Source organism: Pinus tabuliformis, chromosome 8 (assembly GCF_031772625.1).
Source record: "Pinus tabuliformis cultivar Carrire ecotype Pingquan chromosome 8, CPIR1, whole genome shotgun sequence".
Taxonomy (NCBI): Eukaryota; Viridiplantae; Streptophyta; class Pinopsida; order Pinales; family Pinaceae; genus Pinus; species Pinus tabuliformis.
In genome coordinates this window covers 209,398,617-209,470,705 of record NC_142294.1, presented here as the reverse complement: position 1 = coordinate 209,470,705, position 72,089 = coordinate 209,398,617, and positions in this window count along the sequence as shown.

Here is a 72,089-nt window from a genome sequence, read left to right as displayed (position 1 = left end):
TACTCAGTCAAGTCTAGATATAACTCTCTTCAGGCTCAGCAAGATGAACAAGATTGGGCCCCCTGGAAATCTATATGGAAGACAAAAAGCCTCCCGAAAGTTAATATTTTCAGTTGGACTCTCCTAAAAGGAAGAATTCTTACTATTGATAACCTTAAAAGAAAGGGATTCTCTGGCCCATCAAGGTGCTCAATGTGCATAAATGAAGAAGAATCCATCCAACATCTCTTCTTGAATTGTAAATTTACTAGAGAGTGTTGGAAGTAGCTTACTAGTCCTCTGTAAATGGAGCTCAACTTCTCCATAACCTTTAATTAATTCTTTACTGAATGGAAAAAAAAAATACCCTTACTCATTAAAAAACAAGCAAACCATCAAAAGGTTCTGGGAAAGTCTCTTGTCATTTCTCTGTTGGTAGATTTGACTCTCAAGAAATAAAAGCATCTTCAAATACCAAACCCCAAAGATTGGAAGAGATCTATCAAAACCTTGGGGACTCACATTAGAATTTCTAAACATGAAAGATTTAAAAGCAATAGATAGTAGCAACCTCTAGCAACAAGAAAGGAATTGGATCAGCCAAGCAACTATCAAAAGTAACTAGAATATCAGTCCCAATGTTAGACCTCCAACTCAAAACTGGAAAATTAGATTAAATAAGGAATATTTTTCAACATGGAAAGGAAATTTGAATAGGAATTGTCTCTTCTTCGACAATGCCTCCAAAAATAATCCGGGTAGAGATGAGCAGGAGGGATCCTCCTCGAACTAGGAGGGAAGAATCCAGTCACTTATGAGTGGGGGTTGGGGGAAACCTCTAACAATAAGGCTGGGCTTATGGCCTACTAATTGGAACCAAGATACTAAAAAAAAGGAAATCAAAGACCCTATTATAATGGGAGATTCAGCAATCATAATTTAAGCCATGATCAGTAGAAGAAACCCTCCAAATGTTTCCATGCACCAAATCCTCAAAATAATAAGGAAAAATATGGAAGACTTGGGAAATGTTACTTTTAAACATATCTTGCAGGAAAACAACAGTTCTGCAGACCACCATGCAAATTTGGCAGTATCCAAGTCTAAAGGGGAAACAAGAGTAGTTGAGGATGTGTTACTCACACCTATTCCTTAGTACTATTGTCCTTGTATGAAAATCATGTCAAAAATCTCTTCATTTGATTATATTTTGTGGTTCAATGCAAATGTGATCTGCAGTACCAATACATATCCCTGCAGTGATTTCTTTTTTACTGACAGAGCATGGAGGTCTCATGACTCCACACGAATTTCACTGCACATTTTCTGCCATTCTACCATCTCTAAGTTTTTTAATATGCTTCTAATCAAGTGCCCTCAGGTAAGAAATTATGCTCTTCTGACTTGGTCTCCTTTCACTTCCCCCTCTCCTTTATATTTCGGGCCTCCCTCTCCTCTATTCACTCCTCAGTCGTCCTGTGTTCTACGTGTTGATCTCTCTCCCCAATGAGCTCCATGTTTCTCTATTGTCCCCTCCCTTCTTCTCAGCCTATGTTCCACCCTTCTTCGCCTTCCCTCGTCCCTCTCGGGCCTTCTCACTCCCCCTCTCTATGATCCCAAGCCTACTCCAAGATCGTAGCATGTGGATTGTTGCTATCCTCATGATCGCATTCCTCTTGTGAGCTTCACTTCTTCATTCTGCTTTCCCTTTGGCTGTATGCGCTTTTCTTCTCTCTCCACTGGATTTTTTATTATCTCCTCCACTTTCATTGTCTATGTTGTAAGGCTTGATCTCTTCTGCTTCCTATTTTGAATCAAGCCTGCAGGTTGGTACTTTAACCAAGGGAAGTTGGAACTTCGTCCATACAGCAAGAAGGATCATAGGAATCACTCTAACAAGCTCAGGGGAACAATAGTAGGGCCTTCATCTAGCAGAGATACCAAGAAGAACCAGCACAACACAGAGGATCATATCTCAGATCAAAGGATAGAAAAAGATCGCTTAGCAATGGACTTAAATCCAGTAGATCGAGCTTCCCAAAATGAGAAATGTGCTACATGCAAAGCTAAAAAATTCATGATCGTCAAGATAAGAGAGACAATTCAAGATTTGAAGGTTCAAATGAGGTTTGAAAACTGTGCTTTGAAAAAACAATTGGAGAGTTAGAAGGTTGAAATAGACTCCCTCACCAACAAGTGCACTCACCTTGAGGAGATAGTCAGCTACCTCAAAAACATTACTCTGAATCAGGAGGGAGAAACTCAAAATACCATAGTAGTAAACAAAGATCTTGGCAAGATCAATCTGTAAACAAATATTAAATTTCCCCATAAGGTTTTTTGAAGTCTCTTAGTTTCTGAAAGTTATGTTATGTAAGTGTATTTTCTTGCTTTCTCAATTTGTAAGGTAGTATGCTAGAAATGTAGTTGGAATCTCTAGAAATTTTGGATTCATGTCTAAAGGATATCGGGACTCCGTTCCTGATCTTCTATCCTTCAGTGGAACTCTTTCCATCCCCATATGTATCAAGATCTTTCTCCTCTCTCTTTTTTGGAATATATAAAACCATAACCGATCTTGTAAAAAAAAATATTTATAAGAGGTATCAAGTAACAAAAATATTAATCAACACAGTGATAGCACATAAAAAAAAACAGAGAAGGCAAGTTCTTTGTAAATTATTTACAAAATTAACATGTTTGGGCTATATGTAAGTTTAAAAAATATTTATTGGTTGGTGTGTGTCATGCAGATTCACAAAATGATTAATTTCAATAAGATTATTTCTAATCTAAGTGCAGAAGAGCATAAAATCCTGATAGAAAAATTGTAGAATGATGAATCAAGTGAATGAAAAAATACTATTCAATATGAGTTTTTTTTTAATTTTCATTAATAATAACTTAAGAAGATTAGATAACATGTTCCAAAAATTCTATTAATTCATATATGTTTAATGTTCTACAGGGAGAAACAACAAAGGAAAAGATCAATGTCCTTCTAAGAAAAGAATAATTATAGAACATGTAAATGACGATGAATTGGTCCTCAGATCATCTAGAGTGGTGTTGGAGGTTAATAAAAGGTGGGGGGGGGATTTATAGAACTATGAGGGATCGAGTGGAACAAACGTATAGACTTACTTTCCACTTACAATACAAAAATCAATCCATTGATTCCAAGAACCAAATTATATCTAAACTATAGGAAGAATTTACAGAGAAATGGTCAATGAGACATGTCAGACTTGCAATAGAAAAAACATACAACAACAAAAAATAATCATTCGCTAAGGTAATATTCCTAATTGTATAAAATTATTTTCTAGAATTATATTATATTACTACAAATATATAATTTATTAATATCGATTTTGTTATATTTAGTTTTCATATATCATTATAAAAACAATTTATTACTTTTTCTTCAGGAAGATTATGAAAATATCAAATGATCAACGCATTGATATGTGAAACATGTCAGTAGGAATGTACAAAAAAGTGTATAAGGAGATGGTCAAAAAAATGGGCATTATTGCATCACAGGAGGAGCCATCTCAACAACAACGTGCTTCAAATGTATGTAATAATGATTGAATTTGTACTTATAAAAAATAATAATTTAGCATTAAATATTAATTTTCAAGTACTTTCTTGCAGAAAATAAAACAAGATGGAACTCATTCAGCACATAAAATAGGACGATAAGGAAGAAAAGGGTTGATTTCAAAGTTTGTGAATAATTGTTAGTATTTCCTTATAACAACTCAAGGTTTCATTTTTGTATAATTTAAGTTGTTTTACTGCAACCATCCTTGAATGTATTCAAATAAGTGCTAACATACAAGGAAGAGGCATCGGAAGAATTGATTGACATTGGGTTAAATAACAATTGTGAGTATATGTTGGCATATCAAAATTTAATTATGGAATTTGTAAGTATGTATGTTGTTTTACTTCTCTGAGTTTATAATTAATAGAACAAAAAAATCATTTATATTAAATATATGATTTAATATGGGGTATAAAACTTGTAGGAAGCAACGTATGGAACTGCTCCAACAGAAGAGTTGTTGAAAGAATGCATGAGATTTGGTTTTGAAAGAATGTGTATAATTCACGAGTCATTTCTTGCTATGGTACATGTGTAACACCCTCCTCCCACATCTACCGAAGTAACCAACCAATCGATGTAAACATATGATGAAGAGTTACTATGATATGATTCAACTCTACATGTGTCAGTTAATGAAGTGGAACCGATGGAACACACTACACAAACCTTCCAGACATACTGCAAAACCTCCAGGAGCCATCCAAACCTTCCAGGTGACTATCCCCTGAGACAAACTGAACTTTTAAAGCATTAAACCCTCAGTCACACCTATAACATGATCATGAGTGCCACTGAAACCCTATGGTTTCTCCTTCCGCATGGGCATGCATGTGACTAGGGACATTCCCATGTAGTTTTGTGCCTGTGACTCTGAATTTTATGCCACTTTTTCAGGGCTAGAGCTCAGTACGCTGCCCAAAACTCCATGAAACTTACAGAAATGAAATATAACATCAGAATAATGATAGAAATGCAATTACTTAAATAAGGACTTAACCGGACCCCTACTAGACATGACAAACATTTTGTCAAACATGTCACAAATATGCATTCTACAAGTTTAAACAACATATCTGAGCATAGGGGTCTCATACTTATATGAGAATCACTAAGAAGCATTGGCGCCTCATCAAAACAGCTGCATTACCATCTATTACACCATACATTTGTTGTACATTCATTGATTAACCAAAACATGATGAGAGTCATACATTTTCACTGTCATAAAACTCATTCATAACCAGCATATAACCAACAGAAATATCAAGGATATGGCAGCCATATAAGCCACATATAAACAATTATATTTACCCATAAAAATATCAAGGAGAATGGGAGCTCTTATTGGTGATTGCATAGGCCAACAAGGTATGGGACTTCCATGAACCACCTGATTGTAGACTAGGCTGAACCAAATCTTTCTTTCAGCCACTCACCCTCATGCCATATTCCAAGCATGAATGTGGGATCTCATAAAACAAATCAATCAAAACCATCCAGGGCTTCCAGAGGCCAAACCACCTCAACCCTCAATCATTGATTCCACCTCAAGCTCGTGCATCACTAACCATCACCAGATTGGTCTCTACCCAATTTGTCTAGGGCTCCAAAGTGTTTGTTCCAACCAGGGCTTCCGGGACTAGTAACTCAACCCACAGTTGTCTTCGGGCTTCCAAGACTAGTAACTCAACCCACCAAGGGCTTCCATATTGTTTTTCCAACCAAGGCTTCCAGGACTAGTAACTCAACCCAAGTTGTTACAGGGCTTCCAGAGTGTTTGTCCAACCAAAGCTTCCAGGAACTAATAACTCAACCCACAGCCAAAGGAACATGAGAAGCAACTAGAAAACAAAAGAAAGGAACCCAGAACATTGTTGAGTCTTGAAAATGTCATTCATTTCCATTACACTTTCACTATTATGTCCATTATATCACCTCCATTTCACTACTATGTCACCACATTCATCCCACTTTCATTATCATTGGGCCACATTTATGTTTTTCCAAACTTTATTAATTCTAAGTTTTTTAAGTGAATTTGTGGTTAAAAATTAGAAAATAATGTGCATATGCTTATACCTAACAAATGGGTTGAGATTGTTGACATGTGGAGGTTGAAAGGAGGCTTCTAGAAGACCCTTATGTGGCACTCTAAGGCCAAATTCGAATTTGAGTGGAAAGAATCATGGGATTATGAGGATATGTGTCACATCTCCTAATTATATTGTAACTCTAAGAAGACATGTGTCTTATCAGTTCCTATTTTGATTAGGACTCTAGAGGTAGAGGGAGAGATTCATGGACTCTCATTAATGAGATGGCTTCTCATATTTTTGTATAAATAGGAGATCTCTCTCCTTCATTTGTTAGTCTTTTAGCTTCTGAGTCTTAGCTTGTTAGCTTGTGAGATAGCTTTGGAAAGCTTTGGAGAGATTTGTTGTACTTTGTAATTTTGAAGAATTTGAATAAAGCTTTGATGTTCTCAACATGGAAGGAGATGTGAAGTAGATGTCATGGAGCATATTAGAATGTAAGGTAGAGTAGATTTCATTTTGTAATTTTGCTTTGATTTCATTATGTCATTTGATTGCTTTCAAGTTTGATAGATTAGATTTTTCATTCATGCAATTTTAATTCATGCAAGTGTGTTCAACTGATTGATTGTAGATTAGTTTTTCTTTACATGTTTTTGCATCAAATAGTGACATGAGATTTACCTCTCTGCTGACTTTGTTTTTTTTTAGCTTTTCAATTTCAGTTATGCTTTGATTTCAGTCTTATTCATTTGCTTTGTTAGTTAGTTTAGATATCAGATTGCTCAAGTTGTTGATGATTACCTCCGAAAGCCATAACGAGACTAACTGGTGAGGGGTCAGACTATGAATTGATGTGATTTGATTTTAAGTTTACTTTTCTGCAATTAGATATCAGATTGCTCAAGTTGTTGATGATTACCTCCGAAAGCCATAGCGAGACTAACTGGTGAGGGTCAAACTATGAATTGATGTGATTTGATTTTAAGTTTACTTTTTTGTAATTAGATATCAGATTGCTCAAGTTGTTGATGATTACTTCCGAAAGCCATAGCGAGACTAACTGACGAGGGGTCAGACTATGAATTAATGTGATTTGATTTTAGTTTTACTTTTCTGCAATTAGATATTAGATTGCTCATGTTATTGATGATTATCTCCGAAAGCCATATCTTAGACTACCTGGCGAGGAATCAAACTATGAATGATGTGATTTGATTTTACTTTTTATTGGTTTACAGTTTTTGATTTGTTTGAGTGCAATAGCTTAACTTTTATTTATGTATTTAGAAAAGAAGCAGAGACAGTGATTTCATGATTAGTATTTCATCTTTTGCTTGATTAAAGTAGTTGCATACTTATACTTTTGTTTAAGTACTAATTCCATCAATAACATGTTTTAATATCTTTTGAAGTGCTAAGTTTTTGAAGTTACCATTAGGGACATAGACCTTGTCTTGAAATCTACATCCATACTTGACCTTTAAAAGTATTCTTAAGACCTTAGAACAGGATTTCCATTTGCATTAGATACTTTAGGAAATCAACAAGAATAAAACCCCAAAACAAAATAAAATCTATAAAACAACGAAGTAAGAAAAAGGTTAACTAAGCACATATGGTGCACCACACTTCATCAGTTTACGATACCCAAATTGATAATTTATGTAGAGCAATTTAAGACGTTAAATTGACTAGACATTTTAGCACCGTTGTCGGGGAAGTGTAATTAGGAGACCTTATTTCTTACATCTAAAAAAAAATTTAATAATTCTAGAGTATGCTCTCCTCCTACACTTTGTGTGATCTGGAGGATCAGAAAAAGGATTGTTATGTAAAAAAAAAAAAAAAAAATCTTGAGTATGCTCTCCTCCTACACTTTGTGTGATCTAGAGGATCAGAAAAAGAATTGTTATGTAAAAAAAAAAAAAAAAGGAGACAAAATAAACTTCAACATTTCAATTGATTCAATAATAAAAACAAATAAAAAAAATGAAACCCAACTACTTTGATAGGTTCAGCTGTCCAATATTGACTGGTTATGGTCTGTAGTGGTCCTCAAAACACTGTATCCTGTTTTAATAAGGTTTTGCAACTTAGCTAGGGAATGTAGCCTGATTCCACAGTTAGTTGAGAATTCCGCATCTGATTTCAAGGTTTAGCAGGTTACAGGCGTCCAATGAAGAAACCGACCACATGGGCATCTCAGGAATTGTCCCAACATGGATCCTATCCTAGTCATTCAGCCAGACTGATAAAAAAATCAGCCTAAGACCTCAGTCAAAGTCCTGCTTTTAGCATGTTTTCCTTGAAGTATTTGCTGCCTAAAATTGAAAATCATTAATCCTTCTTATAAAAATTTACAATTTCAGAGAGAAAAAAGAAAAACAATCAATGGCTATCTTGAATCTTAGCTTTCACTGTGTCTTCAACAAGAAAATCTGCATCCCTGTCCAAGCTTTGACCTTAAAACGAACCTGCAAAAACATTAAAAAATAAATAAATAAATAAATAAATAATAAATAAAATAATAATAATAATAAAATCTGCAAAATCCTCCTCTAGTTGTTTTCCTGACTCTTGTAATCAGCAATGAAAATCCTTCATACAGCCAGAACATCCCAACTGAGAACATACCTATGTGGAGATGCCTACTAACATTTATAAGAAAGTCACGACCTTTATGGAGTGCCATCTCTACTAGATTGTCCATACTTTTTGAAAAAGCGTGGCTTATCTGTTAGTGCTAAAATTGGGTTGGGTTTCTCTGCTGCACTGCTTGTTATAATGCTGCTCTCAGTATTGTATTGGTACTTCATATGGAGGCACGGAAATGACTATGGCTTTGCTCTTGGCCTGCCACATGATCTTATCTCAAATACCAATAAAAAAAAACATGATGGTTTTTTACTCCTTAGATCAAAATTTGAAGTCTTTTCCAACCTCACACGGATTTGCATCAAATTTGAATCCACTGTATCTTTAGCAAACGTTTGAAACAAACTTCTGAGCTGCTCCAGCTATAATAAATCTCAGCACTTGCTTAATATGATAGGAAACATTTTTAATGGTGTCACCTCCCTGAAACTGACTAATTCATTTGTTGTTGATTGCATCTGAAAACAAATTTTTCCTAAAATCGATTTTACAGGCCGAATGCAACAACTCAGGAAAAACGTAAATAGAGAAAAACGTCAAACTTTGAGAGCATGATTTGGCCAAACGGAGATGAATCTGAAAAAAATAAAACATGGGTTGTTTTGCCAGTAGGGTCAATTAGATAACCCAGAAACAATTTTTAGAAAATCGTGGCAGTTTTGGAGATATCCTCGGTTCTTTGGAGCGCATTTTTGCCTTCCGCGTGAAAAAAAACGGAATTTTAATTAATGAACACGCTGTGATTTAATTCGGCGTGCCTGAGAAAGGGAAATTCTAATTTTATTATGTGCTGGCACTTACTCTACCACGTCTTCTGCCCTTAATGCCACCCATTTAACTCATTAACACCTGTTAACAAAAAATCTCAATTGAATACGACTCTGTTTAACTCCATTACGTGAACTAGTTATATATGGCTCTTCACAGCCGATTAATAAGACGTGGCAAATTATTCAACATGGAAATGTATTCAAAGTCAGTGTTAAGGATCCCAAGGTGGATGTCGTGGATAGTTTTTTTCAGACAATTGCATGCTGCATATGTTAATGTTGTGTCAAATCCTTTACATGTACCAGGAAAGAGAATCACCTCACAAGTGGATGTTGCATATGTGGACGCTGCATATGTGCTTTTGCTGAAAGATTCAGTACGATAGTGAGATTGTTTGGGACATCAACAACAATATAGGCTTCCCTATCCATCCTATTTGAGCTTCTCTCAAGTTCAGATGATTGGTTAAGGCATTTCAGCTTCATTGAATTTTAGCCTATGTCGTGCCTTCACAACATTTTTCTTTGTTTCCACTCTGAGTGCATGCATATTCTTCATAGTAAGACTGTCATCTACCCTAAATTCACCACACGGATAGGTTTCTATTGACGATTTTGAAATGTGAGCATCTTGAAACTGAAATATGTTTGAGATTTGTGGAGGTTAAATTTGATCATTGGTCATGGGATAGGAAGACTTCAGCACCTTGACTTTCTTTTGGCTGATGGTATAAACTATAAATGTCACACGCAAACAATCTAAATCTGTGTTCAATGGATTTGTATTATATGAATATCAAAAGGCATGCAATGATATAAAATCTGTCAGCACAGTTTTAAAAAAAAAATTGTGATTCATATACGCACTCTCAATTCACATATGATGTCATGAAACCACTTCAGATTGAACAATTAATGTAGTAAATCTTTCTAGTAGAGAATTACAGAGAGTTGCAAATGCATACATCGATTCAAAACAGCATAATGTTGCAGCATGAAGCTGCACAAATAGTTCAGTCCTTGCTCAGGCCAGACAGCGATGTTATTATCAAGCACGACCTTAGTATCCTTGATTATTTATCGGAACTTATCTGATGTTTGTATGGGAAGCTCGGGGCTTGTTGTGTAGTAACATCGGCATTCTTAGTTAGAGAAGGGATCAATATCATTTTGGTTAGTTTTGTTTCAACTGAAAATCTTCATTTTAAAGATGAATCACTCACTTTTAAGGTTGCAGAAACTCCACAAGAAAGTGCGGAAGAGACAAAAATCTATGCACGACTCAAGTATCCAAAATATGTGTAAAAATGATGGTTGACTGTTTCAGCCACTTTCCGCAGCTGATTCAACTTTCTGCAGCTGGTTCAACTTTCTGCAGTTGTTTTTGTTAAACTCTAGGTTGCAGGTGTCATCAAGAAAAACAAGCCACATGGGTAGCTGGGAAAATGTCAGTATATGGATGGTGTCCTATTCATTTGATCCAATTCAATGAAAAAGACCCCGGTCAAAGGGAAGTCAAGTTGTGTGTTATCACTAAGTCGCCACACTGAGTCACCACACTAAGTCGCCGCATGTCAAGAAAAAAATAATAATTTTGAATCAATGAAATGAATAAGTTATTTGCTCACTTTTCTGAAGGTATTTATTAATTTTGCACTGATGATGAAAGATGAATGGCTAACTTTGTATTCAAGATTTTTAGCTACAGAAACCGTGCACATTCTACGGCTAAAGTCCAATTCCGCAAACTGAAAAAAACCTCATTGTTCAAATCAGCCTAACTTTTTCATATGAAATCAGATTTTGATGATTTAAGTACCATTGGAAAGATCTCAAAAAGATCTACACAATGATAAATCCATCATTAGAGTTTGAGCCGGCAACGGCGCTAAAATGTCTAGTCAATTTAACGTCTTAAATTTCTCTACATAAATTAACAATCCGGGTATCATAAACTGATGAAGTGTGGTGCACCATATGTGCTTAGTTAACCTTTTTCTTACTTCGTTGTTTTATAGATTTTATTTTGTTTTGGGGTTTTGTTCTTGTTGATCTCCTAAAGTATCTAATGCAAATGGAAATCCTTTTCTAAGGTCTTAAGAATACTTTTAAAGGTCAAGTATGGATGTAGATTTCAAGACAAGGTCTATGTCCCTAATGGTAACTTCCAAAACTTAGCACTTAAAAAGATCTTAAAACATGTTATTGATGGAATTAGTACTTAAACAAAAGTATAAGTATGTAGCTACTTTAATCAAGCAAAATATAAAATACTAATTATTAAATCACTATCTCTGCTGCTTGTCTAAATACGGAAATAAAAGTTAAGCTATTTCACTCAAACAAATCAAAAACTGCAAACCAGTAAAAAGTAAAATCAAATCACATCATTCATAGGCTGATTCCTCGCCAGGTAGTCTAAACTATGGCTTTCGGAGATAATCATTACTAACATGAGCAATCTGATATCTAATTGCAGAAAAGTAAAACTAAAATCAGATCACATCAATTCATAGTCTAAACCCTCGCCAGTTAGTCTTGCTATGGCTTTCGGAGGTAATCATCAACAACTTGAGCAATCTGATATCTAATTGCATAAAAGTAAAATTAAAATCAAATCACATCAATTCCTAGTCTGACCCCTCGCTTGTTAGTCTCGCTATGGCTTTCATAGGTAATCATCAACAATTTGAGCAATCTGATATCTAATTGCAGAAAAGTAAACTTAAAATTAAATCACATCAATTCATAGTCTAACCCCTCGCCAGTTAGTCTCGCTATGGCTTTCGGAGGTAATCATCAACAACTTGAGCAATCTGATATCTAAACTAACTAACAAAGCAAATGAATAAGACTGAAATCAAAGCATAACTGAAATTGAAAAGCTAAAAAAAACAAAGTCAGCAGAGAGGTAAATCTCATGTCATTATTTGATGCAAAAACATGTAAAGAAAAACTAATCTACAATCAACCAGTTGAACACACTTTCATGAATTAAAATTGCATGAATGAAAAATCTAATCTATCAAACTTGAAAGCAATCAAATGACATAATGAAATCAAAGCAAAATTAAAAAATGAAATCTACTCTACCTTACATTCTAATATGATCCATGACATCTACTTCACATCTCCTTCCATGTTGAGAACATCAAAGCTTTATTCAAACTCTTAAAAATTACAAAGTACAGCAAAGCTCTCCAAAGCTTTCCAAAGCCATCTCACAAGCTAACAAGCTTAAGAACTAACAAGCTAAGAGTCACAAGCTAAAAGACTAACAAATGAAGAAGAGAGATCTCCTATTTATACAAAAAGATGAGAAGCCATCTCATTAATGAGAGTCCATGGATCTCTCCCTCTACCTTTAGAGTCCTAATCAAAATAGGAAATGATAAGACACATATCTTCTTAGAGTTGCAATATAATTAGGAGATGTGACACATATCCTCATGATCCCATGATTCTTTCCACTCAAATTCGAATTTGGCCTTAGAGTGCCACATAAGGGTCTTCCAAAAGCCTCCTTTCAACCTACACATGTTAACAATCTCAACCCATTTGTTAGGTATAAGCATATGCACATTATTTTCTAATTTTTAACCACAAATTCACTTAAAAAGCTTAGAATTAATAAATTTTGGAAAAACATAAATGTGGCCCAATGATAATGAAAGTGGGATGAATGTGGTGACATAGTCGTGAAATGGAGGTGAAATAGAGGTGATATAATGGACATAATAGTGAAAGTGTAATGGAAATGAATGAAATTTTCAAGACTCAACAAACACCATGGATATCCAGGAAATGGAAAGGTCAGGCAAATACACTGTCAATCCACACAATACTCCATGCCAATGACAAACTGTAACCAAGAAACCACATGCATATGTCATGCATGAAAAAACTAGTAAGGAAAGCATACATGCAACTCATTACTTGCAAGAAAAACACATTGTAGTTGTTGATCCTAATGTCCTCTTGCACTTTACTGCTCTTCCTTTGCCTTCTGTCTCCAAAAATCAAAGTATGCCACACTAATCCAAGAGTGCTCCAAGAAAACTCTAAGTGTCCAATAGTATGAGAGAGAGAGAATAGAGAGATCTCCAAAACTAAATTGACAAAAGGTACCAACTAATCCCCATAGGACATTTTATTAATGAGGTATTTATTTTCTTCATTTTCCATTATTTTCCTTAATTTTCCTCCTCACATGTAACTTGTGACCTTTCACCTCCCTTTTATCCTAATTTCCATTATTTTCATAAAACAAATGCCAATAAATGCTTCATGTATTTCCAAATCATTTGCCATTTCCTTTGCCAATTTTCTTAGCCATTAATTAATCACAAGTGATCCCCATCACTATTTTTTTTCCCAACATTCATCTTGGAATACATGTCCCATGACCAAGGTCTTCTTTTACCTTGATTAATTTTTACATGGATTTTTTACCAAGGTTGTTACAGAACCCTCCCCCTTGGGGGAACATCGTCCTCGGTGTTCAACTACATCTGCAACCGCAATACTGTTGTAAGAAAAACATACCACCCATGGATATTTATAACTTAACTCGTTGTAGTATTTACAGTGATCAACCTGTTGAGAGGCAAACCAACATGACAACATGATAAATATAACATCATAATGGCATGACACCCATACAGCTTATTAGAGCTTTATAACATAGCTCATGGTGATATTTACATCCATATACATATGTACATATACCAAAACATCATACCAAATCATGTACCGAAACATATACCAAAGACATATACTAAAACATTCGCTCAATCAGCGAATAGAGAAGGATACATAGCTTGCATCTGATCTGCCATCTCCCATGTAGCTTCATCTGGCCCAAAGTGCTTCCACTACACTTTAACCTGCTCGATTGCTTGGTTCTGAAGAATGAGAATATTTCTCTACAAAATGCATTGAGGTTCTGGCTGGAATTCTCCTTCTGGCTCCACTTGCAATACAGGCCAATCAATCGCATGATCATCATCTTTAACATACTTTTTAAACAATGACACATGGAAAACATCATGGACTTTCACTGTCGGAGGCAATGCAAGTCAATAGGCTACTGGCCCAATCCTCTCAAGAATCCTAAAAGTTCCACAAAATCGGGGTGTCATCTTGGCACATGATCTAATCTACAAGGAGCTCTTATTTGTCCTGATGCACAAGTACACCTACTCTCCAATCTGAAACTCTTTAAACAACTTGTTCCAATCTCCATAACTCTTATGCATATCCTGTGTTGCTTTCAAATTCTTCTTGATTACTTGCATTTCATTTTCCATTTCCTCCAACATGTCTGGTCCAATCAACACCATATTAACTGGATCACTCCAATTGATGGGAGTATTTCAATTGTTCCCATACAATGCCTCAAATGGACTCATTCACAAATATTCCTAATACCCATTGTTGTAAGAAAACTCTACCAGTGCAAGATATTCTTCCCACTTCTGTTGTTGATGTAACACATACATCCTGAACATGTCCCCCAATATCTTATTGACCCTCTCTATCTTTCCATCTGTCTGTGGATGATAAGTTGTACTAAAGTCCAACTTTGTACCTAAACCTGCAAACAACTCCTTCCAAAACTTGGAAGTGAACTTTGCTTCCTATCTAACACAATATTCTATAGAACACCATACAATCTCACCACATCTCTGATGAAGAGTTGTGCTACATCATTCGTTGAGTATGTAGACTTCACTAGAATGAAGTGTGCTACCTTCGTAAACCTATCCACCACAACCATCATGGAATCATGCTGCCCAGATGTCCTTGGAAAATCTGTGATAAAGTAAATGGAAATGGCCTCCCATTTCCACTCTAGAATCGGAATCAGTTGTAGTAGTCCACCTGGATGCTTACACTCACTTGTTGACAATCCAAACACCTAGCCATGAAATTTTCCACGTCTCTCTTCAAATTGGGCCAATAGTAAAAATTCTTCACCACTGTCAGTGTCTTCTGATATTCTGGGTGACCAGAATATGGTTTTGCATGAAACTCTCTTAAGATAAGATTCTTGAGCTCATTTTCATATGGCACATATATCATGTCCGTAAATCTGACCAAGCCATCTGTCGTGAGACAATAGTCCACATCCTATGCACCTGTACTTGTAATTGTTCCTATACTTGTACTCTGTTGTAACCTATTCCTAAGCTCCATGTACCTATTATCCTACTGACCTGCCTATAAGATTTGAGCCTTTAAATTTGTCCCATACAAGCTTATAGCTACTATATGATTCACCTGTATCCGCCTACTAAGAGCATCTATAACCCTATTCTATTTACCTTTAATCTACATGACCTCAAAACTGAACTCATTGATCGTGGCCAACCATCTCGCTTGCTTGGAATTCAGATTCGGTTGGTCAAATAGATACCACAACCCATTTTGATCACTCATTAATACAAATCATCTGCCAAGGAGATAGTGCCTTCACATCTTCAATGCATGAATTATCATTTCCAACTCAAGATCATGTGTTGGATAGTTTTAGTCGTGCTCATTTATTTTTTGTGATTCATAGCATACTACTTGTCCTTCCTGCATAAGAACTCCACCAAGTCCTCTCTTGCAAGCATCTTCACATACCACAAACTCATTTTCTGAATCCGTGATCTTTAACACTTGAGCATGTGTCAACAACTTCTTTAACTACTCAAAACTGGTTGCACATTCCTCTATCCATTCAAACCTCTTTCATTTCCTTTGTAATGATGTGATAGGATAAGAAATCTACAAGAAGTTCTTGATGAACCTCCTGTAGTGCCCTACTAGCCCCATGAAGGATCTCACCCCATCCACATTCCTAGGAGTTGCCCACTCCATGATAGCTCTTACCTTTTTGGGGTCTAGTGTTATGCATTTTTTGGAAACCACATATCCCCGGTAATGTACCTCATTCTGAAAGAAACTTCACTCGCTGAGCTTACCATACAACTAATGCTCTCTCAACAATCTTAATAATGTTGCTAAGTGTTCAACATGCTCTTCTTCATATTTTGGATATACCAATATATCATCAACGAATACAATAACAAACTTGTCCAAATAAGGACGCAGCACACTATTCATCAAACACATAAAAGTAGTTGGAGCATTAGTCAAACCAAATGGAACTACAACAAACTCATAATGCCCATACCTAGTCTAAAAAGCAGTCATGTAGATGTCCTCATCTTTATTGCATACCTGATGATATATGGATCTCTAATCAATCTTTGAGAACATTATTGTTCCCTTCAACTGATCGAACAAGTCATCAATCCTCGGTAATGGATACATGTTCTTAATGGCCACTTTGTTCAACTACCTGTGATCAAGTTCTCAAAAAATAGCTCAAAATTCAAAGTTTTCAGATCTTTGTGGAACCTGAATGATCATGTAGTGCTTGTCATCCTGAATCGGCGCAACTCGTTTCGCATGAATGAACTTTGTATGCTCCAAAAAACATTTTCTATTTGCTTTCCTAGTCAGGCAAATTTTTAAAAAAATGCAGACAACCCAGTTAGCAGTCTATATTACTGACATGGCACTAACTGGTCATGCCTATATGGTAGGGTGACTGTGCAAGTGACTGGTTGACCTCTATCGAATGGTTTGGCGCCAAGTGGTATGGTGTTATTGGTTCTAATTTGGGTGTTTTTGATTGGTTGGTTGGTGGCCAACCATAGGGTACCACGTGGCCCATCTAGGGGCCTCCACATGAAAGCCCAAAGGCCACCAAAAATTGAGTTAAGGTCTGAGCAGCAGTGGCGAGGGTCGAACCCACAACCTCCAAACTCCAATTCCAAGCCGTTACCAACATGTCATTCGAATAGTTCTTATTATATATTATGGTTGTCTCTTGTATTTAAATGTTAATTTTGGTGCAATCTGGGGAAAGGGCCAAACCTTGGGTGCATGCCACCCCACGGAACCATGGTAGAGCGGAGTGGGGGCTTGACCGGCGGGGGTGGGTCATTGGCCTTAGCCCTGAGCACGTGGCCCCAATGTGGCCCACAATTTTCGGATTTAAGTCCTTATATGACATTCAATCCGTCTGATAATTTCACTTGGAATTAGGTGAAATCGGTGCTAGGTTAGTGAAATTGGAAGCTAATTTGTAGGATGGTGTCAGATTTTGGGGAAATTACGATGTGATTAGTAGAAATACTTGGGGAAGCCATCAGGAGCAGAAAGAGGCTAAACGAGCATTTTTGGACATTTTGGAGCCATTGGAACAAGTTTCAGAGCTATCTAAGCATTGTAAACTGATATATTCACACTTTTGAGCATAATGGAGAGGGAAAATCCATTGGAAGCTGGACCAAGGAGGTGTTGCCCAGGTAGGGTGAACTCCTTGATCATGTGTTATTGTGATCTTGTTTGGGTGACGTTCATATTTGTTATATGTTGTTGTTCATTCATTTGTTTATGTTAATTTTTACATGCAATTTACATTAAAACATTCAAAAACACATGTTAAAACTTGCAATTAACCTCATGAATCCTTAAGAACTTTTACATATTCTGAAGAGGAATTTGGCATAGAAAAACTAATTTTCCCATTCATATCAAGTTTGGTATCATAGCTCTTGGTTTTCTTTGTGCAAGGAGGATTTAACTGTTTTCATGTGAATGTGATGCTTATAAGGTTGAAGTGCAAGAGAGGATAAGGACATATGGTTGAAGGTCCTGAAGTTGGGTCAAGGAGAAGGAGTGCAAGGTTGCCACAATCTCCACCGCCAGTTCTACCTCAAATTGTAGTTGAAGCTTTAGTAAGCATGTCACATGAGCCTATAAATATGACAGAGGATGAGAAGGTCTTTAGGAAGGCTTTCTTTGACATGACAGTGATGCTGAAAGTCCTCTATGAAGAGAGGAATACAAGACTGCAGGGTGAAATCTCCAAGCCTCCAAAAGGATGAGGTTCTTTAGGAGGAGGAGGTAATGGAAATGGAGGTAAACCTCCACCTTCTCCACCATAATCTTCATCTTCATTTCACAGGAATCTTCACCCTCTTCCACTAACACAACCCTTACTCATACACATCAACTGATCCGGATTTAAGCAGGAACGCAATAGATTACAGAGATAACCATAAATACAGAGATGCGATAACCATAAAAATAGAGATGCAGCGGAAATAATAATTCATTTCATTAATGGAGAATATTGAAATATGCTTACAAATAGAAATAACCCAGCTAGGGCGATGGTAGCTTATCTCTGAGAAGAGATGTGTCGGCTACATGCCTCTGAACTATTTCGAACGGTGTTACAATGAGGCTCGAGGGCCTATTTATTGTTGAGAAACAATGGAAAACCCTTCACATTCCAAAACCTAACCCTAGAAGATGAAATGCCAAATTGTGGGCCCCGTTTTTGGGTAAGTTGGTACATCAACTTCCCGGGGTCGTGAATTGGTCGTACTATCTCCGTTTGATGTGCATGATAGCCCGTTGAAAAGATCTCTCCGAGGACTACGACGGAAAAGATGATTTTTAGACAGAAAAATCGTTGGCAGTGGATTTTCCAAAAAACGTCGTTTAGGGCCTCAAAACGGCTCCAAAAGTTTAGGACCCGAAAAACTGCTAAAAATAGTAAATTGTGCTATAATTAAGGAAACAGAAAAACTGAAAGAGACAGTTGTGGGGGTCCAAATGGGATAGGTGGGTGGCCACCAACATCCACCTGGATCATCAACATACCTCAAAAGGAATTGGTAAAACACCCCTGTTAAAACATGGTTAAAACCCTATGTTAAATTTGAACTGTCCATGTATAATGGTGAAGTGAATGCAAAGAAGCTTGAAAATTGGGTTCGTCAGTTGGAGTTCTATTTCATAATTCAAAAATTCAAGATGATGAATGGAAAAGATATGTAGATGATATTTTCGCTAAATGGAGACATGGTTTAGATAAACTTAATGAATTCTTATCCCACTTAAACAGCCTCTCAGAACACATTAAATTCACTATTGAGATTGAAAAAGACAACCAGCTCCCCTTCCTGGATGTCCTCCTTACCAGGAAAAATGGCAAACTAAGCCACCAGGTCTTCAGAAAACAAACTCACACCAACAAATATCTTCATTCTAATTCCCACCACCATCCGAAGCAAAAAGTAGGTGTCATCAAAACCTTAACTACCAGAGCTTCAAGAATCTCTAACCCCGAACATTTAGAAGAACTTAACCATCTCTACAAGGTCTTCATCAACAATGGCTATCATAAAAACATTATCCAAAAGATATTTAAAGAATCCACAACCAATAACCAAAAAATAAAAACTCTAGAAAACCCTAGAATCTCCTTACCCTATATTAAAGGAATCACTAACAAAATCGCCAGAATTCTCACCAAGCATAACATTATGGTTGCCTTCACACCACCTAACACCATCAAAAACATGCTAGATTCTGCCAAGGACCTAATAGACCCAAAAAATCACAAAGGAGTATACTCGGTTCCTTGCTCATGTGGCAAAATATATATAGGTGAAACGGGGAGATCCTTTGGCATTAGGCTAAAAGAGCATATTAATGACATTTCAAGAAATAGGTCAGAAAAATCTGGTCTAGCTAAGCATGCTTGTTCCTCCTCACATTATATTTGCATGGAACAAGCAAAATTAATTCACAAGGAAGACCATTATTTAAAAAGAAGGGTAAAAGAAGCAATTGAAATCGAAAAATCCTCCAATAATATGAATAGAGATGACGGACTAAAGTTAAGTGATACCTGGAAACCCCTATTAAATAAAATAAAAAAGCAATAAACATAGATTTACACACATTAAAAATAAATAAATAAATAAATAGAATAAAAATAAATAAATAAATAAATATCAATATTAAGAGAATAAATCAAAATTATTTAATTAATTAAAATTGATAAATATAACCTATCATAGCTAATCCTTTAAATAATAATTTAATCACATAATAAAATAGTTAACATAAAAGTTCAAAACTAATCTTTAAAAAAATTATATACATGCATGTAAAAAAATTAACATATACTTAGGTTCTTAAACTAATAATATAAATTTTAAATAAACATAGATTTACACATATTCATTAATAATAAATAAATATATAAATAAAATAAAAATAAATAAATAAGTAAATATCAATATTAAGGGAAAAAACAAAAGTATTTAATTAATTAAAGTTGATAAATATAACCTATCATAGCTAACTCCCTTTCTAATCCTTTAAATAATAATTTAATCACATAATAAATTAGCTAACATAAATTTTCAAAACTAATCTTTAAAATTATATACATTCCTGTAAAACAATTAACATATAATTAGGATCCTAAACAAATAATATAAATTTCAAATAAACATAGATTTACACACATTCATTAAAAATAAATAAATAGGTAAATATCAATAATAAGAGGAAAAAATAAATAAATAAATAAATAAAATAAATAAATAAAAATTTAAAATATATATATATATATATATATATATATATATAATTAAAATTGATAAATATAACCTATCATAGCTAACTCCCTATCTAATCCTTTAAATAATAATTTAATCACATAATAAATTAGTTAACATAAATTTTCAAAACTAATCTTTTAAATTATATACATTCCGGTAAAACAATTAACATAGAGTTAGGATCTTAAACAAATAATATAAATTTCAAATAAACATAGATTTACACACATTCATTAAAAATAAATAAATAAATAAATAAAATAAAAATAAATAAATAAGTAAACATCAATATTAAGGAGAAAAAACAAAATTAATTAATTAATTAAAATTGATAAACATAACCTATCATAGCTAACCCCCTATCTAGTCCTTTAAATAATAATTTAATCACATAATAAATTAGTTAACATAAATTTTCAAAACTAATCTTTAAAATTATATACATTCGTGTAAAACAATTAATATATAGTTAGGATCTTAAACAAATAATATAAATTTCAAAAAATAAATAAATAAATAGATAATAATAATAATAATAATAAAATAAGTAAATAAATAATAATAAAAAATATATATATAAACAATAATATAATAAAATTAAAACTAAATAAATAAGTAATAATAATAAATAATAACCCCAGATGCGGGTGTCAAGGATTTGGGAAATGGCAGGCCACATGCCCAGCATGTGCTGCCACGTGATGGACGAGGGCCTTCATTGCTCATCGCAGACGAGGCATTAAGACGGGAGAGGCATAATGAATGCCTTAACGCAGACGCTGGAAACGATGGCGAGCAGGCAGAGCGCATTTAATGCAGGCAGGCTTCAAAGGAATGTTTGTTGGCTTAAGTATGAAGGAATATCACAGTGCTGGGCTCAGAATGCTGAGGCAGTTACTCAGATCGCTGGGCAGAAATGCGGTGCAGTTGAAGCTGAAAGCGAAGACATTTGCTCAGAGGAGGTGTGCGTTCTGTTGGTTTATTCGGGCCTTAGTTTTTGTTCTGTTGAGTTTAGCCCCGAGTTCCCTTGTGTACAGAACTCAATTGGGAGGGCACGCAATTGCAACAGGCTCTCAGGCACTGTGCTGGAATCCATGGCACCACCGCGTGAGAGAATGCCGTGCAGAAGAGGCTCGGGGCGTGGGGAGTCTTCTCGTCCCCCAGCAGCAGATGTTCATCATCACTGCTGCTGCTGCTACTGTTATAGAAGGGCGGGAGCCACACCAATTCCAGCTGGTCAATTTCTGGAGGCTGGTAGCTCTAACGATGGAATGCCCATGCTCCCAGCGTTCGGCTCGGCCATTTTCACCTTGGGCAGCTCGCGGGACAATGATGGAATTCAGGCACATATTTCAGTCCTCTTTACCAAGGTTCCAGAGGAGGACAGGGAAGGAACACAACCAACCCATGCTGAGGTTCTCTCAGAGGGCAATAAGGAGAAAAGCCCTATGGTGCAGTCATCTAATGCAGAGGGTAATCTGGAAGGGGAGCATCAGCAAGCCTCCACTCAACCGCAAGAGCCAAAGCGGGAGGCACCACCGGACCACAGTAGCCCGAGCTGGATGGCGATGTGGGAGGGCGTCCCAGAAGGTCAAGGCTGGTGCTGGATTCGTGAGGAAAAACCAGACGACTAACTCTCAGGGGCACTCTCCTTCACACTCTTCTCTCTCTCGGGTCGGGTATGCGTGCTGGGTCTCAGTGAGTATCTGGGTTATGTTAATTATCGTTGTTTGTTTCCTTTTAGTTCATGGCATGTTCACGGCTACTTTAACAAAGAATGTTGGAAGCCCCTGCGCGGGCAGTTTTTTGTCCCCTGCTTGGCAAAGTCTGTTGGAAACCCCTGCGTGGGCCGTTTTGCTGTATGCCCCTGCGTGGGCCGTTTTTTGTCAGCCCCTGCATGGGCAGTTTTGTTTCTCTTCTAAGAACTACTCTAAGTCATGTGTTATAATCTAATCTGGAGATGCTGCCATGCGAGGGAGAATTCTGAGTCTAAAAGTGCTACCCAAGGAGCCACAGTCGGTCCTGGGTAGCCAGTTTTCCTTGAATGTAATGTTACCTGTATATAATAAAATAGATTAGTTAGCTTTGCCGAGAAAAAAAAATAATAATAAATAATAAATAAAATAAATACTTATCTAAATAATTAAATTAAATAATTATTAATTAATTTATCATTTATAAGCCGACTACAAATGAAGACATCAGAAATATTTTTTCAAATAACTATTAATATGCTTGTAATTTCACGCTCTCTCTTCTCAAATACAAATCTCATTGCCCTGATGATGGACTCACTAAGCTAGTCCGAAACGTTGGTTTCAAAACTGTTCACAGGTTTTTCCACAAAATTAAAAATTCAAGATGATGACATAAAGATTCAGCTAGCTTATGCACCACTAGTATGGTGGGAAGCAAAGACACAAGAAGAGATAAGAAAAAAACCATGGTAAGATCTCTCAATTTCTTGGTCTGATATCATTGTTGCAATTAAAGACATTTTTACCATCTAGCATATATGCAGAAATCCATCATGAATTGGCAGAACTTAGACAACTTAAAGGTCAAAATGTGCAAGATTACACCAAAGGATTTAGAAGAATGTCTCTAATGTTAGGTGTAGATTTGCAATCACGAGACACGTTGTTGAAGTATATAGGGGGTTTACATAGTTACCATAGGCATACTATCCTTAAGTTTAATCCCAATAATCTAGATGAGGTTTGTGTGCAAGCCACTCATCTTGAGGCAAGAGGGGAAAATACTCCAGAAGGGGGTAGTAAAAATCCATTTAAGGGTAAAGAAAAAGAAAAGGGTTTCAAAGGGAAAGGAAAGAAAAATGCATCCATTAAAAAGGAAGGAGAGAAAACAATATGTAAACATTGTTCCAAAGAGGGTCACGATGAAGACCATTGTTGGAAGCTTCATCTAGAGATGAGGCCTAAGAAACTCAACAACAAAGGAAAAGAAAAGATAGTTTCAATCATTCAAGAAGATTTGGGATCCGGTTCAGGTGATGAAACTAAAATTATAGCCATGGGTATAAAAGAAAAAGAATCCATTGCTAGCACTAGTACACCAAATTATCACACTATCACTCGAAATGAAGAAACAATAATTGAACTATTTCATGTGAGGGTTATTGCAAAACATACAAAAATCGACACATTATTTGATAGTGGGTCTCAAGCCAACTTGATATCTAAATACTTAGTCAAGAAACTTAATCTTGAAACCATTCCTCATCCCAAACCATATCCATTGGGTTGGATATGCAAGGACACAAACTTTCAGGTTACAATAAAATGTATTCTTCGGTTTGAAATCACATCAAACTTCATTGACGAAGTTGAATTAGATTTTGTATCGCTTGATATTTCAGGAATTGTTTTGGGTAGTCCTAACCTCTATGATAGAAAAGCAGTCTTCTATCGCCATGAAAACAAGTACCACTTGTTCAAGATGGTGTGGAGTATATTGTGAGATCTCATCTCAAAAAATTAAATCTTTCATTAGTTAATTCAAGGCAAACGAAAATACTAATGAATTCAAACAAGAATTTAGTGCTTCTTATGATCAAACCAAAGAATGATGTTGATTATGAAGAGTTTGAGGGTTGTGATACAAAACGGAAATCTGATTTGATTGGAGTGATTAATCAAAATGATGAGATGTTTCAGGAACCAAAGGGATTGCCTCACAAAAGGGGAATCCAACATGAAATACCATTGTAGCAAGATTGTCATCTTTCTAACATTGGCATGTACGGGATGTCAATAATGGAAAATGAAAAAATATAAAAGCAAACCCAAGAGTTGTTGAACAAAGGGATCATCCGACCATCTCCTTTGCCATACAGGTCACCTATTGTTTTGGTGCCCAAGAAGAATGGAAATCATGTCACTAAGTGGAACTTAAGGAGTGGCTATCATCAAATTATAATTGTTGAAGAAGACACATGGAAGATGACATTCAAACAAAGCAATGTTTGTTTGAATGGCTAGTTATGCCTTTTGGTCTTTACCATGCTCCTACTACTTTCGTGGGTATGATGAATGATGTATTAGAACCATTTCTAGATGAGATAGTCTATTTATATGACATCTTAGCTTTCAGAAAATATATTGATGAACATGCCATGCATGTGAGAAAAGTACTTGATGTCTTGAAGAAAGAACAGTTGTTTTTTAAGATGTCAAAGTGTGAATTCGATAAAACTTCTTTGATGTGCTTGAGGCATATTGTTGGAGGAGGTGAGTTGAATATAGGCCCCTCCAAGGTTGATGTCATGATGAATTGGCCAATGCCCAAGATAGTCACTAGAGTAAGAAATTTTTTGGGAGCAACCCAATATTGGAGAAATTTTATTGCTAACTTTTCTTCTATCGCAACTCATTTGCATGCATTGACTAGTGTGGAAAAGGTCTTCCAGTGGGGAGGCAAGCAAAAAAAGGCATTTTATGTGTTGAAAGAAAAGATTAGTTTATCTCATGTACTTGCAAGCGACTATGCCATGGGTGCAGTCCTCATGCAATATGGTAAGCCCATTTCATGTCATTCAAAATTCTTCAATGGTGTAGTGACAAAGTTGCAGCAAGCAAGGCACTTTCGATGGATGGGATCCTTACAACAATTCCACTTGGTAATAAGGTATAAGAAAGGTATATACAACAAGGTTGATGATATGCTTTCTAGGCCTATTTTTAGTGCAACTACTTTACTCAAGCATAATTTTGTTTTGCATGAAAGTTATGTTCGCGATATGCATACTTTCAAAACGTACATTTAAGCTTGGGTCAAGAGAACCAAGTAGGGGAATTTGATTACCATTTGCGTCATAATATGTTGTACCATCTTGGTAATAAGGATGTTTCTATTTATGGTGACATGGACAAAGCCAAGAAGTTCATTGAATGATTCCAAATGGTACCTCAAATAGTGCAAGATTAGCTTGAAAAGAGCTAAGCAAGTACAAGTCAAGGCACGACAAGCATCAGGTAGATCACAAGTTCTGAGTTGGTGATGAAGTTTGGCTTCACATTAGCAAAGAAAGGCTCCAAGGAGAAGGTAAAAATTTGAAACCAATTAGATATGGTCCATTCAAAATTCTGGAAAAGGTTGGTGGCAATGCCTTCATGTTGGATTTACCTACATCTATGCAAACTTTTGTTGTTTTTAATGTTGATAACTTAAGGTTGTACAAGCCTCCTTTGATTGAACATCAAGGAGAATATGTCCAAATTCCTTCCATTGAGGATTTTTCTCCTGAATACCTTGATGAAATACAGCAAGACACCATTATTTACAGAAGAGCAAGGTCTTCAAAACGAGGGAGTGTGGACTACCTTCGAGAGGGGCTCAAAGGAGAAAATTCTTCTAAAGCCAAATGGATCAAGATTGGAAAGGTGAGGGAACTATCACATAATGGACAACTGAAAGTGACCTTTTTGGGTCCAAAAGGCTTCTAGTGGGGAGGAATGATCGGGTGCTCAAAAAATAGCTCAAAATGCAAAGTTGTTGGATCGGTGTGGAACCTGAAAGACCGCTTAGTGCTCGTCATCATGAATCTGGCACAACTCATTTCGCGTGAAACAGTCTCTGTATGCTCACAGAAACATGTTTTGTTCTTTTTCCTGAACAAGTGAATTTAAAAAAAAAAAATTACAGACATCCCAATCAGTAGTTTGTAACGTTGACGTGGCACTAACTTGGAATGCCTACGTGTTAGGGTGACTATGCAAGTGACTGGTTGACCTTCGTCGAATGATGTGGTGCCAAGTAGCATGATGTTATTGGTTCTGATTTGGGTTTTTTTGATTGGTAGGTTGGTGGCCAACCACAGGCTGCGATGTGGCCCATCCAGCAGCCACCATGTGGCAGCCCGAGGGCCACCAAAAATCAGGTTAAGGTTTTAGCAGCAGCAGCAGGGGTCGAACCCGCGACCTCCAAACTCCAAGTACATGCTGTTACCAACATGCCATTTGAATAGTTATTATTATATTATGGTTTCCACTTGTATTTAAATGTTAAGGTTGGCGCAATCTAGGGAAAGGACCAGCCACAGGGGCCAACCCTTGGGCACGTGCCACCCCAAGGGACCACGGAGAAGCAGAGTGGGGGCCTGACCAGTGGGGGTGGGCCATTGGCCTTAGCCCCAGGCACATGGCCCCCATGTGGCCCAAAATTTTCAGATTTAAGGCCTTATATGGAATTTAATCTGTCTGAAAATTTCACCCGAAATTAGGTGAAATCGACACTCGGTTAGCGGAATTGGAGGTGAATTTGTAGAATGGTGCTGGATTTTGGGGAAATTGTGGTGCGATTAGCAGAAAGACTTGGGGAAGCCATAACTTCTTTAGTTTTTTACCAAATCAAGAGCAGAAAGAGGCTAAACAATCATTTTTGGGTATTCTGGAGCCATTGGAACAGGTTTCAGAGATATCTGAGCATTATAAACTGATGTATTCACACTTTTGAGCATAGTAGAGAGGGTCAAGCCATTGGAAGCTAGACCAAGGTGACGTATCCCAAGCGGGGTGAGATCCTTCATCATGTGTTGTTGTGATACTATTTTGGTGATGTTCATGTCGGTTATATGTTGTTGTTCAGTCATTTGTTTATGTTAATTTGTACATTTAATTTACATTAGAACATTCAAAAACTCATGTTAAAACTTCCAATTAACTTCATGAATCCTTAAGCACTTTTACATATTCTGAGGAATTTAGTGCAACAAAACTAATTTTCTCATTCAGATCAGCCAGTGATCAATGCATAACCTTAGAGTACCATCCTTCTTCTTTACAAACAATACTGGTGCAACTCAAGGTGATACACTTGGTCTAATGTATCCTTTTTCCAACATTTCCTTAAACTGCAGCTTCAACTCTACCAACTCTGGTGTGTTCATCCTATAAGGTGCCTTAGATGTTGGTTTTGCTCCTCGTACCAAATCAATAGAAAATTCTACTTCCCTCTAAGGTGGAAAATCTGAAATCCCTATGTGGAATACATCCTAAAACTATGTAGAACTAGGTACCTGCTCAAAACATCTACATCCTCAACTTCCCTACCTTTGTCACTAGAAATATGCACTGCAAATAATACACATTGTTTCCTGTGACTACGCTTGGCCTGCATAGTTGTCACCATTCTCACTGATGTTTCTTTCTTCTTACCCTACAAGACACTTTGTTCCCCATTGTCATCCAAGCACTCAGTAGCCTTGTCATAACAATCCACCTTGGTCCTATGAAGATACAACCAATCCATACCCAACAACATATTGTATGATCCCAACAGAAATACATTCAAATGTGCTGATGTAGAATACCATTCAAATCAAATACACAATCTCTTACCCAATGATGAACTCACGTTTTTGTACCTGTAGCCAACTACACTAACCAAGACTCTGCATGTACTTCTCTATTCAAACCACACTTATCAACAAGGTCAAGATTAACATAACTATAATTAGAAATCAAAATAGAAACAAATTGATCATAAAGCTTACCATCCATCTCGATAATAGATGTCTAGTGATATGCCTACCTATCGTCCAGCATTGCATAGATCCTAGGAACACTTTATCCAACATCCCCAACCATTTACACCTCTTGGGCACTATAAATCTGCAGCCTACTAGCCTGGTACTATGGATAATATTTCTTGTGATTCTCTTCTCCACAAGTCCAAGACTACAAAGGCTTCTAGCCTTAATCCTTATTCTGCTCCTCAGCTTGAAGTCTATTGGCATTATTGTGCATGTGTTGTCCTTGATGACAACTCATGTTAGGTCCCTATAATACTAGTGTAACTCATTATTGTTATTAATACAACCCCCTTATTATATTGTTGTGCCCATGTAGTCCCCATATTGTTATTATTGTGCCCCATAGAAGCCCACTATTGTTATTATTGTGCCCTTACATTATTATTGTTACGTCGGCTTTGATTATATTATGACCCCTTAGACTCCTATATATAGAAATAAGGTCTTGTCATTTGTATCATCGAAGAATTGTTCATTTGTGTAATGTAAAGGAGGTTTCCCCCTCAAATAGGCTTATTTTGAAGGTGTTTATCTATCTCTTCTATCTTTTTGTGAGCTAGTTTCATAACATTTGGTATCAGAGCTTTGGATTCTAGGGTTTCATTGCTCCAAACAGGACATCGTGGCATGTTCACTATAACTTTTTTCTATGATGTTTCAGAAGGTAAAATAAAAACCCATTTGAAACAAAATTGCACTGAAACTCAGATCCAAATTTTAGATCTTGTCTCGCTATATTTTTGAAGATATGATATGAGGAATTTAGGGTTTTTGCAAGCTCCAGAATTTCATCTAAAACAAATCATCATGGAATTTTCGCTATAAATTTTTTGCTACGAAATTTCAGAAGCTACAAAAAAAACCCATTTGGGAATGAATCAATATAAACCTTGGGTCCAAATTTTAGATCTTGTATCACTATAGTTTCAGATATATGATCTGAGGAAGTTAGGGTTTTTCCAGACTCCCAAATTACATCCTAAACAGGTGACCTTGGGAAAATCGTCATAATGTTCTCTCTGAGCATCAGATTGAAATTTCATAAGAAGGTACAGAAAGAGGATGGGCTTTATTTTCTTTAGGTATAATTTTCAAAACCTAAGGTTGAAATAGTGACACGTGGCATGACATACAAGTTCACTCTACTGAACTAGTCTATAATTAGGTCATCGCGGGAGATTGGGAATAAATATTTCTTTGGGAATCCATTGTGATCTGACTTGTGGAGTTAGAAAGTGGACTTAGAGGGCTATTACAGGCCAAAATATAAGAATTTAAAGATCTGAAATTGTAGAGTTACAGTCATTTCAATATCGAGCTCCTAAAATCAAGAAAAAGTGAGATGAGGAAGTTTGATGGTAAGGATCCAGTAAATTGGATACTACAGATAGAGAAATATTTTGATCTACATGGTGTACCATTGTTATAAAAGGTACGTATTGCATCTAATTATTTAGAACCGAATCAATTTTTATGGTATAAGGGATTTGTTCTCGTAAACCACTTATTACATGATCAATTTTCACGGAGGAAATGATAGCACATTATGAGGATACAAAGAGAAACACCTTTTTTAGCCAATTGATAAATCTCAAACAAAAGTGTTCAATGGTAGACCCTATTAAGGACTTTCAAAACTTGAATATAAGGGAAAATGATATTCTAGAGAGGTAGAGGATTAATGTCTCCTTAGGGACTTTGGATAACATTCAACATGAGGTTCGTCTTTGGGAACTTGATTCATTGGAGAAGGCATTCAGGCTGGCAAGAAAAATGGAAAGAAAAATTATGGCAACAAGGAAGTCTACCCCTCACAAATATAAAGATGGAAGTGTTGTTTCTCCTAGCCTTCCACAACCTACAAGGTTGACACCACAATAATTGGAAGAAAAAAGAGGAAAAGGGCTTTGTTACAATTGTGATAACAAATACATTAAAGGTCATAAGTGTGCTGAGAAGAAATTATTTTACATTGTTTGTGGAGAGGAGGAAGAAAAGGATCGGGAAACATCAAAAGAAGAGGATATACACCAGGAACCAACCCTAGAGAAATAATAAATGAATCCGACCATATCTTGTGAAGCATTCACAAGAATTACCACTCCTCAAACTCTCAAGATAGAAGAACATATCAAGAAGAAAAAGGTTCAAGAAGTGAAATATCACATCGAGAAAGAAGAAATGAATCTGACCATATCTTGTAATGCATTGGTTGGAATTACCACTCCTCAAACTATCCAGATAGAAGGACATATCAAGAAGAAAAAGGTTCAAGAAGCGAAAGATCACTTAGAGCATCAAGAAATGAATCTGACAATATCTTGTAATGCATTGGATGGAATTACCACTCCTCAAACTATCAAGATAGAAGGACATATCAAGAAGAAAAAGATAATAATGTTGATTGATTCGGGCAGTACCCATAATTTTATTCATTGTAAGATAGCCAAGGAATTAAATTGCTTCCTATATCCAGCACTAGAGTGTCAAATGACAGTTGGAAGTGGAGGAACCATAAATTTCTCTAGAAAGTGCCATAATATCAAGCTATCCATGGGAGAATATCTATTGAATAGCCCAATGTTTTCCATTCCAATGGTTGGTGTTGATGTTGTACTAGGAGCCCAATGGCTACAATCCTTGGGTACAATAGCTTTTAATTTTCAAGAACTTTTCATGAAATTTTCTTCGGAAGGAAAGGAATTTGAATTAAGGGTTATCAAAGGGAAACCAGGAAAGATAATGAACTCTAACAGCATGATAAAGCTTATGAATAAAGAAAAACAGGGTGTAACTACACAATTATGTTCACTAGAGGATCCCACATCGAAATCATGTATTTCTCCAGATCTCCAAAATGTTTTGGACAATCATTCCAAGGTATTTGAGACTCCCAAAGGCCTCCCACCTATTCATGATCATGATCATGCTATTCATTTGATTCCAGGAAGTGTTCCTCCAAACATCAGGCCTTACAGATATCGATATGCCTAAAGGAGTGGGAACTCATTCAAAAGTTGCAGAAGATCCCAGTTCAAACAGTATTGTGAGAACTTGACAAGGAAGGAAAAATCATATTGGAACCTAAAGCAGTCACAGAACCAAGAAATCGACAGCTACAAAATAGATCACTTTTGGAGTATCTCATCAAGTGGAAGAACTTACCCACTGAATATTCCACATGGACGACAAGCATTTATACAGAAGCATCAAGAACTACTCAAGCATTAAGGACAACACTTTTTGAAGGAGAGGGGCAAGTTAGGTCCTTATACTACTAGTGTAACCCCTTATTGTTATTAGTACAAACGCCTTATTATATTTTTGTGCCCATGTAGTCCCCATATTGTTATTATTGTGCTCTTACATTATTATTGTTAGGTCAGCTCTGATTATATTATGACCCCTTAGACTCCTATATATAGAAAGGAGGTCTTGTCATTTGTATCATCTAAGAATTGTTCATGTGTGTAATGTAGAGGTTGCCCCCTCAAAGAGGCTTATTTCTAAGGCGTTGATATATCTTTTCTATCTTTTTGTGAGCTGATTTCGTAACATTTGGTTTCACTTCTAACAGAACAAGTATATAGTAACTAGATGAATCCACAGGTTAGTTCAGAGGTGACAGAGTGATGGAATAGAATAACAGAATGATGGGAAAAAGGTTTACAAATTAGAATCAGAAGTTTGATAAAGGTGAATTTTTGAAGATATAAGCAAAAGAAGAAAGCACCTCAAAAGAAAAAGACATATCAAAGAGACAGTGATAGAGATAAATATGATTGTCTTTTAGATGGAAGAAAATATTCAGATTCAAAATCACCTCATAATGAAGATGATTAAGCAAAAGAATTATCAAGTACTAATTTTTGGTCCTCTGGTGATACCTTTCCTTGTTCATGCAATATTGAAGATAATGAATATGACAATGAAACAACTGAATTTTCTCTTATGGGTAAAAGTGAAAGAAATCTAATGACCATAAAAGAAGTTAAAAGGCTCGCAGATAAAATTATATATCAACAAGATCTATTGATTATATAGAATGTGTTGTGGCCACCAACAACCCCCCTCCTTCTTTAGTATTAGCAATAACACTAAAGAAGTGGGGACCCTTAGTAAAAAATTCAAAAAAAATTATAAAGTTTTTTGTATTTTACTCCTTAAAAATACATCGCACGAAGAAGAGTAAAACATTTCTTTATGAGCACAATAAAAAACTGTGAAGAAGCGACACGAAATTCATTGCATCGCATACATTAAGAAACGCCCATAAATGAAAGAAATCTCCAATGGCCGATATGCGACATCGCATATCGCAACATCGCATAAACAGCACACAATAACTTAACAAATTGCAACGATCTGCGATGATGCGATCTTGCGATAAGCGCGATGCTGCGATCTTGTGATAAGCGCGATGCTGCGATCTTGCGATAAGCGCGATGCTGCGATCTTGCGATAAGCGCGATGCTGCGATCTTGCGATAAGCGCAATGCTGTGATCCTGCGATAAACGCAATGCTGCGATTCTGTGATAAACTGATCAGGAAACCCTGCGATGACACATCTTGATAATGCGATCCGCGATGCTGCGATGTGAGTCGCAGAAGTCACCCATCGCAAATTTTCCTCGGCTCAGCATTCAATAAAAGTTGTCCCTAAACCAAAAATTGGGTGCGTGCCTTAAAGGAAATTAATGAATGTATGCCAAAGTATTCATGAAGGACAGTTTTGTGTTTTTCGAAGAGTCAGTTCACTATGGGTGTCATAATTTTATACATTCGTGGAGCTTAGAGCTTTCGTGTCAAAATTTATTATCATTACTCTTTTTCTTTGCGTGAACTGCGGGAATGAAAAACAGGAAACAACATGAAGCAATGTGTAGGAAACATCTAAGGAAAAAGGGAAAGCGTCAATGCTCGGAGAACAGAGAAGAGATGTCCTCATAAACGGATACCAAATGCAACAGAAACGCGGATTTCAGAGTATTACTGAACAGATGCTGATATCAATAGGTGATTCGACACTCAAGGTCAAAAGCTCACAAAAGCAGCATGTTTACAAAATTATGAAGCTTATGCCCGGTAAAGGAAAAAGAGCTAAAGACGGAAAACGCACCAGAAAAGCCTAGATCAAAGAACAGAGGCAGTTTTCGATGCGCGATTAGTGCCTAGCGCTAATCGCACATCGCTAAAAAAATTGTTCAGAAAGCAAAGTCCCTAATTTTCTTAGTCATCCACGAGTCCAGAAACCGAGATAGCAAAAGCAGAAGCAATTTGAGAGAAATTTGGGTTGTTACCAAGTATATACGCAGTAAATTCGCCCAGCCAGAGGATGATTCCCAAAAATATCTTCTAGTTTACTAAAAAGTGGTGCCAGCGCTTGCCATTTCTATTTGCGTAGCCCAAGCAAAAGTAGAAAACAACCAGCCGACTCTTCCCAGGCAAATGTTGCATGCTCGCAACATTAAGGAGCAAATGCAGAAATAGTTAGGAATTAGATTCAATTTTTAGAAATAAGTTTGCTTAGATAAAGGGCGGTCATTTAAACCGTATCCTAAATTTATGTAATTAAGTTATTTAGTTATCAGTATTTAAACCCTTCTCATGCATTTAGAGAAGGGTCCAGAAATTTGTCAAAAACTTGTCCTCAGAACATGCACTTTTGCACCCTCAGAGGAGGTTTTGATGAATGAATGGATCAAGGTTTATTAATGCTTGCATTTGATATCTGCTACTGATGTTGCACTTCTATACTCTTGGTAGATATTAGAACAAGGAGAGATAAATCATTGTTGCTTGAAGCTTATGAGTAGGACCAGTCATAAATGGTACTTTTATCTCTTGACCATTTCTGCTTATATTCTTAAAGTGATATACAGTTTTTAGTTGTTTATATGTTATTGCATGAATGTTTGAGTTACCATTTGGCACTTTTTTACGGTGGAGTCATTTATTTATGTTTGATATATGAATAACTTATTATGTGATATGTTGTTCACAACTGTTTTGCCTAACTTTTTATGCAAAGTGGTTCATCTTAATTGATTCCATTATTATGATAGTTGAATGATCTTTATTACTAGTTATTATTTGAAATCTCTTTAGATCACATAATAGAAGAAATACATCCCGGGTTAGCATAGATTAGATGTGTTGTTTTCATTAGATTACAATAGCATAGAATTAGATTAAAGTAGCTTAGATTAGAATTCTTAGATCAACATCATCCAACTCTGCACACACACACACCCTTAGATTGGGAAACCGGTCCCATTATCCCCAGTCGGACCCACTATACCAAATGGATAAGGAGTTGCCAACCAAGGTCCGGACCAGGCGGGTATCCCCCTTGTTGTCGACCCGATTTTCGGGGCTTCAACATATTTGGCGCTAGAAGGAGGGCCTGAACTATGAATGGCACCTAAATCAAAATCTAAATACCATTTGAGAGTAAATCGCCCTCATCATCTCCCCCGACTTCTCCAATATATTTAAATCCAGAGTTAGAAGTCGCTTGAGTATCAATCGCTGCTAGACACCCTGATATTTCAGACCAATCTACCATTAAACCCCCTGGAGTTGAATCTCTAATTCACAAACTTCAGGGATTTTCCATTTCTCCTTAGAGGTCTGATAAATCTCAAAGCAGTGTGACTTCGTAGTACAATCCTGCTCATCCCCTAACCAGGTTAAAGAGTGAAAAATTTGGCATCCAGACAACTAAGTTGCCTCTTCCCACCAGGAAAAGAGCGAGGAAATCACCACAAGAGTCTGAAAGTGAGACTCTTTCGTCTACATTGCCCATTTCGTCTACCTCACCACGAAGTCAACCACCACACCTCCATTCCAAACCATCATCCATCCATCTACCAGAATTCCCACAACCCCTCTTCAATCATCTACGATCATAGTATCCTCATCTTCCCAGCCACAGAGATCATCTTCTGCACTTTTCTCTACTAGCAGCTCAATGATGGCCCAGTCTCCATGGAACAACCCTGGGGCAGTTTTAATGTCTGTGCCCCTGAGTCAAATACCGGCCCATCCTGAGAAAGGGTTGCCCAAATTCAATCCAGAAGCAGGCATGCTAGCAAAAGAACACATAAACAATTTCATGCTTTCTATCAATCTCAACGGAGTTACTAACGAAGATGTTGTTGTTCGGCTTTTTCCCTATACACTGCAAGGGACAGCCGGGTCATGGTATTTTTCATTACCCTTCAGGTCTAACACAAGTTGGGATATCTTCCAGAATCAATTCCTTATCAAGTTTGGTGATGACAGATCAACGGCAACATTAATCAATGACCTATCCAATCTTAAGGCCCAAGCTAAAGAACCTATCAAAGATTTCGATTTACGGTTCAATAAAATTCTTAACAAAATTCCCACTGCTTCCCAACCCAGCGAAGAACTACGATGTGAATGGTATATTACTGCTTTACCATCAAACATAGCAATCTTCGTGGATAGAGAAACTAAAACAACCTTAGTTGAAAACATGACAGAGGCGATAGCAGTAGAGAAACGCGTAATAGCCCTGGAAAAGAGATCCGCGATAGAGGAACGCAAGTCTAAAAAAGTCACCTTCAAGGAAGACTCCAAGAAGAAACAAAAAAAGACCCTTTCGATTTGGAAGGATTGCAAAAAGTATTAAACACCATGTCTAATGAGATGGTCGACATAAAAGAAACAAGTAGCAGAAACTTCTTTAAAAAAGCCCTACAGAGCTTTTAAAATAGGTCCTTCAACGGATGCAAAACCACCCAATGCCATCTCCAATGCTGAAACTGAGGAAGAGGAAGAAGAAGAAAGTTCCACTGAAGGGCAGACCGATGACGAAGAAGTTGTAGAATTACAAGGAATGTGGGATTTCATCCTCCCACAAGAAGAAGATCAAGAAGCATTTCCGGTTAGCACACGAAGCAGAAATCAACTTGATCCTCCCCAAACTACCCCTAAACAGAAGAGCGCAAGCCCTACAACAAAAGATAAAGTCACAACAAAGAAAACAACCACTAAAGCGACTCAATCTAGCCCAATCCAAGCAGATCAGACAACTCCATCAAAAACACTGATAGTGTCGGATGAAATGGAGTACAATATTATTGATGACATGAAAAAGACTAGGGCTAATATTACCCTTTATGAATTGAGCAAATTGAAGCATCAACAGAAGATAATGATGAAAGAATTAGATGTCGTGCCTATTATACCTTTGCCTACCGTTGTACTCTCTCAAGCTTCCCACAACATGGTAAGACCTCCAACTAACACGATCAATAAGATTGATCCAAATGATATCACCTTGATTGGAGGAAGGTCAAGATCTCACACTCCCCCGTTTCTTCTCACTTATGAAATTTTCAATAAAAATGTGCACAATTGTTTGGTAGATTCCGGTGCTTCATCGACTATTTTACCCAGATCAATATGTGCTAAGTTAAATGTTCAACCACAAAAATCCGCAATACGCATAGTTCAGCTTGATCGATCTCAAGTCGAAGTGATTGGTGAAATTAATCAAGTAACCATAAGATTGTCATCTAACCCGAAGGTATGTCAGGTTATTGACATTCTAGTGGCTGATATCCCAGAATTCTATGGCTTAATTCTTAGCAGGGATTGGTCCGAGAAACTCCATGGATACTTTGCAACCGACTGGTCGCACATGTGGTTACCCTACAACGGTAAACCGAATCAAATAAAGGTTTAACAAGAGTTACACCAGAAGTACATAGTAACGGAATTAGAGGGAGAAAATGAAGCAGTATCATATAACAGCAGTATCATAGGCAATTACTCGGTAGATTCTTTTCTCGGTAATTTCAATGCACACACATCACCTTACTTAGAAAATTCAGTTTTATCCCAAGTCGAAAATTTTTCCCAAACTGATAGTTCAAAGTGTGTTAATTTTGTAGATGAACCTTTAAATACATCTTTGTTTTGGAAATTATATTTCGATGGCTCTAAATCTAACGAAGGAGCAGGAGCAGGATGTGTTCTGATTAGTCCAGAAGGAAACAAGACCATGCTTACGTGCAGACTTGAATTCAATTGCACAAACAATACAGCAGAATATGAGGCCTTGGTGCAAGGCCTATATAAAGCAATCGGGTTAAACGTCAAGTATCTTCAAGTCTTCGGCGACTCTGAGATTATCGTCAAACAGGTACGTAACACTTTACATTGCCTATCAGGTCATTTAAAACACTATCAATCTTTAGTACAATATCTGACTAAGCATTTCATAGCATTTAATATTTCTTCAATCCCGAGACTCCAAAACGCAAGCGCAGACCCTTTGGCTAGCGTAGCCTCTAGGCTTATTCCCTCCGAAGATTTTAGTCTAGATAGATTCTCAATAGAATTAATCTTTAGACCATCCATCCCTGACAACATTACAAATTGGAGAGTATTCAATGACGATCCTGATATTGTAAATTTCCTCACTTCTGAAGGATCCTACTCTAATCAGATAATTGATGAAGACCATCACGATCGATAGATACAACAAAATAGCACTGATAATGCTATACCTAAATCGGTGGTTAAGTTAGAAGACTTATACGATTTGAAAAATCGGTTTAAAAGGTCTACCAATTCAAAGCTCTACAGTTCAACTCTGAACTACGAATTAGTAAACCTAGGAACCGATGATAAACCATAAAACGTTAATCTAGGCATCGGCCTAGTCCCTAAAGAAAAACTAGTGTATATTCGTCTTTTGAGACAATATAAAAATGTTTTTGCCTAGAATTACGATGAGCTGAAGACGTACGACACTTCTATCATTCAGCATACTATTCCTATGATTGACAATGAAAAACCTGTCCAACAGAAACTGAGAAAGATCCACCCCAATTTAGAAAATCAGATAAAAACTGAGCTAAATAAGTTATTAAAATCCAGAATAATTTTCCCCGTCAGACATTCCAAATGGGTCTCCAATATGGTACCCGTTAGAAAGAAAAACGGAGATATTAGAATCTGTATCGATTTTTGGAATCTTAACAAAGCCTGTCAAAAAGACAATTTTCCTCTTCCACCTATGGAATAGATATTACAGGCAATAGCAGGCTCAGAACTGATGTCTTTCTTGGACGGATTTTCAGGATATAATCAAGTGCTAGTGCATCCCGATGATCAGTTGAAAACCACATTCAGAACTAAATGGGGCACATATGCATATCAGAAGATGCCATTTGGTTTGATTAATGCCGGCGCTACATTTCAAAGAGCCATGGACATCGCATTTAAGGGTTTAGTCAATAAATCTGTAGTAATTTATTTGGATGATATAACAGTGTACTCCAAGAAGCGAAGCGACCATCTCAAAGATTTAAAACAAATTTTTCAACGATGTTTAAGGTATGGGATTTCACTTAACCCAAAGAAATCTTTTTTCACATTAAGTGAAGGAAAACTTCTAGGATTCATAGTGTCAAAATCCGGTATTCACATTGATCCTGACAGAATCAAAGAAATCTTTGAAATATCTCTACCTCATAATAAAAAGCCATGCAATCTTTCCTTGGTCAAATCAATTTTGTAAAGAGATTTGTCCCAGATTTTTCACGAATTGTGTTAGGCCCCTATACTACTAGTGTAACCCCTTATTGTTATTAGTACAACCCACTTATTATATTGATGTACCCATGTAGTGCCCATATTGTTACTATTATGCCACATAGAAGCCCACTATTGTTAATGTTGTGCCCTACAATATTATTGTTATGTAGGCTTTGATTGTATTGGGACCACTTAGACTCCTATATATAAAAGGAGGTATTTTCATTTGTATCATCCAAGAATTGTTCATTTATGTAATGTAAAGGAGGTTGCCCCCTTGAAGAGTCTGAATTCTAAGGCGTTGATCTTTCTTTTCTATCTTTTCTTGAGCTGGTTTCATAACATTTGGTATCAGAGCTTTGGATTCTAGGGTTTCGCTGCTCCAAATAGGTCATCGTGGCATTTTCGCTATAACTTTTTTTCTATGATGTTTCAAAAGTCTCAAAAAAAACTCATTTGAGAAGAAATCGCGCTAAACCTTGGGTCCGAATTTCAGAGCTTTTCGCGCGATATTTTTGGAGATATGATCTGAGGAAGTTGGTCTTTTTGCAGACTCCTGAATTACACTCAAAACAGGTGACCTGGGGAAAATCGTCATAACTTTCTTTCTGAGCATCGGATTGAAATTTCGTAAGAAGGTACAGAAAGAGGACAGCCTGTATTTTTATTTTATATATTTTTTAGAGTCAAAGGTGGAAACAGTGACACGTGGCACTTCGTAAAAGTTCGCTCTTCTGAACTAGTCTATAATCAGGTCACTGCGGGAGATTGTGCATAACTATTTCTTGGAGAATTCAATTTGGATCAGACTAGTGGCATTGGAAAGAGGACATAGAAGGCTACTACAGGTCAAAATTTCAGAACTGGATGATTTGAAATTACAGAGATACGTCAGATTCAATATCAGGCTTCTACAAAGAAAAAAAAGGTGTGTAGTTTTTTTTTAAATTTTTGCATAAGCTTGGTTTGAAGGAATTCAAAGGGCATAGTAAAGCATTATTATCGGTAACTGATGCCCTGAGGAAAGAAAATGCAAACACCTAGTAAGGAACCTGAAATCTCTAGCATGACTCATGAAGAAGAGGAAGAAATGCTACATGATATATCAAAATTACAAGAACAAGTGCAACAAATGTCACGCTCACAAAAGCTAACAGATGCTAAGATAAGTGGCGTGGAATCTAAGATAAAGGGCATGGAAGCTAAGATGGATGGCATGGAAGCTAAGGTGAATGGAATGGATGGTAAAATTGATGGCATGGATGATAAGATGGAAGAATTGAAGATAAATATGAATAAGTTGCTACAAGAAATGGTCACTAAGGGTGAAAGAAATGTTAATCATGATTCCATAGACTCTAATGTTGGATCGAAGACTCACCATGTTCCAAAGGAAACTCATGATGAGAACAAAAGAAATGTTAATCATGATTCCATAGACTCTAATGTTGGATCAAAGACTCACCATGTTCCAAAAATCGATATGAGGAAGTTTGATGGCAAGGATCCTGCCACATGGATATTACAGATGGAGCAATTCTTCGATCTCAATAATGTGCAAAACACACAAAAGGTACGTATGGCAACTTTATATTTGGAACCAAATCAGTTTGTATGGTATCAATGGCTTTTTTCTCGTAAACAATTTATCACTTGGGCAATTTTTACGGAAGAATTGATAGCACATTATGAGGATACAAAAAGCAACACTTTTTTTAGCCAATTGATAAGTCTCAAACAAAAGGGTTCAATAATGGAGCACATTGAGGAGTTCCAAAAATTGAACATAAGGGTAAAAGATATTCCAGAGGAGCATAGGATTGATGTGTTCATAGGGTCTTTAAAGGATAATATCCAACATGATGTGCGCCTTTGGGAACCTGATTCATTAGAGAAGGCATTCAGGTTAGCAAGAAAAATGGAAAGCAAAATTATGGCAACTAGGAAGCATACCATTCACAACTATAAAGACGGAAGTGTTGTTGCCCATAGTCTTCCACAACCTACAAGGTTGACACCACAACAATTGGAAGAAAAAAGAGCAAAAGGGCTTTGTTACAATTGTGATAGCAAATACACAAAAGGTCATAAGTGTGCTGAGAAGAAATTATTCTACATAGATTGTGAAGAGGAAGAAGAAAAGGAGCAAGAAAGGTCAAAAGAAGAGGATATATTCCAGGAACAAAGCCTAGATGAAGAAAAAATAAATCCGACCATATCTTGTAATGCATTGGCGGGAATTACCACTCCTCAAACCATCAAGATAGAAGGACAAATCAAGAAGAAAAAGGTAATAGTGTTGATTGATTCAGGAAGCACCCACAATTTTATTCATTGTAGGGTAGCAAAAGAATTGAATTGCTTCCTATATCCAGCACCAGAGTGTCAAGTGATGATTGCAAATGGAGGAACAATAAATTGTTCTGGAAAGTGCCATAATATCAAGCTATCCATGGGAGAATATGTATTGACTAGCCCAATGCTTTCCATTCCAATGGGAGGTGCTGATGTTGTACTAGGAGTCCAATGGCTACAATCCTTGGGTACAATAGCTTTTAATTTTCAAGAACTTTTCATGAAATTTTCTGTGGAAGGAAAGGAAGTTGAATTAAGGGGTATTGCAGGGAAACCAGGAAAGATAATCAGCTCTAATGGCATGACAAAGCTTCTAAAAAAGGAGCAAAGAGGTGTAATTGCACAATTATGTTCGCTAGATGTTTCCACATTGGAATCATCTATTTCTCCAGATCTCCAAAAAGTCTTGGACAATCATTCCAAGGTATTTGAGACTCCCAAAGGTCTCCCACCTATGCGTGATCATGATCATGCTATTCATCTGATTCCAGGAAGTGTTCCTCCAAACATCAGGCCGTACAGATATCCCTATGTCCAAAAAAGTGAAATTGAACGTATGGTTGCAGAAATGCTAGAGGCTGGTATAATTCAACCGAGTCAAAGTTCTTTCTCTGCTCCAGTAGTATTGGTGCACAAGAAGGATGGATCATGGCGCATGTGTCCGGATTATAGGGAGCTCAACAAGCTCACTATTAAAGATAAGTTCCCCATTCCTGTCATTGATGAATTACTGGATGAATTGCATGGATCAATTTACTTCACCAAGTTGGATCTTCGTTCAGGATATCATCAAATCAGAATGAAGATTGAAGACATTCCGAAAACGGCATTTAGAACTCATGAGGGTCATTATGAATTTTTGGTCATGCCTTTTGGCCTTACCAATGCACCTTCAACATTTCAAGGTTTGATGAATTCAATTTTCAAACCATTCCTTAGAAAATTTGTGTTAGTATTTTTTGATGATATACTAATCTACAGCAAGTCTTGGAAGGATCATGTTGAACATGTTGACAGGGTGCTACAACTATTGGAGGAGAAACAATTATATGCAAAAAGATCCAAATGTTTCTTTGGAGTCCAGGAGGTGGAATATTTGGGTCATATTGTATCTCATGAAGGAGTTAAGGTAGACCCTAGCAAAATTAAAGCCATTAAGGAATGGAAAATCCCCACATCCATAAAGCATCTGCGAGGATTTCTTGGGTTGACAGGGTATTATCGCAAGTTTGTTAAGAATTATGGGAGAATAGCAGCACCTCTAACAACATTATTGAAGAAAGATGCATTTTCATGGACTCCGGAAGCAACAAAGGCCTTTGAACATCTTAAAGAGGCAATGTGCCAAGCACCGGTCTTAGCTACACCGGACTTCACAAAAACCTTTATTGTGGAATGTGATGCTTCAGGAAATGGAATTGGTGCTGTTCTAATGCAAGATGAAAGACCCATTGCTTTTGAAAGTCGTCCAATCAAGGGAAAGTTTTTAAGCAAAGCTATTTATGAGAAGGAAATGTTGGCAATACTCCATGCACTTAAGAAATGGCGACCCTACCTAATGGGAAGACACTTCAAGGTAAAAACGGATCATGATAGCCTTAAATACTTTTTAGAACAAAGATTATCCTCTGAAGAGCAACAAAAGTGGGTCACAAAGATGTTGGGTTATGACTTTGAAATCATCTACAAAAAAGGGAAGCAAAATGTGGTGGCAGATGCACTCTCAAGAAAGGATGAGGATGTGGAAGCATTGTTGTGCGCCATTTCTATTATCCAACCAGATTGGATAAATGAAGCAAGGGAGGAATGGAAGAATGACGAAGAAGTGTGGGCACTTATTCGAAAGCTACAACAAGATTCCAGTACGTCTGATACATTTAGCTGGAAAAATGATTCGTTATGGTACAAAGATCGCTTATACCTCTGTAAGAATTCCCAGCTAAAACAAAAGATTCTTATGGAATTGCACACTTCTCCCTTAGGAGGGCACTCAGGATTTTTAAAAACTTACCACAGGGTTAAGAAGGAATTTTTTTGGGATGGCCTTAAATCAGATATTCAAAAGTTTGTGGCAGAATGTTTGGTTTGCCAACAAAATAAAGTTGAAACAATTAAGACACCAGGTCTATTACAACCTTTATCCATTCCAAGCCAACGTTGGGAGGAGGTTTCAATGGATTTTATCACAGGTTTACCCAAGTCTGAGGGAAAGAGTGTCATCATGGTGGTAGTTGACAGACTTACCAAGTATGCACACTTTTGTGCATTATCACATCCATTTAAAGCCAGTACAGTTTCTACTGCATTTATGGAAACAATTCAAAAGCTACATGGAAACCCAAAGATTATTGTAAGTGACAGAGATCCCATTTTCACTGGAAATTTTTGGACAGAATTATTTTCTTGTCTTGGTACTCAGTTAGCTCATAGCTCATCTTATCATCCTCAATCTGATGGGCAAACTGAGATAGTAAACAAATGTTTGGAAGGATATCTTCGTTGCTTTGTATCTGATAAACAGACACAATGGGTCAAATGGTTGCCTCTAGCTGAATGGTGGTATAACACTTCCTTTCATACAGCAACAAAAATGACCCCATTTATGGCACTTTATGGGTATCAACCACCATCCATCACATCATATTTAAGAGAAAATTCTAAGGTTCAGGCAGTGGAACATCACATCGAACATCAACAACAAGTCCTCCAACTCTTAAAGGATAACCTTGTGTTGGCACAGAATAGAATGAAACAACAGGCAGATCAACATCGCAGTGAAAGAAGTTTTGATGTAGGTGATTGGGTATTCCTACGGCTACAACCATATAAGCAAATGTCCCTCAAGCAAGCTAAGAAGGATAATAAATTATCACCAAAGTATTATGGTCCGTACAAGGTGTTGCAAAAGATTGGTACTATGGCATACAAATTGGAGCTTCCTGCAGCTTCTCGATTGCACCCAGTTTTCCATGTTTCATGTTTAAAGAAGGTTATAGGCGACAAGCTCCCAGTTCAAACAATATTGCCAGAACTTGACGAGGAAGGAAAAATTATATTGGAACCGGAAGCAGTTATAGAAACAAGAACTCGACAGCTACGAAATCGATCAATTTCAGAGTACCTTATCAAGTGGAAGAACTTATCCGCTGAAGATTCCACATGGGAGGATGAGAATTTTATGCAGAATATCCAGAACTACTCAAGCGTTGAGGACAATGCTTTTTGAAGGAGAGGGGCATGTTGGGCCCCTATAATACTAGTGTAACCCCTTATTGTTATTAGTACAACCCACTTATTATATTGATGTACCCATGTAGTGCCCATATTGTTACTATTATGCCACATAGAAGCCCACTATTGTTATTGTTGTGCCCTACAATATTATTGTTATGTAGGCTTTGATTGTATTGGGACCACTTAGACTCCTATATATAAAAGGAGGTATTTTCATTTGTATCATCCAAGAATTGTTCATTTATGTAATGTAAAGGAGGTTGCCCCCTAGAAGAGGCTGAATTCTAAGGCGTTGATCTTTCTTTTCTATCTTTTCTTGAGCTGGTTTCATAACAAATTGTGTCTCCTTTGAAAACCATGATTAAAAAGAATTCAAATTTCAAATGGGTTCAAGATGAACATGAATCATTCAGCCTGATCAAACAAGCTATTATTAATGCTCCATCTTTAGCAACCCCAAATTTTTTAGAATCTTTTGTTTTATACACATTTGCCTTAGAGAAATCATATGCTGCGATTCTAACTCAAGCAAATCAAGAAAAAGCGGAAGCTCCAATTGCGTTTTTTAGCTCAATTTTACAAGGTGCTGAACTCAATTATTCAGATGTTGAAAAACAGGCCTATGCTGTTTTCAAAGCGGTCAAATATTTCAGACCTTTCTTACTCAAAACCCATACTAAGATCATAGTACAATTTCCAGCAGTAAGAAATCTTCTAGTACAGAAGGATATGGGCGAGAAAAGGGAAAATTGGATCACTGCTTTACAAGAATACAACCTTGAGATCAAACCAGCAAACATTGTAAGAGGTCAAGGTTTCTGCAAAATGTTGGCTGGAGCATCGCAAATCTCTGAAATTTCATCCGAAGAGATACAAATGTATGAGGTAAGCTTAAACGATGCACAATCATTGTATGCTGATATCATTTATTATCTTAAGAATGGGTATGCTCCATCACACCTGGATCACACTAAGAAAAGAGCTCTAAGATTAAAAGCTAAACAATATCAGCTCATAAATTATATTCTTTTTAGAAAGAATTATGATTCTGTTTTTCTTAGATGTCTTGAAAAAACTAAAGCTGAAAACGTTTTGCAGGAACTCCACGATGGACCAGCAGGCAGACACTATGCTGGAGATGCTATTGCACATAAAATTTTACGTGCAGGATATTACTAGCCTACGTTGTTCAAAGATTCACACAGTTACATGAGGAAATGTTAAGTCTGCCAAACTACTGCTGGAAGACAAAAGAAGTCGTCCCTGCCACTACAACCGGTAAACATCAAGCAACCATTCAGTCAGTGGGGCTTGGACATAATAGGTGAGATCGTTCCTCACTCTTCTAAGCAGCATAGATACATCCTCATGGCAATAGATTATTTTACTAAATGGGTAGAAGCAGTTCCTCTCAAGACGGTTAATTCTGAAAATATTATCGAATTCATAGATCAATTTATAATCACTAGGTTTGGATTGCCAAAGGCTTTAATGTTTGATAATGCATCATACTTTTCTGGAAATGCAATGACTGAGTTTGCACTTAAAAGAGGGTTCAAACTAAAATATTCGGCCAATTACTATCCGCAAGGTAATGGCTTAGCTGAGTCAACAAATAAAAACCTAATCAGGATTATTAAAAGAACAGTTGACCAGAACCAAAAGAATTGGCATAAAGCTTTGGTAAATGCTTTATGGGCAGATAGAATAACGAAAAAAGCTTCGATCGACACTTCCCCCTTTAATTTAGTTTATGGGAAAGAAGTGGTTCTTCCAACTCACTTAGTCATTCCCTCTTTGTCTTTAATACAATACATTTATGAAGTACCTACTTCCTCCATACAACTAAGACAAATGGAAATAATTAAATTAGAAGAACAATGAGAACAAGCTAAGAAAACCCATGCTCATCATCAAGCACTAATAAAATCCTCTTTTGATTCAAACATAATGACTAGAAAAAATTTTCAGATGGGAGATTTAGTTTTAAAATGGGATAAGGCTCATGAAGAAAAGAGCAAACATACAAAATTTCAAAAGATGTGGCTTGGTCCTTTTCAGATTGTTGAAGTCATAGGTCCATCAACGTTTGTCTTACAGGATTTAGCAGGTAGAAGGGATTCTTTGCCTGTTAAGGGACAAATCCTTAAAATATATTTTCCATAGAAGATTATTCTTTTATTTTGTAGAATATCTTTATTTTTCTTTTTCTTTTTTTCATAATAAAACCAGTTGTAAATGGTTACTACAGGTATTCACGAAAAGACACCAATTCTCTTTCAGATTTTGAGCTTTTCGCTTGTATAAATAGAAAATTTTTGAAAATCTGATCTTTATTATTGACAGATACAGTTAAAAACTCTAGCCTAGATATGATACTAGTTTCAACTTCAAAAAAAATTGATGAAAGCAACCTTTAGTGAAGAAATTGTTTTATATCATCACAATGAAAGGTATCAATAACAAAATAAAGATTCTCTGTAAAACTGTTGTTTTCAAACTCTATTATTATCGTCCAGAGCTTTTTTAAGGAAAACAATGATTTCCTCCCTGTTAAAGAAAATTGCAACATTCAGAGGGACAATCCAAGAAACACTATATCTCAAAGAATAAGAGGTCTCATCATGAGTCAGCTTATCATGATCACAGATATTATAACTTTGCTGACTTTGCCAAACATTGTCCATCAAAACAGGGCAATGACTCAAGATTGTTGAAATCAAAAGACAAGGGGTCTCATCACGAGCCAGCTTGTTCAGCAAAAGTGTAAATCAAGTGAATGACTGTGTCATAATTTGGCTACCAAACCAAGACATTGTTCTTTAAGAATAAAAAAGGAAAAAGTGTCAATGTGGATTTTTCTTTGAAGGTTGTAGATAACCTTAAGCAGGATAAAGGATCATTGTTGGGTAACAGGTAACCCTGTTGAGGCTATGGACGCCTGTTGGCAGCAGAGGCTCTACCTACGACAAACGAGCATCTTTTAAAGCTATCACACAGAGAAGACTTTATTTTATCTTTACAAGACCAAGTAATGGCTGATATAAATACAAGAACAAGCCTGAGGAAGCAAACAATTAGAATAGAAAGAGGTTGAAACAAAATTTCATTGATAGAATAAGGCATAATGTACTCTATCTGTCCATAACAAAGTTTAGATTTATGAAAATTTTTCCGTTTTGGAAGTTTAAAAAATTCAATAGAAAAGCAGAGATAACTGGTTCTTCCAAGTGAATCGCCATTGTTGTGGCCACCAACAACCCCCCTCCTTCTTTAGTATTAGCAATAACACTAAAGAAGTGGGGACCCTTAGTAAAAAATTCAAAAAAATTTATAAAAAAAAAAATATTTTACTCCTTAAAAATACATCGCACGAAGAAGAGTAAAACATTTCTTTATGAGCACAATAAAAAACTGCGAAGAAGTGACACGAAATTCATCGCATCGCATACATTAAGAAACGCCCATAAATGAAAGAAATCTCCGATGGCCGATATGCGACATCGCATATCGCAACATCGCATAAATAGCACACAATAACTTAACAAATTGCAACGATCTGCAATGTTGCGATCTTGCGATAAGCGCGATGCTGCGATCTTGCGATAAGCGCGATGCTGCGATCTTGCGATAAGCGCAATGCTGTGATCTTGTGATAAGCGCGATGCTGCGATCTTGCGATAAGCGCAATGCTGCGATCCTGCTATAAATGCGATGTTGCGATTCTGTGATAAACTGATTAGGAAACCCTGCGATGACACATCTTGATAATGCGATCCACAATGATGCGATGCGAGTCGCAGAAGTCACCCATCGCAAATTTTCCTCGGCTCAGCATTCAAGAAAAGTTGTCCCTAAACCAAAAATTGGGCGCGCACTTCAAAGGAAATTAATGAATGTACGCCAAAGTATTCATGAAGGACAGTTTTGTGTTTTTCGAAGAGTCAGTTCACTATGGGTGTCATAATTTTATACATTCGTGGAGCTTAGAGCTTTCGTGTCAAAATTTATTATCATTACTCTTTTTCTTTGCGTGAACTGCAGGAATGAAAAACAGGATACAACATGAAGCAATGTGCAGGAAACATCTAAGGAAAAAGGGAAAGCGTCAATGCTCGGAGAACAGAGAAGAGATGTCCTCATAAACGGATACTGCATGCAACAGAAACACGGATTTCAGAGTATTACTGAACAGATGCTAATATCAATAGGTGATTCGACACTCAAGGTCAAAAGCTCACAAAAGCAGCATGTTTACAAAATTCTGAAGCTTATGCCCGGTAAAGGAAAAAGTGCTAAAGATGGAAAACGCACCAAAAAAGCCCAGATCAAAGAACGGAGGTAGTTTTCGATGCGCGATTAGCGCCTAAGAAAAGCAAAGTCCCTAATTTGCTTAGTCATCCACGAGTCCAGAAACTGAGATAGCAAAAGCAGAAGCAATTTGAGAGAAATTTGGGTTGTTACCAAGTATATACACAGTAAATTCGCCAGCCAGATGATGATTCCCAAAAATATCTTCTAGTTTACTAAAAAGTGGTGCCAGCGCTTGCCATTTCTATTTACGTAGCCCAAGCAAAAGCAGAAAACAACCAGCCGACTCTTCCCAGGCAAATGTTGCATGCTCGCAACATTAAGGAGCAAATGAAAAAATAGTTAGGAATTAGATTCAATTTTTAGAAATAAGTTTGCTTAGATAAAGGGCGGTCATTTAAACCGTATCCTAAATTTATGTAATTAAGTTATTTAGTTATCAATATTTAAACCTTTCTCATGCATTTAGAGAAAGGTCTAGAAATTTGTCAAAAACTTGTCCTCAGAACATGCACTTTTACACCCTCAGAGGAGGTTTTGATTAATGAATGGATCAAGGTTTATTAATGCTTGCATTTGATATCTGCTACTGATGTTGCACTTCTGTACTCTTGGTAGATATTAGAACAAGGAGAGATAAATCATTGTTGCTTGAAGCTTATGAGTAGGACCAGCCATAAATGGTACTTTTATCTCTTGACCATTTCTGCTTATATTCTTAAAGTGATATACAGTTTTTAGTTGTTTATATTTTATTGCATGAATGTTTGAGTTACCATTTGGCACTTTTGTATGGTGGAGTCATTTATTTATGTTTGATATATGAATAACTTATTATGCGATATGTTGTTCACAACTGTTTTGCCTAACTTTTTATGCAAAGTGGTTCATCTTAATTGATTTCCATTCTTATGATAGTTGAATGATCTTTATTACCAGTTATTATTTGAAATCTCTTTAGATCGCATAATAGAAGAAATACATCCTGGGTTAGCATAGATTAGATGTGTTGTTTTCATTAGATTACAATAGCATAGAATTAGATTAAAGTGGCTTAGATTAGAATTCTTAGATCAGCATCATCCAACTCTGCACATACACACACACCCTTAGATTGGGAAACTGGTCCCATTATCCCCAGTCGGACCCACTATACCAAACGGATAAGGAGCTGCCAACCAAGGTCCGGACCGGGCGGGTATCCCCCTTGTTTTCGACCCGATTTTCGGGGCTTCAACAGAATGTACCTACAAATAAGACATTACCAGGTTAAAAACTCAGTTGGAGTAAGGAAACAAAATAAGGAATCAGTACAAGGAAAAGGAAGATCAATGTCAAAGGTTACAGGATGAAGTAACATAATTAAGAAAGCAAGTGAATGAAAAGGATATAACAACCAAGGAACTTAAAGAAAGAACCAGTTACTGTAAATTTCTTGAAGCTGAGGTCGTCTCTTTAAAAATAAGACCTTGAAAAATCAAATTAGCATAATGAATAACTACTTCAAGCATTTGAAGAACAAGAAAATGAGATTCTCAAATTAAAACAAGTGGAGGAAGGAGGAAAGGTTGAAGAAATCATGAAGAAGCTGTATCTAGAAAAGTAAAAGTAATATCAAGTTGAGTTAAATATCCTAAAAGGTAAATTAAAAGAAAAGGACAAACTTTTGCGATTTCGAGATAGTACTAAGATTTTGGATAATATTCTTAATAGTTAAAGGTCTCCTGCCATAAAATCTAGTCTTGTTTTTCATGAAACTATTAAAGGTGAATCTAGCTTACAAGCTGAGGCAAGGAATTCTAATGCCAAATATGAAATGCTCAATAAGGAGAGAAGAAGTCAACCCCATCAACAACTAAGGAAAGAAAGTCTTCAAAGGAAATAATTTACTCCTAACTATAGAAGTGTTAATCGATTTTTTCCTCTGATCAATTATGTTGAATTTTCTATATGTCATAATTTTGGACATGTTGTAGCTATTTGCAGAAGTATAATTTTTCAAGCTAATAAGTGTCTCACAGAAAGTTCATCAGCTTCCAGGTACTTTAAGGGATATTGTTTTTCTTGCAATATGTTTGGTCACAAAGTCATTGATTCCAATAGAATGAATATGAAACAGATAAGATGTTATGCTTGTAACAAGTTTGGACATGTAGCAAAAGAATGTAGGAAAAAGTCTATGGATCGTCATAGACAATATGGTAAGAAACCAAATAAGAACATTGATATCAGAAAATATGAAAAAAGATGGATCCACCAATAAGCAAGAAAAGGAAGAATAGATAAGGTGTGGTCTTGCTCTCTGCTCATTCGAAGACAAATATGAATGGTACATAGATAGTGGATGTTCTCATCACATGACTAGAGATAAGAGTAAAATGGAGTCTCTCATGAAGAACCATCATGGTAATGTTATTCTTGGAACTGATGTTTCAGCAAAAGTTCTAGGACTAGGTACAGTCAGAACAAACTCAGGGGGAGCTGAAAGTGTGAAATTTCAGTATTTCACTTTTTGTACGTAGATCTTATGAAGACAAGTCACGTGTATACATGAGTTCTAAACTGCACAATCGCATATATTTTGGTTTGATGAAGAAACAGTGGGATAGACTCAGGAAAAGGGTCTGATATGGTTCAGTCAATTATCAATTGTCTTTTCTGTTTTGATGGTTGATGATTACAGTCTGTTGATGCTATTTAGAAGTGATTTTGGCCCTCATAATTTGTTGATGACTTGATGTATAACTGGTTGATGATGATGCCTTAATGATTCTTACTGATATATGAAATTATCAAATCTGACAATGAACAGGTAACACAGGTTCAGGGGGAGCATTATCCTTGCAGAATATAATGCATTGTTGGCATTATGTTTTCTTTATAAGTCCTTGGTACATATTGATGCTTATCAATGGTGATGATTCTTATGTTGTTGGAATGTTTAAATGATGCATCATGTCATGTTGCGGTCACGGGTTGCGTATGATGAAATCACAGATGATTCTTATACCTTGCTTGAGCCACATAGTTGTTTTGATGCTACTGATCATATTTGTGTATTATTCTTTTGATGATGCATATAGTAAATATGTTATGTTTCTTACATGGTGATCTTCATAAGTTCAAGGCAAAAAACAAAGCTTGAGTACACAACTTCATTATTTGATGATGATAAGTGTCACTAATTTATTTTATGTTATTATCATCATGCATAAATTTCATATGTGCAGTTATGGATGAGGATTCCTATAGTTCTTGGCTCTCAAATGGTATATTGTTTGAGGATTGTTTCTCTTGATGGTATCAAGAAAGTTTGACAAATGATTGTAGGCTCATGGTTTGCTTTTCTCATTGATGAGAAGTTAGATACATATTTCTATCTCTATGATGGATACATTACAGTTAAGAATCGCACGGATGATTACTTAAGTTGCATATTGGTAAATGATGTTGGTATAAAATATCTTCTTGTATGAAGAAAATTGGCCAAGGGAATGGTGTTATTGCAGGTTTCATGAAGACATGGCTTACTTAGTCACATAATAATGATGATAAGGAATGACGAATACTTCTTCCTATATTACTTTATGATGATAGTCTTGGTTCTCACATATGTTGATTATCATGGTTGATTCTTATCAGATGTTGGATGTTCGAAAACTCCTTAGTGATAACACATGTTTGATATATTGAGGGTTGTTGTAAGAACATGCAGTTCTTGCTACGATGATTTGATGATCATGTTGTGGTCATGGATGATGACTATCATGCATTCACATGTATATGATATGATGTGACTGGTTTTGTGAAAATATAGGCATTACTGCTTGGAGATATGGCATATGCTTAGTTGATTCATGAAAGGCTATGTTTTTCATGAACATAGATTGAGACTTTTTCTACTAAGAAAAAAGAGAAAGTTGATCTTGGTAAGGTCAAGAGGATGAGTTGATAGAAGATATGAATGAAAATCTATATGCGTCATACTTAGTCACAGGTTGATGATATCAAAGCTACATTTTCTTATCTTGCAAATTGATTATGGACATATACAGGTTGTTATTCTTGATGTTGTTGACAGATGCTTATGGTGCAGATCATATATGGTGTTTATAGTTGTTGATAATTATCATGGCCTTGTTTAGGTATTTGGTATTTGTTATAAATGTCATGTATATCATTTGATGTAAAGGTCATGTGGAGTCCTATGATGTAATAATTGTCATATTCAGTCATGTATGGACTTTTGAGGTCATGTCAAATATGTAATCCCAATTGGTTGGGTGGTTGAGTCAAATATGTATCCCCACTTGGTTGGGTGATTTATGTAAGTATGATTACTTGGTGATAGGAAGGTCATACTTAGTTGAGTTATAGAGGCATGTTCTTCATTTTAAAATATTTCTAAAGATTCAACATCTATTTTGGGGGAGAATGGATAGTATAGTGCAAATCAGATCCAAAGGGGGAGATTTGGTCCACCCTTTGCCCTTGATGTCAAAGAGGGAGAGTATATTGGTGTTTGAATAAAAATTATTTGATGTATCCAATAGGTTTCTCCAGGTTGAGTTGATCAACACCAACAAGGTTTCCATCAATTCCAAAGGGGGATAGTGTTGGCATTATGATGCATGTGTTGTCCTTGATGGAAACTCACTTGTAACAGAAAAAGTATATGGTAACTAGATGAATCCACAGGTCAGCTCAGAAGTGAGAGAGTGATGGAACAGAATAATAGAATGATGGGACAAAGGTTTACAGATCAGAATCAGAAGTTTGATAAAGGTAAATTTTTGAAGATCTATACATGAGTTCTTCAAGGCCAAGTCACGTATACATGCAAGTTTGGTGAAGCAAAGTCACGTACAGTTTTTTCACCATGGTATTCTAAATACCAGGGGTCTTTATCATGGTATTGGCCCATACTAATGAGCATGAAAACTGATATTTATCCCGTCAAATAATATTGTCGACATAACTAAGGGTTTGACCCATGGTCTTGAAAAATGCTAAACTATATAAGGTGGTGAAGATCAAAGTGTGTAAGGTGTGCAAGTGATGGAAATATTATGAATAGTTAGATCTAAAGCAAATATGCATGTTATGGGATTTTGATGCTTTGCTTGATATAAACTAAGTATGCATCAATGAATACAATGATGGATCAGGATCATGAGACCTGAAAATACTTTCCATTGTATGATCTTCTCATGGATTGACTAGATCTAAGTATTGACGTATGTTTTTATCTCTGAATATTATGATCTGGTTCTTTCTAAAGTTCTGAAGAGTTGTGCAATTTTAGGTAAAAATCTGTAGATTTGTACACAGGTTGGTCTCGGTGAAGTCGCATATACACGTGGGTTCACTTCTTCAAAGTTATGTATATAAAGGAAGGGTTTTTGCAAAATTTGTAGATCTGTATGCAGGTTGGTGGAAGGTAAGTTGTGTATAAACGCAGGTTCGTCTCTTCAAATTCATGTATATAAAGGAGGGTTTTCTTCTTATAAATCACTGATCAAACTAATCAGTGATGTTTTATCTCTAGTGTTTGTCAATGATGTCCTCATGTTGGTCTGGGTTGAGTGATAATTTCTGAAGTAGAATTGTTTGAATCATGAAGTTGAATTTGATTGCATGTTGATTGGTTGAAAAGATTATTGATGTTGATAACTGTATGAGGGTTTTGTAAGCAAATAAAATATTTCATAATAACTCTGGTCAACTCTGCTTCTGATTCAAAATTACAATTTTTTAGTATATTGAGATCTATATGCAGGTTTCTCTATAGAAATGTGTGTATACACGTGGGTTGGCTTAAGTGAATTAGCGTATACATTTTAACAGATGGTTGAACAATATTTGCAGTAATAGAATATGGTTTCTATAATGTTCATTATGATGTTTGATATTCTGGCTACAGCGATTTGATTGTTCTAATTGATTGGTTGAGTTTTGATTAAGTTTCAGTTGATTGGGTTTTAGTGATTGGTTAATTCAATTGTGTCAGAGATTGATGATTGTTTTATAGTGATGAGTTGCAATTTGATTATTGATATTGAGCTTAAGTGTTGGTAGTGGGTCTGGTCTAAAAATTTGATGAAACATGGCCTACAAGTTATGTTGTGTTGTATCAAGTGGATCCAATATGAAAATTATGAAATGTGGTCCCCGGAGTTGAGGGAGTCGGAGCTTCCTACTAGTAGTAGTTAGTAAATCAGATCATGGGGTTGGAGCTCCCTTCCAGTAGGATCTGGAGAATGAGCGAAGGTTGTAGCCTTTTGTAGGTGGGTGCCTAGATACTAGTATGAGTCTGCACCAGTACAAGATTGTAAAAGTAATTTTCTTTGTATTAAAAAGAAGTTAGAGACAATAGCAACAAGCAGTCTTCTCCCACATTGAGTTTTCGCCTTAAATACTAGTGTTCATGTGTGTTGCTTATGTGTGATGCTTTATTCTATTCTTACTACACCTTCTTACTTCTTATCAAATGCCTGATAAATCTCTTACATTCTGGTTTAAATTTAACAAATAAACAATTAGTTGTTTTACAAGTTTACTAAGCATATGCTAGTTTCTTTTACAACAAGCACATACATACATGAGTTGGGTTCTGTAAAGTCGCGTATATATTTTAGAAAAGAAAATTATTATTGTGAGATTTTAAAATATTGATTCACCCCCCTCTCAGTATTTTTCCCAACAATTGGTATCATAACAGGTCCTTTGGCAGAAGCTTGATCGCTTGAAGCAGATCCGTCAAGACAATGGGAAGGAAGCAAAAGAAGAAAGCACCTCAAAAGAAGAAGACATCTCAAAGAGACAGCGACAGTGATGAATATTATTGGCTATTAAATGGAATCAAATATTCATATTCAAAATCACCTCAGAATGAAGATGATCAATCAAAATAATTATCATGTATTGATTTTTGGTCCTCTAGTGATACCTTTCCATGTTCATGCAATATTGAAGATAATGAGTATGGCAATGAAACAATTGAATTTTGTCTTATGGGTAAAAGAGAAAGAAATATAATGACCATAAAAGAAGAAGTTAAAAGGCTCACAGATAAAATTAGAGATCAACAAGATCTATTTGATAAAAGGGAATGTACCTACAAAGAAGATTTTACCAGGTTAAAAACTCAGTTGGAGGAAGGAAACAAAATAAGGAAGCAGTACAAGGAGAAGGAAGATCAATGTCAAAGGTTGCAGGATGAAGTAACATCATTAAGAAATCAAGTGATTGAAAAGGATACAACAACCAAGGAACTTAAAGAAAGAACCTGTTACTGTAAAGGTCTTGAGGTTGAGGTTGTCTCTCTAAAAGAAGTTCTTGAAAAATAAAATAAGCATATTAAAGAACTACTTCAAGTATTTGAAGAACAAGAATATGAGATTCTCAAATTAAAACAATAAGTGGAGGAAGGAAGAAAGGTTGAAGAAATCATGAAGAAGCAGTATCTAGAAAAGGAAAAGAAATATCAGGTTGAGGTAAGTATCCTAAAAGGTAAATTAGAAGAAAAGGATAAACTTTTTCAATTTTAAGATAATACTAAGATTTTGGAAAATATTCTTTGTAGTCAAAGGTCTCTTGCCATCAAATATGATCTTGGTTTTCATGAAACTATTAAAGGTGAATCTAACTCATAATTTGAGGCAAGGAATTCTAATGCAAAATCTAAAATGCTCAACAAGAGATAAGAAGTCAACCCCATCAACAACCAAGGAAATAAAGTCCTCAAAAAAAATATTTTACTCCTAACTATAGAAGTGTTAATCGATTTTTTCCTATGATCAATAATGTTGAATGTTCTATATGTCATAATTTTGGATATGTTGCAGCTAGTTGTAGAAGTATGATGTTTCAAGCTAATAATCGTCTCATAGAAAGATCATCAGCTTCCAGGTACTTTAAGGGATATTGCTTTTCTTGCAATATGTTTGGTCACAAAGCCATTGATTGCAATAGAATGAATATGAAACATATAAGATGTTATTCTTGTAACAAGTTTGGGCATGTAGCAAAAGAATACAGGAACAAGTCTATGGATCATCGTAGACAATATGGTAAGCAACCAAATAAGAACATTGATATCAGAAAAACTAAAAAAAAGATGGATCCACCAATAAGCAAGAAAAGGAAGAACAGATAAGGTGTGGTCTTTCTCTATGCTCATTCGAAGACGAAGATGAATGGTACATAGATAGTGGATGTTCTCATCACATGGCTAGAGATAAGAGTAAAATGGAGTCTATCACGAAGAACCATCATGGTAATGTTATTCTTGGAACTAATGTTTCAACAAAAGTTATAGGACCAGGTACAATCAAAACAAACTCGAGGGGGAGAAGAAAGTGTGAAATTTCAGGATTTCACTTTTTATACATGGATCTTATGAAGACAAATCGAGTGTATACGCGAGTTCTAAACTACACAGTCACGTATATTTTGGTTTGATGAAGAAATAGTGGGACAGACTCAGGAAAAGGGTATGATATGGTTCAGTCAATTATTAATTGTCTTTTTTGTTTTGATAGTTGATGATTACAGTCTTTTGATGTTATTTAGAAGTGATTTTGGCCCTCATAAGTTGTTAATGACTTGATGTATAACTAGTAGATGATGATGCCTTGATGATTCTTACTCATATATGAAATGATTAGATCTTTCAATGAACAGGTATCACAGGTTCAGGGGGAGCATTAGCCTTGCAGAATATAATGCATTGTTGGCATTATGTTTTCTTTAGAAGTCCTTGGTAAATAACGATGCTTATTAATGGTGATGATTCTTATGTTTTTGAAGTGTTTAAATGATGCATCATGTTGTGTTGCGATCATGGGTTGCCTATGATAAAATCACAGATGATTCTTATATATTGCTTGAGCCACATAGTTGTTTTGATGCTACTCATGAGATTTATGGATGATTCTTTGATGATGCATATAATACATATGTTATGTTGCTTACATAGTGATCGTCATAATTTCAAGTAGAAAAACAAAGCTTGGGTACACAACTTCATTATTTGATGATGATAAGTGTCATTCATTTCTTTATGTTGTTGTCATCATGCCTTCAAAGATGCATAAATTTCATATGGTGAAGTTATGGATAATGATTCCTATAGTTCTTGGCTCTCACATGGTATATTGTTTTAGGATTGTTTCTCTTGATGTTATCAAGAAAGTTTGATGAATAACTGTGAGCTCATGGTTTGTTTTTCTCATTGATGAGAAGCTAGATACATATTTTTGTCTCTATGATGGATACATTATAAATAAGGAGCAAAAGGATGATTACTGAAGTTACATATTGGTAAATGATGTTGGTATAAAATATCTTCTTGTATGAAGAAATTTGGCCAAGAGAATGGTGTTATTGTGGGTTTCATGAAGACATGGCTATTTGGAGACATGGCTTACTTAGTCACATAATGATGATGATAAGGAATGATGAATACTTCTTCCTATCTTACTTTATGATGATAGGCTTGGTTCTCACATATGTTGATTTCATGATTGATGCTTATCAGATGTGGGATGTTAGAAAACTCCCTAGTGATGATACATGTTTGATATCTTGAGGGTTATTGTAAGAACATGCAGTTCTTACTACGATGATTTGATGATGATGGTATGGTCATGGACAATGACTATGGTGCTTTCACATGTAAATGATATGATGTGAATGGTTTTGTGAAGATATATGCAGTACTGCTTGGAGATATGGCATATGCTTAGTTGATTCACGAAAGGCTATGTTTTTTATGAACATAGATTGAGACGTTTTCTACTAAGGAAAAATAGAAAGTTGATCTTGATAAGGTCAAGAGGATGAGTTGATAGCAGATATGAATGAAAATATATATGCATCATACTTAGTCGCAGGTTGATGATATTAAAGCTACATTGTCTTATCTTGTGAATTGATGATGGACATATACAGGTTCTTACTCTTAATGTTGTTGATAGATGCTTATGGTGGAGATCATATATGGTGTATGATAGTTTTTGATAACTATCATGGTCTTCTTTAGGTATTTGGTATTTGTTATAAATAGCATGTATATCATTTGATGTAAAGGTAATTTGGAGATCTATGATTTAATAGTTTTCATATTCAGTCATGTATGGACTTTTGAGGTCATGTCAAATATGTAATCCCACTTGGTTGGGTGGTTGAGTCAAATATATATCCACACTTGGTTGGGTGATTGATGTAAGTATGAGTCCTTGGTGATAGGAAGGTCATACTCAGTTGAGTTATAGAGCCATGTTCTTCATTTTAAAATCTTTCTAAATATTAAGCATGTGCTCAGGGGGGAGAATGGATAGTATAGTATCTTGGTATTTGAATAATAGTTATTTGATGTATTTAAGAGGTTTCTATAGGTTGACATGATCAATAGAAACATGGTTTCCATCAAGTCGAGAGGGGGATATTATTGGCATTATGATGCATGTGTTGTCCTTGATGGAAACTCAATTGTAACAGAACAAGTATATGGTAACTAGATGAATCCATAGCTCAATTTAGAGGTTACAGGGCGATGGAACAAAATAACAGAATGATGGGACAAATATTTACAGACCAGAATCAAAAGTTTGATAAAGGTGAATTTTTTAAGATCTATACATGGATTTGTCAAGGCCAAGTCATGTATACATGGAGGTTTGGTGAAGCAAAGTCGCGTATAGTTTTTTCACCATGGTATTCTAAATACCAGGGGTCTTTACCATGGTATTGGCCATATTAATGACAGTGACAATGGATATTGCTCCCATCAAAGAATACCATCTGCATAACTAAGGGTTTGAGCCATGGTATTGAAAAGGTCTAAACTATATAAGGTGGTGATGATCAAAGTGTGTAAGATGTGCAAGTGATGTAAATCTTATGAACAGTTACATCTAAATCAAATATGAATATTATGGGCTTTTGATTCTTTACTTGATCTAAATTAAGTATGCAATGATGAATACAATGATGGATCAAGATCATGAGACCTGAAATGACTTTCCATTGTATGATCTGCTCATGGATTGAGTACATCTAAGTATTGACATATGTTTTTATCTCTAAATATTATGATCTGGGTCTTTCTGAAGTTCTGAAGAGTTGCGCAATTTTAGATCAAAATATGCAGATTTGTACGCAGGTTGGTCTCGGTGAAGTCGTGTATACATACAAGTTCACTTCTTCAAAGTCATGTATATAAAGGAAGGGTTTTTGAAAAATTTACAGATCTGTACGTAGGTTAGTCTTAGGTAAGTCGCATATACATGCGGGTTCATCTCTTCAAAGTCGTGTATATAAAGGAAGGGTTTCTTCTCATAAATGAGTGATCAACCTAATCAGTGTTGTTGTATCTTTGTTGTATGTCAATGATGTCCTCATATTGATCTGGGTTGAGTGATAATGTCTGAAGTAGAACTGTTTGAATGATGAAGTTGAATTTGGTTGCATTTTGATTGGTTGAAAATATTATTGATGTTGTTAATTGTATGAAGGTTCTGTAAGCTAACAAAATATTTCATAATATCTTTGGTCAACTCTGCTTCTGATTCAGAATTACAAGTTTTCAGTATATTGAGATCTGTATACAGGTTCTCTACAAAAAAGTGTGTATACACACGGGTTGCCTTAAGTGAAGTAGCGTATACATTTTAACAGATGGTTGAACATGATTTGCAGTAACAGAATATGGTTTTTGTAATGTGTAGTATGATGTTTGATATTTTGGTTACAGTGATCTGATTGTTCCAATTGATTGGTTGAGTTTTGATTAAGTTTCAATTGATTGGGTTTTAGTGATTGGGGTATTTAGTTGTGTCAGAGGTTGATGATTGTGTTATAGTGATGCGTTACAGTTTGATTATTGAAATTGAGCTTAAGAGTCAGTAGTGGGTCCAATCTGAAATTTTGATGAAACATGGCCTACGAGTTATGATGTGTTGTAGCAAGTGGATCCAGTGTGAAAATTTATGAAACGTGGTCCCTAGAGTTGAGGGAGTCAGAGCTTCCTTCCAGTAGTAGTTGGTAAATTAGATCAGGGGGTTGGAGCTCCCTTCTAGTAGCAGCTAGAGAACGAGTGGAGGTTGTAGCCTTCTGCAGGTTGGTGTCTGTGTACTAGTACAATTTTATGATAGTACAAGAGCTAGGGGGTTGGAGCTCCCTTCCAGTAGGAGTGAGAATGAGCGAAGGTTGTAGCGTTCTACAGGTGAGTGCCTGCATACCAGTATGAGTCTACACTAGTACAAGATTGAAAAAATATTTTTCTTTATATTAAAAAGAAGTCAAAGATGACAACAGTAGGTGGTTTTCTCCCACATTGGGTTTCCACCTTAAATCCTGGTGTTCATGTGTGTTACTTATGTGTGATACTTTATTTTATTCTTGCTACACCTTCTTACTACTTATCAAATTCCCAATAAATCTCTTACGCTTTAGTTTAAGTTTAACATATAAAGAATTAGTTGTTTTAAAAATTTACTAAGCATACGCTAGTTTCTTTTACAGCAGTCGTGTACATACGCGAGTTGGGTTCAGTAAAGTCACGTATATATTTCAGAAAAGAAAATTATTGTTGTGAGTTTTAAAATATTGATTCACCCCCCCCCCCCCTCTCAGTATTTTTCCCAACAAAGTCCCTATCCTCTGTCAGATGCATTGAACTTCTTAGATGGCACCACATTCTCTTTATTACCTTACCCTGAGGACTTTCTCGCTTCTTGTCCCATTTTACTTTGTTTTTTGCACTACCTTTCCAGTCCAGTTTAGTCTCAGATCTGCACTTTGATTGCTCATAACAATGCTTTAACTTCTGGATTGCCTCCTCCAATGATCTAGGCTCATCAAACTCAATCTTGTCTTTAAATGTTATCAACAACCCGCGGATGAATCTCTTAATCTTGGCCTTTTCCTCCTTGAGGTAAGGCACATATCTCAACAACTCTAGAAATCTGCTAATGTACTCCTCATCGGTCATAGATCTCATCTTCAACTTGTATAATTCTTTTTCCCTATCATCATAGTATATCTATCCAATAGATACTTCTTCCTAAATAGTCTCTTGAACTCACTCCAAGTCAACTCCTCTTCATAAATATCTTTGATATTCTTTATATCTTCCCACCATATGTCTTCTTTACCTTTAAGACTGAATGTAGCTATTCTGGCCTTCATGTTCTCTGAATAATCGTGTAACCTGAAGAACTTATTCATTCCAAACAACCATGCTTCTGAATCATGTGACTTCTTCATCTCTCCATCAAATGTAGGTGGCTTTGCTTTCTTAAACTCATCCAGAAAATATCCCTTGTCACTCCTCCTGTAAGGATGATAACAATGATGATCATAGTTCTTGTCAGAACCAGAACTAGAATAGTACATGTGTCTATCACCTTTCTTATCTGGAGTTTCCAAGGAACTGTCATCTCTATCGTGTCCTCTCTATTGAACATGTACCCACCATGAGATATATTTCCATATTCCCCATTAGTTTTTTCCTCCTGCCAGTGGCTAAGCTGAAGTGATCCTTATCTCTACAATCCTGACAAACTATGAAGGATTACTACATTGACTTATGCTTGTTTCTCCTGTTCCTGCATGATTCTGTCATTATCTACTTTACAACTCCTTATTTTTTCCTTCAATCTTCTCAGTGTGTCTGCTAAGTCAGAAGAATTCCCAACACCACACTACTCATCTGATCCATAAGGAGAATCTCGTGAACTGTATTCTACCATCTTGTTAGTCATCTTGATCTCTTTCCTACAAGGCATATTATGTTAGGTAAACCAAATCATAAAAAAACCAATGTACCTTAGCATAATTCAGGGAGGATATCTCATCTGTAAGATCAATCAATTTAGCATGATACATGTATAAACACAATCATAACATCATATAGACATATAATATATAGATATAACAACATATAGGCATCATCCTAGCCATAGGCTAGTCATCAATGCATGACCATATCAATTAAACATCATGACCTCATGTATGAAAACAACAACCATATCGATGTACACTTGACAACATGTAAGCACTAAATTGTATAAACAATGCATAACTAATCATACACTCATACGACACATTCCACGACAACACCATCAATATTCACATGTCGACATCACTACAACCATGATCAGCACCATGCATAAGAAACAAGAACATAGACCACACGTATGAGTAACACATATGCAACCAACATGAATGTATGGCCAACACATCGCCCATCTAGTCTGAGGGGTGAACCATGCTCTGATACCACTCTGTAACTGCCTCCTCCCACATCTACCCAAGTAACCATCCAACTAGGATAACATGTGATGAAGAGTTACTATGATATAATTCAACTTCCCATGTGACAGTTAAGGAAGTGGAACCATTGGAACACACTACACCGACCTTCCTAACATACTACAGAACCCCCAGGAGCCATCCAAACCTTATAGGTGACTATCCCCTGAGACAAAGTAACATTTTACTGCATTAAACCTCAGTCGTTCCCATAACATGTTCATGAGTGTGACTGGAACCCTATATTCTCTCCCACATCATGGGCATGCATGCGACTGGGGACTTTTCCAGGTAGTTTTGTGCCTGTGACTCTGAATTTTGTGCCACTTTTTCAGGGCTAGAGCTCATGTCACTGCCCAATACTCCATGAAACTTACAAAAATGAAAGATAACATCAAAACAATGATACAAATAAAATTACCTGAATAAGGACTTGACTGGACCCCTACTAACCATGATAGGCATTTCACTAAACATGTCACAAATATGCATTTTACAGGATTAAACAACATATCTAAGCATAGGGGTCTCATACTTATCTTAGTATCACTAAGAAGCATTGGTTCCTCATCACAACAACTACATTACCATCTATTAAGCCATATATTCATTTTACATTCAATGATTAACCAAAACACGATGAGAGCCATACATTTTCATTGTCATAAAACTCATTCATAACTAGCATATAACCAACAGAAATATCAAGGATATAATAGCCATATAAGCCACATATAAACAAGAATATTTACCCATAAAATATCGAGGAGAAAGGGAGCTCTTATTGATGATTCCATAAGTCGACCAGGTATGGGACTTACACAAGCCACCCGACCATAGACTAGGTTGAACCAAATATTTATTTCAATCAGTCACCCCCGTGCCATATTCCAAGCATGAATGTGGGATCTCATAAAACAAATCATTCAAAACTATCCATGGCTTCCAAAGGCAAAACCACCTTAACCCTTAACCAATGATTCCACCTCACGGTCATACATCACTGACCATCACCAAATTGGTCTCTACCCAAGTTGCCTAGGGCTCGAGAGTGTTTGTTCCAACCAGGGCTTCCAGGACTAGTAACTCAACCCACAACTGTCGTCAAGCTTCTAGAGAATTTTTCCAACCAACGCTTCCAAAACTAGTAACTCAACACACCAAGGGCTTCCAGAGTGTTTTTCCAACCAAGGCTTCGAAGACTAGTAGCTCAACCCAAGTTGTTACAGGGCTTCCAGAGCATTTGTCCAACCAAGGCTTCCAGAAACTAGTAACTCAACCCACACCCAAAGTAACATGAGAACCAACCAGAAAACAAAAGAAAGGAATCCACAATGCCATGGTTATCCAGGAAATGGAAAGTCTAGGAAAATCCACTGTCAATCTAGGCAATCCTCTACGCCAATGACATATCATAACCAAGAAATTGCATGCATATGCCATGCATGCCAAAACTAGTGAGGAAAACATACATGCAACTCGGTACCTGCAAGTAAAACCCATTTTAGTTGTTGATCTCGATGTCCTCTTGCGCTATCCCACTCTTCCTTTTCCTTCTTGTTTCAAAACTTCAAGTATGCCACACTCCCCCAAGTGTGCTCCAAGAAAACTTTAAGTGTCTAAGAGTATGAGAGAGAGATAATAGAGAGAGATCCAAAACTAAACTGACAAAAGGTGCCAACTAATCCTCTTAAGCCTTTTTATCAATGAGGCCTCTATTTTCTTCATTTTCCATTATTTTCCTTTATTTTCCTCCTTACATGTAACTTGTGACCTTTCACCTCCCTTTTCTCCTAATTTCCATTATTTTCATAAATAAAATGTTAATAAATGCCTTATGCCTTTCCAAAGCCTTTACCATTTCCTTTTCCATTTTCCTTAGCCATTAATTAATCACAAGTTATCATTGTCACTATGTTTTTTCCTAACATTAAGCTTGGAATATGTGTCCCGTGACCAAGGTATTATTTTACCTTTATTAATTTTTACATGGATTTTTTCCCAGGGTTGTTACAACATTGCTTTTCGATTTACATTAATGTATATTATTTATTTCAATTTTCATTATTCTCACCAATGTAGATACACCCATTACACTTTATTTTTATGTTTGCAGGTGGAACTGCAAGATCAAGAAGATGAAAGCAATCAAGGCAATCAACAAAACATTCCTCCAAATAACCCAAGTCATGGAAGTAGCTCGAGCACTGACAGCAGTTCCAGCGAAGAATGATGATCGATTTGGATATCAATGTAACATGTTGTATTTTTTGAAATAATTATCTTTGAAAATCAGATATTTTCTTTAATGACATAGTGTCCCAACTGAAAGATAAGGGGTTACCAATAACAATCCTATTTTGTATGACAAAGAACCTCTTATTGGTATATAATAAAATACATTTTAATTTATTCTATTATGTTATGCAATGTCGCTACGAAATGTTACACCATTGATTAAATATTATAATGAAGAGATGTGAAATCTAATAATATAACAAATTAGTCCAAACATCATATACAAATTCACTAATCAAATTTTAATTTATATGAATATCATTATAAGATATATGTAGATTTTTCGATGAATAACAGATTTTTAAAATTACAATAATTGCATTATCACATGTCAATCTTTCTAAAAAATAAAATCTCATTCAAAAAATTGGTGCGTATAACATATAGAAGCATCATTGCATTGTGTTATATAAAAACACCATGACAAAAAAATTTAGCATGCCCGATGCCTTTTAAGAAACAAGAGCATTGGTGCATTTATAGCTTCAAGCACCAATCATGTTTGAGATTAATTCCCCGGTGCATTGTAATTCTTAACGCACTAGTGCTTTCATATAACTAACTTCTTGGTCCTACAAAATATTATCTCCACCCTGGTGCTTTAAGGAAACTAACAACATTGGTCCTTTTGTATAACTAACGCACCAGAGCCTTTGCACTAACAATGCGCATCGGCGCTGCAAGTTAAAAAAAAATCACCCGCACAGCAATTATTTTTTGTGTGCTCTTGTGTCATTCCTTAGAAGAACGCTCACGGGCTTTTGTATCTCTTAGCACCAGTGCAGTATATATTATGCATCGATATTCTTTACATTCAACGTCTTGGTGCTTTTAGTTATGTATGTAGCCTGGTGGGTTTATGTATGTAGTACACCGGTGCTACTTATTCCATTAAGTGCACTGGAAAAAAAAGTTAATAATAAAATAAAAATTAAAAATTAAAAATTAAAAAATTAAAAATTAAAAAATTAAAAATAAATAAATAAAATTAAAAAATTAATTAATTAATTAAAAAACTAAAATTAATTAATTAATTAATTAAAATTAAAATTAAAATTAATAAAATAAAATAAAAAATATAACTAAAAAATATAAATATAAATATAAATAAATAAAATCAAAAATAAATCAATAAATAAAATTAATTAATTAATAACAAAAAATAATTAATTAATTAAAATTAAAATTAAAAAGAAAAAAAAAATAAAAATAAAAATTTTAATAAATTAATTAATAAATAAAATTTAAAAATAAATAAAAAATAATAATAATAATAATAAATAAAAATAAAAATTCGCTAGAACCTCTAGTTGCCTAAATTTTTTTAGTTGTAATGAAGTTATATTAAAACCTCTACTATTCCAAACGAATGGTGTGTCAATTCCGTAACACTAAAAACCTTTGTTATAACCTCTGCTAGAAGGTCTTTTCCTTGTAGTGCAAGGGGAGTGGCACATCCCATCATTCCCCCCCTCTCCCTCTCTTTCTCTCTATCCCTAGCATTTTCTCTCTATTTGTAATTGCTCCTCCTTATATTATAATATTAGCTTATATCGTCCATACGTCCATCTTGCAACATAATATATTTTTTTGGACGGGTAGAGGATGATGCTTTTATGTTAATATATGAAAAAACATAATACAAGAATAGAATACAAGGATAAGAATATAATACAGAGATGAAAAGACTCAATTCTACCTAAAGGACAATGAGAATGACCCTAGGTTGAGTTAAGCCATAAGATCATAACATCTTTCTTTTGGGTCTAAATGACAAGAAAACAACAATGGGTTCTTAAGCATATCACCTGTAAAAAGATTAATGCAAAGACTAGCATAATAGATAGATAAATAGATAAATATTTTTTCTTATAATCTCAACAAGATCAGATATCTAAATGATGAAGAGTTATGACTTGCGAAAACTTTCCTTTCTAGTTATATAGATATATATTGAGATACATGAACCCCTTCCTCATGGAATGTATGATCACAAAGGAGACTTGTGATGTATGGATGCAGACTTTCCTTGCATAGCTACATTACCTTGCTTGTAATGCTAAGGCCGATATTGGATGGTTTACTTCCCTTATCTCTTATAAAGAGGGGAAAGAGAGAGTCTTTCCATTCATATATATTAATTCAGTCACTTGTATACACTATTATGGTGACATGTGAACCAAAAAAGAGTCAGCATTAGCCTCTCTCTCTCTCTCTCTCTCTCTCTCTCTCTCTCTCTCTCTCTCTCATGTCATTGGGGTTCCTTGGTATTTTTGGCATACCTTGGAGCATCTTGGAGGTATAGGATCGGGGTTTATCCCTAGGAAATTGGAGATTAAGGTTTTTTTTATAAAATCTTAGTGTGTTATTTTGAAGAAGAGGAGGAGGAGAGGATGTCTAGTCCTATAGGATGTGTCGGAGAGATTTTTACACACTGGGTCTTCTTTATATTGTTATTTTGTATCTTTTTTTATAACAACCCTAATGTTGGAAATTCACATGGTAAGGTGAAATACCTAATTTGTTTGAATTTTGAATTCTGAGAAATTTCCACATGGTATAAAAGCATTTTATGTTTGAATTCACTCCTGCGTAATAGGAAGTTTGTTTTTAGTTGGAATTTACTTGAGATTGGTACTTGACCTAGGTGAGGTCATTAGGTGAGAATCCCTAGGTTGTTTGGGACAAGTATTTGTACCTTAGAAAGTATTTTATCTACTTCATTGATTCTTCCTCTTTGTAGCATGACAATCCCCACAAAGTTCATCATGGCGGAGAATGTCACATACCTCATCATGTCTTATACACCTTCTACAAATTTTATCCAATACAAACTTAATTAAGTGGCCTTTTATCCATCTATAGGTGACACTTTTCATGACAAACTTACAGTGTTCTCTATAAAAATAGTATCAATGGAATATTCCTATATCTAGGTTTTTTCCATGTTATCAAACCAAGGAGTCTTTATCAAGATTGTAAAGAAATTTTCATCAAAAAAAATATCATCTATAATTGCATTATCTATAGTACTTGTGAGTCCTTATAGGAAATCTACAAAAACATTATGTTTACCTAGTTTGTCAACTATTTCTTATCAAATTCCTATAATAATAAGAGAAATATAATTATATTTCCATTAATGTAGGGTGTTTTTTGCCAAAAGGGATGATAAAAAACACCTTGTTGTAAGAGGTGTTTTCTTTTTTTTTAGAAATGAGTATTTATGTGTTTATATTAGAAAAAACAAAAGTTGGAGAGGGTAAGCACCCTTACATAGATTCTCAGTTACATTATATGCAGATTTATCCAAGTAAAATAAGGTTTTACTTATGAGAGGAGGAGGAGTGCACCAATTTACACAAAATATTTTGCAACTGTAAATCTTACAAAATGTCTATAATAGGCATATACATTTACAAAAAATCATACTAAAAGGAGGAGTGAAAAAACCAATCTTGCCACAAAAAACATATGAAGTTTGCTATGATCAATCGATGTTATGACCACCCTCATTAGGGCCACAGGGGCGACGAACTCTTTTTGCACCTAGAGAGAGTACCCATGGCTTGCTTGACATTAGAGTTTCCTCCAACCGCAAATGAAGAGACCTCCAAATTTTCCACCCTCTTTGTGAGGAGAAATGTTTATTCCTTTATATCATCTAGTGACTCCTTTGTTTCTACTCTGTGAGTAAGAATTTTCATCTCCGTGAAAAGTTGAAAATAGTTTCATTGTTGCTCCTCCATTACTTCAAGCCTATCAATAGAGGCTAACAAGGCCTAAGTTGCATTGACCATTCTCTCTATTACCTCAGAAAGGTCCAAAAAGTCCTATGGGTTAGCCATCTTATGAAGGGGAGGGAGAATGAAATTGCAGGAACCCGAGAGCATCCCACAAATGTTAAGAAGAGTTTCCTCCAAATTCCAATTGATGACTGGGGCCATCAATAAATCAAGTTGATTCAATACGTTACATGAGCCACCCTCCATTGATAATACTGCCTTCCCCATATCTAAGTCACTCACTCTAGATATCTGAGCATTTGGGCTAATTTGAAGCAAGGGAAATAAACTTTTACCTAGACAAGTTGCTCCGACCCCCCAACTAGGGCAATGAATTATGATTTCGGGTTGGCTTTCCTTACTTAAGAAGTGGCCAAGGTGATAATGAAATAACTTAAAAGGTGGCCACTTGTCCCCATCCGTTAAACACTTGTTACCCAAGATTAATTTACAGCACCGTAAAAGGAGAGAGGGGATCCAGGAGGGAGGATATTGACGTCCCACCCTGTCAGTCGGTAATACCACTTGCATCCCATTGGTGTTGAAATATGAGTTTCTCCTACTTTGAGTATTATGGAATTGGTTTGAAGAAACTCTTTTGGTTCAAATTGATTGCTCCTTGAGACATCAAAGAGCCTTTTTTTGATAATGTGTTAGCCTCTAAGTTCAAGAGTTGAAAGATGTGAAAAAAATTTACTCCTTCAATCTTGGACAACAAGTAGAGGATTCTTTGATTGGTTGAAGCTAGGTCATTAGTGATTAATTTTTTCCTATTTTTAAATTATCAAATGACCAATAAGGATTCTCAAAATACATTTAGCTTAGATATTTTATGATCACATGCAATTTCGGTCCCTTTCCATAATGCTAGAAACTCTACTTGGTTGTTGGTTTCTCTCCTAAGTCCCCAAGAAAAATGAGACACCTTGTTTCCACTGGGATCAAAGATGATCCCTCCTACTCCAACCTCCCCAAGGTTTCCTCTAGAAGCTTCATCAAAAAACAAGGAGAAAGCAGATTTTTTTCATGACCAAACTTGAAATTCTTGTTGAGTCATTCTAATGCATGAGACCCTGTAGGTTTTGGGCCGAATTTGGAGGGATTCTTTATTTGAAGGGAGTAGAAAAAAAATTATCCAAGTTTCTTCCAAGTAGTTTAAAAATTTCATATCTTTTCTATCTAGGCCATGAGCTAAAATGTTCTCTGAGAGCATAGAGATGCCCTTATCAACCACTTTGAGAGGAGTGGTGTCTTCTTCTTTGAAATTTTTTTATTTCTAGTGATCTAGATTGACAAACAAAGATAATAGGGAAGGGAAACCCAATAATGGATAGAGATAGAGGTATCTTTACTAGGACATGGATAAAGTCTTCTCCATGTTACAAACATTTGGTCTTATGTTCAAGGAATTGTGTCTATGTTGCAAATAGGGCCAAAGGCAATTTTCCAAGATTCTAGGGTGAAGGGTCATTACTAGAAAAGGTGGGGGATATTTTCTTCAGCATTATAGTACAGGACACATCTCGACGATCCACTAATATTTCTTCACCTAAGGTTTTCAGCAGTGATAATTTTACCGTGAAATATGGCCCAACAAAAGGTGTTAATTTTAGGCATACTATCTTTCTTCAATATACTAGCCCAAATTTGGTTTGGGGGAGGGTACAGGAGGCACCTTATAAGCATGGAATATGCATCTTGAACTAAATATAGCTTATTCGGAATCTTGATCCAAATGTGGTAGTATTTCATTTGTTTTAAAACTGGAGCCATTCCCTTTAGATGATAAATGAGCGTGTTCCATTAGGCGGTGAGATGATTCGGGAGATATTACCTTGCCCATATTTCCAATATCCCTGACTATTCCATCCTAAAATGTCCATCATTTTTTTATATCCCCTTTCTATCATCCATAATTTCAAATCCTTCAGTTGATCTTTTTTTAAGGGGTCCTTTAGAGGAAAAAGAGTTGCACTAGATGTTGATTATGGCTCCATTTCCTTATTTCCAACTGCTATGGTCAATAATTATATGTGTGTCTTCCTTACAAATAGCCCAAATTTTGGAGCAGGGTCATGTCCATGAAGAATTTTCAGCTCTAATTAGGTAATTCCTGTTGATTTTCAGCTCTAATTAGGCAATTCCTGTTGAAGTATTTGCAAATGAGTGCCAATTTCCACCAGAAGCACTAATTTCCAGACAAACTTTGCACCCAAAGCAAGGTTCATATAAAGGGGATCTTTCATTGCCAATCCACCATTGGCTTTTGGAAGTCGAACAATATTCTCTTAAACTAGATGATTTTTTCCTTAATTGCTCCTACCTCCCTGCCAAAGAAATATTCTAATTAATATTCCCATTTATGTAAGGACAGCCTTGGAGGGAACCAATCCTGAGCATAAATAGATTAGTAGGGAGGAGAGGACCGACTTAATCAATATAATTCTTCCTGCTGAGGATATCCATTGTACTCCCCAACCTTGGATTTTCTTCCTAAATTTATGAATGATTTCCTCCCAATAATCTAAGTTTGACAAAGATAAGGATATTGGAATACCAAGATATTTAAAGAAGTCCCACTTCTCCTTCAAGGAGAATTCTAAAACACTGGTAATCTCCAAATGGGTGAAAGGGGAATAGTTCCACCCCTATAAATGGACTTTTGTCTTATTAATGTTGCCCCATGAGAGACCTAAGTTTTTATTTATAATCATTTTAAATCTAATGGTTATATGTCTGGAGGCTTCTCCCATTAAAAGGATATCATCCACAAATTGTGAATGATTGACGTCTTTAACATTAGTCACTATGATCAGGCCTTTAATGTTTCCTTCTTAACAGGCCACTTCCAGATTCCTTCTTAGAGATTCATCCAAAATAATATAGAGAAGAGAATAGAGGGGATAACATTGATGAAGGCCTCTTGAGACATGGAAAAAAAGGCAGGGGTGACAGTTGACAAGGGGGGCTATCCAAGGTCCCCCAATGCATGCTTTGATCCACATAATGAAATCTTTCCCAAAACCTAGCTTCTCAAAAATTGCAGTGAGGAAGGTGTGATGGACACGGTCAAAGGTATTTTCCATGTCAAGTTTAATGACCATTCTTGATTCT